The following is a 72,089-nucleotide window of genomic DNA, read 5'->3' on the forward strand; positions in this document are numbered from 1 at the left end:
AGATAAATATCAACTAAAACATCAACTAAAACACTGTAGTATACTGACTTTTAGCTGGATTTTTAGAAGTATTTAATCGCATTAATTGTCCCAAAAGGGTTTTTATTCTAGCTGCACACTTTTCCAGTGACAAATGAATACACTTGTTCAGAGATATTGGAGTTATTGCTGATTTATTTGAAGGTTGGCAGGAGGCACTGGTGCATTTTCAGTGTCTACTTTAATGGAGTATTGCTCAGGAATCTAACTCTAGTCACTTGCCTTAGTAGTTATGCATTAGTAGTTTTTTACACATGTGGTGCCATTCTCAATTTTTAAAAACATTACGTGGAGAGGCAGCATGTGAGGAGGGCAAAACCCTGCAGGAAGTCCAGATTAAGTCCAGATAATGCTTGAATGAGCAAATAAGTAAATATATCTGATTATGGGTAGTGTATTTTAAATCGATCAAGTCTAATATTTTCTGCTTGCCTGAATGTTCTGCAGTAATATCTTGACATGAAGTGAAAACTGTTGGTCTGTTAAACTAGCTGTAAACTAAGCTAGTCTCAATACTCATTATTACCCCTTGAGGAAATGTGTCTCACATGGATATTTTGTGTTATGTGTGAATGGGTAAATTGTTTAAGGTGAGTGGAGAGCTTTAAATATTAAAATTTTCTATTTTCTAGCTAGCTTACCATTGTAGTTGTGCATGATTAGTTTCAGGAAAAAAATCAGCTTGACATGATTTTAAAAACACTAATTCATTTTCACATTTAATTCCTGATTTTGTGAGAATCTTTAAATCATTCTCTTTAATATATTACGTATTATAATCAAAATTTAAGTATATACCGTAAGCTATGGTATTTTTATAGACATGTTTGCTTACACTGTGCATGCACAATCAAAGAAAAAACACAAATGGCAATGGAAACTTTGCAATACGCTTCATTGGATGGTCCTTATTTATAAATTCTTTTTGACTGAAAGGAATACTGTGTAACTTTTCACCCAAACAGCATTAGCCTAACGTGACCAATAATAGATTATTTCTGGGGTCAACATACAGAGCTTGATGTGTGTTGGCAGTCCGAGGGAGCTGCCCGCTTCATGAACCAGACATTGTAACTTTGCAGGAGCGGATCCGTCTCTCATGTGATCATGTGACCTGGAGTGCTTTGGCTTACGGCTTCCCCTCTATATACACAGGGGCTGAATGAAGTAAGAAGGTGAAAACGGTGTCTGAGCAGGCTACAAAGAGAAAGTGGGAAAGGGAGGAAAGACACAAGTTGACCTTAGCAAAATATTTGCTTGTCGGAGTCTGATGAAAGAACAGTGTTCATGCAAAACCCTCTGTTTGCCTCGGTATTATTAGACTGCTAAGTTAGCTCTCTGTCTGATGTGCAAATGTACCAGAATGTGATTAACTTTTTCACTTTCAGCCAGCATTTATTCAAAACAATTGCAGTAAGGGCCTGATGAGCTGCAAAACTTTGCAGTATACATTTGTTTCTTTATTTTACTGTTTAGTAGGAGCTAGCTTGTTGAAGCTAGTCAGCTACACATCACAGCTCGCATGACTCCCTAAACATTTTGCACAAGTTGGGCTGGTTTGCAGGCAATAAATGCATTTAGCTATAAATAATGTTTTTTGGGCAGTTTTTGCAATGAGTGAGCATTTTACTGTTTATTTTTGTGACAGAATGCAAATTACACTGTATCCCTTTAAATTATTAGGCCCTAGCACAGACCAAGCTAGCTGTTGTTTGTGAGTGTATAGCCATCTACACACCACTAAGAATATCATTATATGTTTTGAATTTAACACAAGAAAGTATGTGTGCACAGGAGAATTCTAGCATGTACATTTATGCTCTCTCTGCAGTTTTACAAGGAAAATATGGCACAGTATCAAAGTTTTGTGCTTTGATGCTGCAGTGACATGCACAACCTTGTCTATGCTTTTGCTGGCCAGGCTCTACAAGCTTCTTTTACACTTAGCAAAGGAATTCTGAAATATTTCTATCCATCCTTATAGGTGACTAGTTTAGATAATTGTCCTGTCATGTCTGTTTCTGAGCTTGGCTCTGACAAACAAACCAAGTTGAGCCATGCTTTTTGCCCGCAGGTTGTTGTTGCACCTTTGTAATGCATACAAAGCCATCTCTCGGTGAAGGAGAAGCTATACTAAACTGGGCTTTTATTTTTTCTTAGGTTTTGTCAACACAGCAACTTAAATCACCAGTTAATAGTGATTTAAGTGATAAAAGTGATAAAACACACACACACTGGTCTTCTATTTTACCTTCAAGACTGTTTTATTCAAACAAAAACACTTTAGCAACTTAGCAATGAGAGGCAGCCACCTGATCTGAGTCACTTTAACCCAAACCTTTTTGCATCAGCATGCTGGAGTGAATGTGAAGCTGTAAAGATGCATACATACTGATGTGTTGCTGCCTGATGTGAGCCATGTATGTGAATGAACTGGATAAAACCTTCATACCTGTCTGAAATTCAGTGGTTATTGGCATTTCTAATTACCTGTATGACAGACCTTTACCCTTCTAATGACAACTATTTCAAAATATAAATAAAATTTAGGAGATAATTGCGTGTAATATGGTTTGTATAAATGTGTTCAGCCTGCTGGAATTTGCTTGTTATTCATAAATTGGAGTTTTGGATTAAATAACAGTTTCATATTTACCTGAATTAATGTAATCTAAAACTACATTATCCAGCAATCCTATTAAACAAAATAATAAATGTTTAATAAATTTGGGCCCACATGAAGTTGCGTCTGTTTAGTAGATGCATTAATCTGCATACCATAACTAACTACCACAATGTTACCATCTTGGGTTATAATTAAAGTGTTTATTAATATTAATATTTTATTTAATTTTTAGATGAACAATTTAGTGTTAATTAGTGTTTTTCTGGATTTTTGATGACTACATGCTGTGCTATTGGGAATTTGCTATGGCTTATGCAAGAGTATTATCTGAGCATGTGCGACACACGTGAGGCAGCAACTCGCACCAGTTCGTGACACACCCCAACAACAGTTTAGCTTGGTTTGCATGAAACATTGAGTTCTGGATCCACCCACACAGTAAACAACAGTGCTCGTTTTGCCACTATTTATGCACAACGCATCGCTGAACGCAGTTTTTCAAACATCAGTCAAAAACATCAACAAACACATGTACAGTCAAGTAAAGTCAGCAAAGAAAGAAGTTAACATAATTAGTTTTCTCGTATTAACAGTGAATACAGCATCGGATTCTGCTCACAAAAACTGTTTTACATGTGCATGAACATTAAAATAAATAAAATATAAATTCATTTTTTCAACATCCTCTCATCAATGTAAATCACAGTACAAAGAATCCATGAAGTGATTCAGCTCTTTCAGTGCCTTCATATGCATGCTCTCAAAAGTCATGAAAAATGTGCAAAAACATCCCTACTTGAGAAAACACTGGTCAAACGTTGTGACACCTGGAACCATTAGAAACTCAGATACATAGATAATTGTACATTTTCTTGTCTTACATTTGAAGCAGGGTCAGTTTACTTGTATCCATTTATCAGTTCATATCTGACCCAAACAAAACATCAGCAGCTCTAATACCCTTTGAGCATTTTCTGTTAATTTAAGTACTTCCTTACTATATAATTAAACTTGCAGGTATTTGTTCAGTGCACATAAGTTTTTGTTAATCATAGTATCAAGCAAAAAAGAAAGGAAGTCATTTCAGTTTAATTTTATGTTCAAGTTAAATTTGTTTAATCACGGAAAAACTGAGAAGTTTATCACATTTAAAACAACTCAAGTGTTTTTCCACACTTGAAAAACATATTTAAAGGTCCAGTGTGTAACATTTAAGGCAATCTATTAGCAGAAATATTCATAGCTAGGTTTTAAGTAGTGTTGAATTGTGTGAATATAAGAATGGGTATATTTTGACTACCAAAAAACAAGCAATTTGTCTAAAAATGCAATAGGTAGCCCTCGTCATTCCTGTGCTATGTTGCTCTGCCTTGTTACTATAGTAGCCCAGAAAGGACAAACCAAACAAAATGGACTTTTCACATTTTTCAGCTCCACCATTCATAACATCCCCCAGCAAATAATACATTTAAGTAGATCTGTTTATATTCCATCATCTCTAATCATATCTGCAATATTTGAAATGAGCCGTTTATTTCTATTACACGCCACTTTTGTCACATTCGCCAACACTTGCTAGCTGCTCATGTGACACATTAATTTGTTCATGTGTGCAAAATTTGTCAGCAACCCATCTGCAACATTGTAATTTTGTTATTCATGTCCGTGACACAGAAACTTCACCACCTGCTTTCCTGCCTGCATTCAGTTGCATCCTGCCAGCAACATCCTGCCATGCGAGAGATCCTCTTTCAGTTCTGTTTTTTATATCGGGACATGAAAAAGAATTTCCTGGTCGCTGAGAGGTCAGGTAATGACAACATACGTCATATTTTATTGTCATCTAATTAACAAGAACAAAGCTGAAATGCTGAAGCATTGTGGGAGAATTTAGGTACTACTTGTATAAAGAACTACAGTAGCAACAACTTGAAATAATCACTTTTGGTGTGACGTTAGCAGTCCCTCACGTCTTTGTGGAATAATAATAATAATAATAATAATAATAATAATAATAATAATAATAATAATAATAATAATAATAATAATAATAATAATAATAATAACAATGCATTTTATTTGAAAGCGCCTTTCAAGTCACTCAAGGACACTGTACAATAAAAACAGGCATCATCTCATTCCATTACATTGCTTCAGTTGCAGTAGTTCATTAAGGCCCTACCGTTGGGTCTGGGCCTTGTACCACTGTGATCCTTTTCCTGAATAACCATTGCTTAGTATTTTCTGTAGTGCTTGGGATCATTGTCCTGTTTATGACCAACTTTCAGCCAAACTTTAGCTGCTGAACAGATGTTAGAATATTTTACCACACAGAGCAGTTCACAATTGTCTCAGTGACTGTAACCGCACTGTATAATGACACATCCAGTCTGAGAATCTCAGCAGTCACCCACCCCTGACAAATTGCCAGACATTTCATAGAGTGATGGCTGCTTGAAGTTGGTTCTAATTTTTGTGGGCTTCTTCTGAACAGGCTGTCAAATTACTCAGCTTGAAATAGAGCTGGAAGCGGTCACAGCTACTGGATGAGCCCATATCCCCCAAACTCCAGCTTGCCATGAGATTTTCTGTCATACCAGTGCTTTCCTCTTGGTAGTTTGACAGATCAGTCCCATATCCAAGTCTGTAGCTATAAAAAGGGAGTTACTTCCTGGACAGCTTTTCAGCTGCCTCGCAGCTGGCACCAAACGTGGATGCATTTTGAATGTGCACACACTTGTCCCCTGCTCTGCACCCAGATATTTTATTTGTGTCGTCATACTTAAAACCTTACAACTGAAAGAAGTTGCACTTTAATAGCTGTGCCAGTGAACATTTTCATGCATATTCATGGAACTGAGGCTGCATAATTAATAGTAGTGTCTGTCAGATCTAAAGTTTTATGCTTTGCTGTTTAATTCGGGATTGCATGAGATTCTTCATCAGCAACATTTAAATGTTCACATTTGTCACTGGTTTAGTCACTCCTGGTTCATGTATGAGATATTAGTTTTAATTCAGTTACAGTAAAATGTTCACATCCCTCATCTGCTGGTTATAATTCCATAAAAGACCTTAAAAAAATTAATAACTTTTATGAGGATTTATTGAAAAGCAACCATGTGTTGTTGGTGAGTGTTTCAAATATCCAGCATCTTTCAGATTACTTTAGTGCAAATGAAATCCTCATGTTTCTAGTTTTGGGATAAAATGCTTATTTTTTTTAGTTGTTTTTTTTTTTTTTCTTTTCTTTAATCAACAGTAAAAAAAAAAAAAAAAAAAGGGGCGGGCATGAAGTGATATTTTCACAAAGGAATTCAGTCCATAGTGCAGAATTTATAATGTGAAGCTCGTCTGTTTCCACAATAAACAAGTAAACATTTTTTCCATGTTCATTATTGCTTTGTTTCTATTCATTTTGTACAACATTAAAATCCCTGATTTTGGCTGCACCTTGAGGAAACTCACTGTAATTAGAAAGAAATCATGAGCAGTGAGCTGGTAGGACTTTTAAGGACATATAAAGGACAACAATAAACTGGGAACCAGCAATTAATGCGACTGTTTTAACAAAATTGCCACACAAGATGAATTAAATCTATATTAGCAAATACATAAATAAAATAAATCTCAATAACAATAACTTGATATTGGAAGTCCATTTTTCACAATTTCTTTCATATTAAAAAGAAGAAATTTGCAGCAAATCTCCCCGTTTGTGCTCTTAAGAAACACCGTGCTCTGCAATGGCACAAATTTTTGCCATATTTAAAAAGTTTTCAGTTTTATAAACGTTGACATCTTTGCTTGAAAAACACGTGTCCAAAACGCCCATTCTAAAAAAAAAAAACATCTTTGACGTCAACAGAGAGGCTTTTCACCTCACTTCCTGCTAAAAGAACAATGTGCAGCGCTGTTAGAGAAGGTGAAAGGGAGAGCCTCTCCATTAAATCTGTGTATACTGAAAATAAATACGGAGGCTTCCTGGAATAAATGGGCAGGACAAGAGAGTGGGCTTCTGCTCGGTGACGGTGTAGTGCACTGTGAAGGATTAAAGTCCTCAAACCTCCTGGGAAGAACGGTTTCACTGGTTTTAAAAAAGATGCATATTTGCTAAGGTGGTCACATGCGTTCCATCATTCCTGTTTTAAAAGATGAAAAGCATTTTACAAATAGATTTAAAAATTTCCAAATTAAGCAAATTTTGTCTTTTTATGTGCATTAGCATGCTGAAAAATGCTGCTATCTCCATCGAGGAAAATTGAATAATTGAATAGATCTCCGCATGAAAGGAAATCCTCATCAAGGTGTCTCAGACTCGTCATCGTCCTCAGGTGACGTCGGCGAGGCGGGTGTGTCGTCTTCTTCTGTCGCTGAGGTCCCCGTGGGCAGTCCAGCTGCTGCTGCTGATGATGTCATCTTCTCGTAGGTCTTCCTACGCTGCCGTCTGAGTGTCTGGCTCTGCAGCTCCTTCACCTCCTGCAGGACTTCCTGCGCTTCTTTCCACGATGACACGGCCTCCTCCAGGAGCCGTTCTGCCTCAGCTCGCCTCTTTTCCACCTCCACGTCTTCCTCTGACAGCTGCAAGGCAGACGAAGGAGGGGACAGGTGATGCTTGTCAGTGGCTTTTGACTGGGAGAAATCAAAGGATCCAGATGCAGTGGGGGAGTCCTGACTATGGCACGTTGACTCCTTACTGCTCTCCACATGAGGAGAGCCAGTTTCGCTGCTTTGTGGTGAATTGGATCCTTTAAACTGAGAGGACTCAGATCCTTTGATGCATGGAGATGATTCGGGGGTCTTCTGTACAGGGGAGCTGTTTTGTTTGTTGGAAGAGTTGCTAGATCCCTTGAGTTTCGGCGAACAAACCACGTCAGAACTTTTCTGTTGAGGAGAGCCATTCATATGAGGAGAATCTTTCAGCCGAGGAGAGTCTATGGCTTTAGCTGCTGGTGAGTTGGATCCCCTGGAGCGAGGTGAGTCGGTTCCTTTTGAGCGATTCTTCTTTGCTTTGGATCGTGGAGATTCTCGTCCTCTCATACGAGGAGAATCTTTGCCCCTGAGGCGAGGAGAGTCACTACTCCTGCTCCTTGGAGACCCTGATGACCTGCTGAGGATGACAGAAATCTATTGAACATCAATCTTAAACTTAATTTTGGAAAGACTTTGGAATCACTCTTTATACAGCCCTGAAGACTGGAGTACTGACTCTATGCATCCCTGACGGTGTCAAATAAAGAACCCCGTCAAATATTCATTCATTCATGAATTTGACCAGTTTGTCCAATCAAGGATCACAGAAAAGCTGGATGCTATCCCAATTAGCAGGCAAAAGGCATACTGGATAAGTTGCCAGACCATCAAAGGGCCAACACAGAGGGTAAGACAACCATTCACACTCACTCCTAGGAAGGATTTAGGGTAACTAATTAACCTAACATGCATGTCTTTGGATGGTGGGAAGAAGCCAGAGTACCTGGAGAGACCCCACGCATACACGGGGAAAACATGCAAACTCCACACAGAAAGGCCACTGTTTGAACCCCTCCCACCACCACCCGCAGCTGAAGCTGGACCCAATTCAATTCAACTTTATTTGTACAGCGCCACTTCACAACAATGTTGTCACAGGGCACTTTACATACATGAATCAACATGCACATCATTTCAAGCCAATTCATACATATCCTATAACAGAAACCAACTGATTGCATCGAGGCATGACTTCGATCCAATCCCCCATCCTGAGCTTGCACGAGGCGACAGTCGGAAGGAAAAAACTCCCTTTTAACAGGAAGAAAACTTCCAGCAGAACCTGGCTCAGGGAGGGCAACCATTTGCCTCGACTGGTTGGGGTGGAGAGGACAGGAAAGACAGATCAACATGTACAACTGTGCTTATTCAGCAACTTTCTTGCTGTGAAGCCACAGTTATAACCACCACATTACCGTGCAGACCCCTACTCAAATATGAGCAACAAAAACCTTACAAAATATATTATATTTAAGTTTTCTTTTCACTTTCTATATACACTGGCAACATAAAATGAGCCAAAATGTTTTCTTCACATATTCTTCATATATTCATAATCAGTTCAACCAGTACCATGAAGTCTGCGTTGACAAACAAGGTTCAGATGAGTCTCACTGAGACAACTGGTTTGTGACACTGTGATTCTTCTTCTTGTTGCCTTTTAAAGCTAACAGCTCACTGGAGAAATGGATTAAACATAGGTGAATCTGCTTAGACAAACCTGGAATGGGGAGATTCAGAGCCCCTGAGGTGGTGGAGTCGAGGGGAGTCAATACCCTTCATGTAGGTTGAGCTGCCGCCTCGTTCCCTCTCTGCTTTGGCCTTCTGCAGCTCCTGTCAGCCACAGAAAAGTAGTTTCAGCTTCATTCTGTTTCACCATCAGTGTCATTGTTTTTGCAGTGGCTGAACTGTTACAAACTTGATCATTAAACTTGTCATGAAGGAAGTGTTCAGACCTGCAGTCTCATCTCCTCCAGCAGTTCTTGAGCTCTCTGCATCCTCTGAGCGATGAGGCTCTGCAGCTGACCGACAGGCTGGGCTGCAGCTCCGCCCCCTGCTTCCTCCTCAGTTGGACAGCGACGAAGAGCAGAACGAAACTCTGAACGAATCATTGCCGGTCTAAAAAAAAAAAAAAAAAGGAAATAAAAACAGAATAACAGAATATGGAAAAGATAAACCAGATTCTGAATTTACGTGACAAACTTTAATAAATTAATCAATAGATTGGAGCTCTGGCCAGTGGATTATATTAAAATAATGATAATAATGATGATTAAACAGAAGAGGTTGCTAAAATTAGTTTCCTGTTTCTGCTGCGTTTCATTTGTCTGTAAAAATCCAGTAAGATGACGTCCCATCTGGTTCTGAAAATGTCTTAGCATCATCCAAAATACACTAATCTTTGCTTAGTTATTTTAAGAAACATAGTATGAAGTAGGGGTGGGAAAATCAAATCAAAAGATCGAAAGTTGGGATTTTTTGCTTCACAATTTGAAAATGGTTTTTTTTTGTTAAAAAAAATTATTCTTTAGAATAAATATAATTGGAATAATATTTATTTATTATTTTTATTTATTTATTTTTAAAAATTGATTTTTTAACAAAAAGAAAAAATCGATTTTAAAGTTGTGAAGCAAAAAATCCCAAAAAAGTGGATCACTATAAAACTTTTGTCATTTTTATTGTTTTCATTGAACTTTTTACTTGTCCTCTTAGGCATTAAAGCAGCATAATGATGGTCTGGCTACTGTGTTGTTATTTCCTAATGGAAATCAATTAAAAAATGACTAGCAAAAACAGGTTTTGTACAATTTTTTTAATCTACAAAAATCAGCAATATCGAAGAATCGTGAGAATCGCAATTTAAATCGAATCGGCACCCAAACAATCGAAATCGAATCGGATCAGGACAAAAGCACACGTCACAGCCCTAATATGAAGGTAGGCTGGTTGGATTGAGTAAGTAGTTTTATCTTCTTTATTAATTAAAATAATTTATTTATTCATTTTTTTAACCACTTTGTCCAACTAGAAAAACACTTGGCTAGGGCGTAAACCTCTGCCAGTGGCCACAGTTCTAAAAAATTCCTGGATCCAAACGGTGATCCAGATCACCACCAAAATTAAATGAGTTCCTCCTTTTTCACATTTCTAACAACTCCTGAAAATTTCATGAAAATCCGTCCATAACTTTTTGAGTTAACTTGAACACATACAGACAAACAAACAGATAAGCACCGGTAAAAACATGACCTCTTTGGCGGAGGTCATTATGGGTCATGGAGAAACTGAAGCCTATCCCAGCAATCACTGGGCGAAAGGCAGCGATTTAAATCTTGTTTCATTTAAGCAGATATGTATAATTTGTTAGCTGGCAGGTGTCTGGATACCTGGAGGAAAGGACTTCGTCCATGGAGGCGCAGCGACTTCGACCCTGCATGCTGAACCTCTTTCCTGGCTGTGGTGTTCGAGACTTAGCCTGTAGGACCTGAAAGAAACAGGTGTGTGTTGTTTGTGTCTGCAGTTTTTCTTTTTTTACCTGCGTGCACAGAAACCGGCTGATTGCTCAAAGACTTTCAGAGATACCAGTAAAAATTCTTTAAAAACACATTAACACACATAAACACATAAACACACATTTCTGTCTCTGCATCAAGAGAAAAGCTGGTATTTTAGAAACTGTCAGCAATGACTTCTAATTGGTGATATCAGTTCAGTATTAGTGGATATTAAGGTTCGGGTCTTGTGCAGACCCTTTTAAGTCTAACTTAAAGCACTGTGGGTCAATTTCATGTAAGATTCACAGATTAGTGTCACAACAAACTATAATCTGTAGTAAAATCATGCACTACCTGGACTTGCTGGTTCTTGTGAGCCTTGGAAACCTCCAAATGGGACTGCTTGCCCCAGGATCGCTCACTTCCCCTGGGCAGACTTCCTGTCTTCACCTTGGGCTCTTTGGAAGTCACCCGCAGCTTTGAAACGTCTGTTCCAGCTCGCTGGCGACCTCCAACACCTCCACTAGAGCCCCCCTGTTGCAGTTCAACCCGGAAGCTGTTCTCCCAGGATTCATCCAAGTCATCGTCATATTCAGGGCAGAAGCCATCTTCCTCTGCAACCAGGTCAAGGGTCAACATCCCGTGGGAGGAGGTGGACGCCTGTGGTTAGAGATTAACGACAATATGATCTCATTAATGATAAAGTTCTTTAGGGACACCAGAAAGACTGAATAAGGGATTCTAGTACCACGGCCATTAGGTGTCCTTTAGTCGGCAGGCGGCGGCCTTGAGGGATTTTTGCTCTGTCTCTGGTGGGATGAGCTAAAGCACTGTCCTCCTCGATGGTCACCTGGACAGACAGAAACATATTACAGCTTTCACGGATCTACTACAGCATCATTAAATTTACAAAAGATTACCCATCATAATCATAAAAAAGAGGCTTCATGCAAGTTTTTTGCTGTTTCATACAAGTTACCACCAATCACATGTGTAATCATCAATTATATTAACTATTATTACAAATAAAACCAACTCATACCTCATCTAACACTCTGTTCTTAGCCTTAATAATGGCTACATTGAGTGCGTTGACCCATGACTCTTTTTCCTCTGGGCTCACGGCCAGAAACACCAGGTTAGGTACCTAGAAAAAGACAGAATTTTTCTATATTTAAACCATCACAAAAAAACAACAACCTCAAGTTGTTTATCCACAAAATGCTTCACTAGCTAACTTTTTTGTTATCATATTGACTAATATTAAAAAAGTTGTTTGATGCAATGCTTTCATGCAACTTGAAGTAACTTAAATTTTGCTCTTGTTGAACTCACCAAGCTAGTTTTTGAGAATTTACGGAGAAAAAAAAAAACAAAGAAAGAAAGAAATTAATGAATAAAAATAAGTAAAGGGTATATTTAGGTTGTTGAAGATCACAATGTGTTAATGGTAAAGTGCTTGAAAAACTGTCAAGTACTGCTAGTAAAGCCACTAGCTGTATGTAGCATTTATAGGAGATAGAGAAGCACAATATATGCTAGTATGCAGCAAGCATTTTCTTGTAGCAAATTGTGCAGCAAATTTTTATCTGCTATCTCTGCTGCTTGAAAGCCATTAGTTCAGCGGACAGTTCTTTGTGCTTAGTGATGATAGTCAGTTTAGTTTTTTTAGTCTATGTTTTAGCTTGAGTGTTAAATCTGCATCCTCAATACAGGCACTAACCAGTTCCCTCAAATAAACAAGAGGCGCTTATCTTAAGCACCTCTTTAGTGTTCAAAATAAATCCTATTTCTGAGAAGTTTCAAAGAGATTTTTTGAAAGAAAATAGTTTTGAGGAAGAGGCCTAAATCTTTATTTTGTCTTTGTTTTGTCTGACTTAAGCAGGGGTCTTTGAGGCTCATGGAGTATTGCTCCCCTGCAGTCCTCTACTACTGCTTGAGATAATGGCTACATGCATATTTTTATGGAAGTCCTGTTAATGCAACTGTCTCGTTCAAAAGTAATGTCTTCACTTGAACAGCTTGAAAAACTTGCTCCTCTTGTGGTCCTGACCTAAGTAACCTTTAGCTTTAGCTAAAAAAAAAAGTTTTTCCAAAATAAGAGCACCACACGTAGTAAATATACAGACTACTCACGTGCATCTCACATAACCCTTCCAAAAAAAAAAAAAGAAGTATACATCCACTTAAAAGCTGAATGACCCGTTTTAATGCAAATGTTGGCATGTGGGTAATGATAGTTGGATAAAGTGTGATGGAGGGTTTGATGCAGAGCGTGTTATGTGGTTGTAGTTTAAAACAGCTACTTCCTCCACATCAACTGCAGATATAAGTGCACATTATTTGTTCAGTGTTTTTACATGAGAGAAAGCAGAATTAGGCACGTTTATATTTTGAAGTGACATGCCCACAACTGAGCTGAAAGAGCATGATGGTTAGACTGACATGTGAGAGTGTTTCAGGGATTACTCTGCTGTAACTCGTTGACTAATGGGATTCTACAGATTAAACCTTTTCAGAGGGGAAAAAACAGCAAAGCTCAGCCAATCACTGCATTTCAGCCACGATGGGTGGGTGATACAAACGCAGATCCACCAATCGTGCGGCAGATGTAGGAGGAAATCCACCAATGAGGCAGCGGTCTGAGTCAGGCAGGACAACGTAATCTCTGAGCACAGAGGACGGACAGGGATGAATAGAAATGCACGGAAAGGACAGACTGCAGTACAGAGCCTTCACATCTGGACAGATTGCTTAAAATACAGGAAACCTGAGGCCTGTGCTTTAAAACAATAATTTAAGTGTAAAATTTAGTTTAACTGTAAATTTATATCTATAATTTACTGTTTTTACTTTATACCAAGGTGTTTATTCAATACACACAACAAAAGCAGCATATGCTTCATGAGATCTTCATGCATAAAAGCATGGCTGCGTGACCAATCAATTCTAAATAGAAAATAAATAAATAAATAAATAAATAAATAAATGGAAGAAAAGGGGGAGTCTCTGAGAAGGGCTAAGTTAAAGACGATCTAAGCCCTTTAAGATTTCCCTGATGAGCATCTATGTGAGATACATATATAATCTCAGAAGTGGGAATTGCTTATCTAAAACAGACTTATTAAAGCACTTAAGCTTTTATATGTTGACCTTATAGGATTTGCAAGTAAGCCTACTTTCTGGTTTGAATGTTGTCTTTATATTTGTTCTTCACTTGATCCCAAGACAATATAACATCCTCAAAAGTGCAGCTGAAAGAGTAAAGTTAGTCTTACACAGCATAAACGCACCTGCAACACACATCTGTACTTTTAGTCAGAGCCACACAGGACTGTATATGAACTACTATTAATATGCTCATTTACTCAGCAGAGTTTGTTTGCATGATGCTATTGTTTGTTAATTTTGTGACAAATATGCACTTCTTATATTTTTTTCCTATTTGTAACTGTCATCAAGTGGCATCTGTTCCACTTAAAGGTTAGAAAGCACTCATAACCAGTGTCTGACAGCCTCAGTTAAGTCACTAGCATCATGTGATGTAACATGAATGAGTTGGTTAGGTCAGATAATGAAAATCCATATCCATTCAGAATGCTAGGCTCTGCTGTTTCTCTGTGTCTCTGCTTGCTTGGCAGGTAATTAATGAAGCAGATCGTTTCAATTAGTTGTCCTGGCAGTTCTATCTTTTTTCAAGAACACTATTACATCATGTATTATGCATACACTGGAGTAATCCCTTACTGAAGGATGCTGCACCAAATTTAAAAATGTTTCCTAAAGGAAAATTGTTAAGGCATTAATGGGATGCGCTATAAGCGATCATACTAGGATAAATTCTTCAGCTTCCATTCAGGTTGCTTATGTCAGTCATAGAACGGTAGAGATCCAGTCCCAAATACAGGACAAAGATGCATGCAGAAGGTGGAATGCTGTGAATCTTGTTTTTAATGGAACAAAAGGACAATAGGGGAGACTACAGCAATGAACGGGAAAAAGAGAACTGAAATCAAGCGGTATATACATAAAACACAACAAGTCAAAAGTGGAACGAATAAACTAAATGAAACCAGGTGAACTGATGGACAGGAAAGGGAAGCTACACCAAATATACAGGGGAGGAAAACTACAAAATAAAATAGGAAACCAGAGCTAAAGGCCACAGAAAATTTCCAAACCATGACAATGTCCTTGTGCTCAGGCTTGACAAAACTACCAACATCTGACTCAAGAAGCACATTTAAAAAAAAAAAAAAAAAAAAAAAAATTAAAAAAAATAAAATAATATATATATATATATATATATATATATATTATATATATATACATATATATATATATATATATATATATATATATATATATATATATATATATATATATATATATATATATATATATATATATATATATGTATATACAGTATACATGTATATATAGATATATATGTATATACAGTATACATGTATATATAGATATATAAGAGGAAAAATATAAGAGGAAAAGAAAACAAGACAACAAAATTTTATTTTATTTTAAACTACCTAAGACCAGGTATTGATTTTTTTCTTTCTGTTAATTCTGCATGTTATACAAACACTTGCAATTCTGACATCAAACCACCGTGGACCCAGCCCTCATCTATGGCTGAGTGGAAAGATTTTACACCACAAAACCACAGAGCGCTCACAAACTGGAAAGTGGCTGAAAGGATGCATTTGTAGAGTGATGTTACTGGAATTGCCTGGACAAATAAAAGATTGTGTACATTGAGTAACCTTTATGCAAAACTGTCTTTCGTCATGAGATGTATCCAGTAAGTTCTCATCAGAGTACACTGCTCCTGATGTATTTGTCTGCTTTGTTTATTGCACTAATAAAGTACGCATGTATGCGTACACAACAGGATGTAACCCAAATTGCAAAACAGTTTGGAAACACAGTTAAAATTAAATAAAGAAACAAATGAATTTATTGTGAATAAACTCACCGTTTCCTAGTAGAACACAAACTACATCGCTGATGCTGACATTTCACCATATGGAAAATATTAGCTTTATTAATTTAATAGCCGCCGTGTAAAGACTTAGAAGAGGGTGATCTTTACCACTGTGTATCGTCACCTTATCTATATCTATCATATAGTAGATGGTATCTTCAAACTCATCTTTACATCTGTGAGGCCTCTGGCTTTCTAAAATGCTCCTTGCGAACATACAACCTTTTTATTTCCCAGGACGGTATATTTTTCCTGTGTATATCTGTATTTTTCTAAGCAACTTTATGTAAAAACTAATGGGTGGATTTTTGTGATTTGTTTTCTGAGAATGGGTCTTGGTGTCATGAGGTTATGTTTTTCCTGTGTCCTTTGTTCCTGGTTTCCTGTTTTATTTTGTAGGTTGTTCCTGTTTTGCCTTTGTCTGTGCTCAGAAGTTCACCTGGGTTTATTCAGTTATTTGTTTCACCTGTGTCTCATTGTGCTCTGTGTATTTATACCCCTCAGTTTTTGTCTTGAGTTGCTGGATCATTGTGTTAGTCCCCTGTGTTCTTCTGTTCATATTAAAGCAGTCTTAAATCTGCATCCTAGTTTTCTCATCTCTGTGTTTGGGTCCACACCTTCACTGCCACCTTGACGTTCGGTCTAATTCAGATTCCATTAAATTTTTGGACACAGAAACTTTAAAAAGAATTCTTCACAATATGGATGGAAATGATCTGCTTTGTGGAGGTCTGTGTCCCAGAGTGCTGTCTAATTACTTCTCAAACGCTTATAGATTTTTTTATTTGTAAAAATAACTTTTCCAGCCTTTTGTTGCTTCTGCTCTAATTTTTATCTAGTGCTGATTTAAAATAAGCAAATATTTTCCATGAAATTATAAAAACATCTGATATGTTGTTCATGTACTGCTGGGAATAAAATATGGGTTAATGAGATTTACAAATCAATGCACTGTTTTTAGTTACATTTTAGACAGCATCCAAAATCCCTTGTAATTGTATTTTTATGTAGTATTTGAAAGCTGCTTTTAAGGATGAGTATTGAAAACAAGCAGTATTCAATATTGTCTTACATTAGATGTACATGTACAGGCATCTGTCTTTGTTGGATAAATAATAAATTAAATAAAAACATATTGTTGGTGTGTTTGATTTGGATCATAAGAACCAGGAGGAAAGAACTCAGACTAAACCAGATTATATAAATGTTACAGACAGACAGAAAGTTATAAACATAGCCAGAAAGATGGGACAACAGAGAGGTGGACAGCCAGATGGTGCACATACAGGAGGATAGGCATGTAGATAGATGGAAAGTGGATCAGAAAACCATTTAAACACACAGACTGGTGGACTCACGTTGTTTCCAGGCTGCCTGCAGCGCAGCACAGTGAAGCGACTGTGGTTCTTCTTGCTGCGACTCTTGGCCTTCCTTAGCTCTTCTGAGCGCTCGTAATCAGCCAGGTCAAACACTTCCTGTGCTTTACGCTCGTCTTTCACCTGCACACACAAAACACAAAACAATATTTCTTACCTGGCTGCAGCTTTTTAAGCATTTTATTGAAGAACTTCCCCACCTGTTTTTTTTTTTTACATTTAGGTCTCTAGGTGTCTTCATGATTAATAAAATCGTAACAAAAAGCATAATTTCTGGAAACTGACAAAGACCCAGTTTCAGAGGTCATGGAACAATGCTAACAATCAAAAGCAAATCCCAACCAGTACCATTTTAGGATTCAGACACTGTTACGTGACTTGGAAAACATTGCGGCTCGCATTAAAACCAACACTAATAATATATGGCATCAAAATATCCTCTTCCTGGATTACTGGCTGTTTAACCCTCTGGCTAAACATCCAAAATATGATGGACACATACCAGATGTTCAGCTGAAATACATGACATGTTTACATGAGACTGGGTTGGTTTTATTTATTTATTTTTCGGGTTGAAGAGAAATGTGTAGAACAGAAAAAATAATGGAGGGGTTATCATCACTTTGTGCAGGGACCTTTACAGATAATGGGTTGCAGTTTCATCTTTGGGATGTATAGGCATTCCTAAAAGACTACTAAGATGCATGTATATTCACAACACCATGCACAAATTAATTTACCATGGTTATTTTTAATTTATTTATTCTTTTAATTAAGGCAGGATCCCTGGGTTAAACCTCTTGACATGAAATCAGAGCTCCAGATGTTCTACTACTATCTGGCACATTGAATCTCACATTGCTCTTTCAGGTCTTCACATTCAGGCTGGTTAGTTATACTTTAAGCAGAAACTAAAATTGGCATCCACAATGTCCACTGAGCTCAGTTCCAGCTTGGCAGACCTCTGCTACACACCACAACCCCCCTCTTTCTCCTCATTCGCCCCTGTCTCTGTCTGCGGAGTTGGCGGCCAAACTATCATAAAAATGGCCAAAAAACCTAATCTGGCTGTTCACTCAGAAATGATGCAAAACCAACTCATCTGTGCATATCTGTCACACACTAACACACATGAACACATACAAAGAAGTGACACAGACACAAGTGTGTGTGTTTTAGCACACACTGTAACAGCTGGTTAAAACATAAAATAGCATCTGATATCTGAACATATCCAAAATAAAAGAATCACTCAAGTTCCTTTGCTGTTTTTATATTTAGAGTTGGACTACTGCCTAAATGTACAAGGATGTAAAGAACATAATAATCAGCAGATCAATTGTATTATTATTGCAGTTTTGCCTTCAGATTGTTCCACTGTTTGTGTTTCCACATAGGAACTCTCGAAAATTAATTTTCACTGTGTAAAAAAAACAGTAATTCAGCCTTTACTGGTGTCAAACAAGACGTGTCTTTTCTGGCTCATATTTTCCACCAGATCTGCTCAAACATCTGGCTCATTAGCCTGAGAAGTTTGGCTGATTTGATTCACATAAATAACCATGATACCGTCTGCTTTCTGTCTGAGACAGTCTGACTGAAACAACATCGAAGAAATTTGAGAGAAGAAGAAATTTTCTCCTTAAAAGATTTTGATTTAAATAAAACATATGTTTGATTTATACCTCTATGGTGTGAAATAAGGAAGCGGCTGTAAATTAAATAAAAAACTAAGATGCAGAACTTGTAAGTCAAAGGTTTGGCTGGAGTTAAATGAGTCGACATGCTTTGCATTTGGTTTCCATGTTTCATTCATCAGATACATTTTCCCTTCGTTCATCTTTAAAAACCCCATAAGAGATCGGAGTGAAGAGGGAACGTCATTACTTCAGAAAGGCTCTGGCTGAGATGTGAAGACAATAATAATGACTTCACCCATCTAAAAGCATTACTATGAATAAAAGAAATCAAACAAAGCAGAAAAACAATTCTGGAGATGAACTCTAATAAATCTAAACTACAGTCATGTAGATAAACTGGACTAAACATTACATCAGCTCATCTGAATCAATTTCTTTCCTATCATGAGAGCATTGTAAGACGCTCAGCACATCCTCATTAGTTTTCTAACCATGTTCCTGCCCAGCCTACAGACAGCACCGTGTTCAGTTAGGCTGACATGACTCAGACTGCTTCTAATTTCTATCTTTATCTTATGAATATTTCAGAGCAAGTTTAATTTGCATGATAGTAAACAAACAGAAATGCAGAAAAAATGTAGCAAGCAGTACTTTCACACGCTGATTTGCATGAGCGCTCACTTGAAGCTTTACAAACAGTGTTACGGTCATCCATAGGTGAAGACAGGAGGTATCTCGGTCGCCTCGTGCATGCTCGGGATGGGGGATTGGATTGAAGTCAAGATTCGATGCAACTTGTTGGTTTTCCCTAAACAGGCTATTTATAATGAATTGATGTGTCTGTGAAGTGCCCTGAGAAGTGGGCTAGTCAAATAAAGCTGAATTGAATTGAATTGAACTAAATTGAATTTAATTTAACTGAATTGAATTGAACTATATTGAACTGAATTTAATTGAATTTAATTGAATTGAACATAATAAGTGTCATTTGGCACCTTTCATGTTAGGTTAACACAAAGTGAATGTATACACCGTGCCTCCTAATAAGTCCATCAAACTACAACATGAAGAAAATCTAGGAGAAAATAATCATTTACTGACTAAAGTAAATGAATAACAAGTTATAAAAACAGTTACAGTGAGCCTAAAAATAATCTAAACAATTTTACAACAGCCTGTAAGTTTAGAAAATGTACAGCTGAACCTTATCTAAAGATCATTTTAGAAAAAAAAAAAAGGCTTTCCAGCTGTATCAAACTGAAGATATAAAATGTATTGCCAAGAAGCATTGTTGCAACAAAAAGTAACATTCGTGATCTCTTACAACCTTTGTAAAATCTTCTCTTACAAACTTTGCTGTTAAAATTAAAAGTGATTTTAAACTTCACATCACCCCCACCTTGACCTCACTAAACTGGCTGCCTGTTAATTTTACAATTTACTTTAAAAGTTTACTGTTTGTTTGTAAATTGTCAAATGGACAGACACCAACAGACATATCAGACTTATTATACACTACATCAAGGGCACTGAGGTCTGCAGATAAGTTCCCACTTGTTCCTGAATCTAGACACAAAACCAGAAGCAACAGTGCTTTTTTTACTACTGGCTCCCACAGGGGAGCTGGGGGAGCTACAGTAATGAACATGAGCTCTTTGGGGGTCTCTACAATACTGACAATAAGCTTTATGTTTATTGCTCATAAATTCACTGCAGCTTAGTATACAACTATAAATATTATGACCCCTTTGCAAGAAGAGGGCTGGAGAAATATTTGCAAAGAAAGAATCACTCCTGTTATGTATTATTGTTGCATGAGTTGTTACACATTATGATTTAATATGCCTTTGTTTTGTGGCACAAGCTATGACATAATACTTGCAGAGACACCCCAAAATAGGTGTCTCCCCCTAATCCCACATTATGGTTCACACTCTAACTGGCATCCAAACTGTGGAATACAAGTTCAGCAACCAGATCAAAGTGGCCCCCATTGTGGAGTCTTTTCAATCACACCTTAAAACACATTTTTTACTCATCGGCTTTTAGCACAGCATGAGAATTGTGGGGTCTCCATTTGTCTTTTAATTTATTTTAGCATTCTAGTTTCTCTTACTGTACCTTAGTCTTTATACATGTTTAAGTTTATTTTAGTTTGTTACTTACTTTTACTTTAATAGTATTTTAGTCTATTTTTTGTTTTGATCTTTTATTTCTTCCCATGTGTTCTGCTTTTCTAATATCTTTAAGTGTATCTTAATCTTTTATTGTTGATGGTCATGTCGCTGTTTTTATAAACCGCTTGAAAAGCATTGATAATGTGGCAAGACCAGCCCTTAAAAATCCCTCTGAAACAGCTCAACACGTGTCTGACACAACGTGGCATCGGTTGGTAGGGTCACGTGACTTTTGGCATGCTGAAACAGCACTTCTGCTTCATAAGATCAATAAAGAGTAAACCACATGGGCTTGAGGAGAACATCCCAACTCACCAACCATGATGTGTTTTGATTTTCGTTTTCTTTGCTATGGTTTTACTCCATTTAGCATCCAAAACAAACAATTTAAAACAGTGGTGCACAAAAATGGTGCTTGAGGGCTGCTGTCCTGCTTGTTTTCCACATATACCTGTTCCAACACACCTAGCCTCCATTAAAATGGATCCAATAGCCAATGAAGCTCTGCACAATGAGAATGGTTTGAGTAGGATTTATTGGAACAGGAATACATGGAAAACCTACAAGATTGTGGCCCTCAAGGACTGGAGCTGGGCACCCCTGATGTAAAACACAGCTAAAATACACCAAAAACAGGGTTCTTCCTCAAGGGCCACCATAATGCATGTTATTAAATGAGGGATCACAAACTCTGTACATCTTGGGTCAGTGTCCTACAGGTTTTAGATTTTTCCCTTCTTGAACTCATCTGGCCCAACTTAATGGTTCCATAGCAGGCTTAAGCGGATGCTGAAAACAAGGAATTGAGGATATCAGCTTCATTTTAATCAACTGAATTGAAACAGGAATAAAACAAAAATCTGCAGGAAAGTGGGTCTGAAGGACCAGAGTTTAATGTGAAACACTTTATTATCATTTATAATATTGCCAGAGGAACGATTCCCATTACTGGTATGTTTCCAGCTCAGGAAACCCTGCACGTCTAAAAGTGTCACTGCATTCAACGCCAAATTTGCTCCTGACTTAATATTAGCATATGATGAGCTGGAAGTGGGAACTTGTCAAAGTATAGGGTTCAAAACATCACACTACCATCAACAGACATGTCTGTCAAGCCTGTCATCTCCACAAGCATACACCTCTTTCAGGACTTATATCAACTTACTGATGGATACGATGTCAGAATGACCACCAGCGCATTGATCAAAAGGTTTAAATTTCGCTAACATCATCATAATGTCTTGTATGTCTTAGTATTTTCACAGCAGAAGTTGAAATTTCTTTGAAAAGGGAACCAATGATGCTTTTCATCCAGTCTTTGTTGACTGAAGTATTTTCATTGGCTTCAGTTTCAGCCGGTGGTTGCTCGCATTTGGGGAAATCTTAATGAGCATGTGGATACTTCAAAAGCGAATGTTTTAGATGGATAAAAGAACATGGATTAATAATGTATACCTTCCATATTACCATCAATAAAATTCCCGTAGTGCAGTTAATCTGAATTTAATTAATGTATCAGTAATAAGAAAAATTGCCACTTTGTGCGCATTCACAGTCACAAGGTTTGTTTAATGCCTGTGGGGTCTTGGAGCAACCAGCAGTCACATGTCGAAGCTGTTGGAGCTGAGGATTTGTCAATATTGCAATCAGTACGATCAATACGATGCCCACGCTTTGGTTCTGCTCAGCAAACACAGTTTATATCAGAGGCAAAAGCGCTGTGAAAGGAGCTCCTAATGTCTGAAAAAACATGATTGATTCTTATAAACAAGTGAGCTGAATCTGCACTGTTTTCCTGTCAGAAATGAGGAGCTGTAAAACCTTTAAAGTAGTATTTAAAGGGTTAAATTAAACCCACAGAGAGATCCTAACCTGAAGCCAAAACCAGGTCTGAACCCTCAAACTTAATAAGCATAAACAGGCTGTTACGTCCTCACAGAATAGAAATGTCCTCGCTATGACGGCTTAATGGTTAAACTGGTCCTCTTGGCGATAGAACAACACTCTTCAACACACACTGTGAAGCTTCCCTCAGGCTGCTGTATTTATAAGTCGTGGGTCAATGTGCTGAGACGCAGAAACAAGATGATGCAAAAAAAAAAAAAAAAAACTAATTACAGGAAACACACACAGTCTTATTATCATGACTTTCAGAGGACATTACATTGACTTCATTTCATTCATATTCATTTGCTGGATTCTTAAACGAGCCTAATCCCAACCTAAAAGCATAGCTTCACCCTGAAATTAAATTATGTGATATTAAGACTTGCTTTTCATGCTCAGAATGAAAAAACATCTTCATAATGTGACTGTGTAAACAGATTTAAAGCCACACAATGTGAGTAATATGAATCCACACTCATAGATGGGGTGAATGTGAGTCATTATGTGCTGCTCAGTTCACTCGGTCGACCTCCGCAGAACAACAACAAGAACGACAACACAAGTTTCCGCTGAAATAAAACTGAACAGACAAAAATATAAGACCTCTGTGGGAAACATGCACACATACACTGTATTTTTCTGACATTCAGTCCACATTTAGCTGCAATTACGTTTTTTTTTTCCGAGCAGATGTAAAACACGATGAAACAACTGCCTGAGTCACTTTAATATAAGCGTCATGACCATGAAAAGTCTGAACTTAATGATGTCAGAGCTACACTGGGACATGGGCTCTGATCCCGACCCCTGGAGCCAAACACAATCCAGGCCGAAACCCCTACAGACACAAAAGACCTCAAAGCAAATCCTCCTCTCTCACACTAATCATTGCATGATTTTACATTTCTTTGTAGCCATCTTTTGCCTCTTTGCAGTTGTTCTGAGACCTTGGTTTTTTTTTTTGCATTTCCGTTCAGTTTTGTGGCATCTCTGCTGCCGTCATGCATCTCACTGCGGTTGATTAACGTGTAGCTTTGGTTATCTTGCACCTCTTGTCTGTGGTCAGGTCAGTTCTAATCTCTTTGTGATCTTTTTGGTCTTATTTCTGTTTGTCCTATGTCTCTTTGTTCATATGTTATATCACTCTGTGGTTGTTTGCCATTTGTGTGTTTCTTTGGAGCTGTTTGGTGTGTCTTTTATCATGCTTTGTCTCTTTTTGGCTCTTTAGGCTTATTTGTTGTGGTTTTGTGTGCCAACATTAAGCAAGTAGCTCAAAGAGACATTTGAAAGACATACAAAACACACATAAAGTTTGTGGTATAATCGTGTCTCTTTGTGTTGGGTGCCTTGTCCATTGACCCATCGTCATCTAAAACCTGACGTAACCGACAGAATAAAGTGTTCATGAGAAAGCCTGACTCAGCATCCCACAAGCCTCTGTGTGCAGTTGTGTAACAGACTGTTACATAATGTGAAGCAGAAAAAGAGTCAGTGTGAACACTCAGCACTTTTAGTATCCAGCCAGCCCTGCTGAAAACCCACTTTGCAGCTACTGAACACCTATGGTCTGCGGCATCTTCAAAAAACAGTAAATCTTGTCATCAGATAATCCAACAGGGAAGACGAACCTTCATCTGGGAGTGAATCTGGAGAACATTAAAGATAATCACATCCTGACTTCAAACTAAAAACTGACTTCCTGAGGTTGCAGCCTGCAGTCTGCCCTCAGTTTTACCTGAGAATGAGAAAATAATCACTTTTTCCTCTGTCATTGTAGCGATAAATTCACTTCTTTTATTAGAACGTCTTGGTGAAGCATGACCATGACAAGTCGGTCCAAATGATATATGTGACACAGCGTTGAGTAGAAATGAGTCAGCATCATCTGAGCTGGAAATAAACACAGACGAGGAGCATTCTGTTCCTCCTCTGACCGAATAAAAACTCTGCTACACACCAACATACGCTGACTTCAACAAAGAAACTCCCCGTGAGGATATAAATGTTTATGTCATATATAATAAATACATTGTTCTGTTTACAAGAAAAGAAGTTTGAAACAGCTGCTTAATAAAGAGAGAAAAATTTATTTGTTAGACTATTTTCCACATTGTAATAATCTGTATTGCTACATAGCTTTTCTGGTTATTAAATAACTCCATTTTCAGGCTGTTTTGACCGTTTTTAAAGTAGTTTTCTCTGTTTTTTGTCCTGTCACTGCAAGATTTTATTGCTGTCCTTATGGTCATTGTGCATTTACAATTTTCTTTCCATTTTTTGGCGGCTGATGGCCAGTGGAGTCGGCGCCTGCAGTTCTTGGCCCACCAGAGCCAGATCCCTGTAGCTGCAGGGGATTCTGGCTGGGACCTCCTCTGCCACTTCCTGGGGGAATGCAGGGTTATCTTCAGGGTGTGGTGGCTTGGTCTCTGCTCAGCGGTGGTATGATCACTCTTCATTTAATACTTTTTAACTCCGTATATTCTGCATGCTGACATGGTCATTGTGTTGTCCTGCAGGTTTATTTACTCATAGCTACTTTCAGTTATTTTTCTTTTCTTTGTTTTCTTCGTTTTAGTGTGTTTATCTCTGGTGCTCCTGACAGTTGTCATCTATTTGCAGGGGCAGTCGTAGGTTCGTTGTTGTGTTTCTGTACAGGTGTAGCAGGTTGTCTTATCTGTGGTTGGATTGCATTGTTTTCTCCATGACGTGTCTTTATCTCCTCTTTGTTTCTGTCTATTTTCCTTTTCTTTTCTGTTATTGTTCTATCCTCTTTATGTCCTCTATGTAATTTCTATAACAAATAATCATTAAAAATAAATAAACAAAAAAAAAAAAGGAAAGAATTCAGATTATAAAGGGGATCTTTATATCTATAAAACTCCTCTTGGCAAAGCAAATTTGCTCTGCATAACACAGCAGTCAGACCCTCATTCTGCTTGCTTTAATGTTGGATAGAAAAGTTAAAAAAGGTTTTTTGTCTTTTTGTAGTCATTTTGCATCTTTTTGGGGCTTTATTTGTTTTTCAATGAAGTCTTTTTCTCTGCATTCTCTCTCGGTCTTCTTATGGAGCTCAAAGAGCAAATCAAGAGGTCCCTTTTATGCTTCAGGTTCTGATCTGTGCAAGGAAACCAAACTATTCCTTTCTGTCACCATTAAAAATAAAACCTTTCATCTTGTATATTGAAGTGCCAGTGAACCTTCATTCTTCGTAATAACATGAGCTGACTGTAATCTCTCACGGAAAGAGGGAAATCACTTTGACTCAAAATAAATAAATAAGTAAATCACAAATCTGATACTTGAATCAATCGCTGTTCTTCCTCTCTGCTGCAGCTTCAGACACAAACTGTCCTGGAGTCTTTCATACCCTCATAACCCACAGCGACGTCTCTGACACCAAACAGCTGCCAAAACTTAGAGGCGTGTCACAGTCTGACACGCAAACTGTCAGAAAACAACACACAACCTTCTTTTTCCTGTGCAACAGGCTGGAACCAGCAACTCATCAGCTGACTGGACTCTGTTTAATGCGCTTCTTTGTCTTCTGTCCTCACCTCCTTGTCAGAGATGTAGAGGTGGTCTCCTCTCAGCACCACGTACCGACTCCTCCACAGCTCTCTGAAAATCCCACGGCCGCAGAACTTCCTGATCCAGCCCACTTTCTCAGGCTGCTGGACCGCCAGTGGACCGGAGTCCTGAACACCCTGAAAGAGTACATGAAGAGTCAGACCTGGACCACCAAAAACCAGCTGAGATCCTCTCCATTTTATGAAATGTTTAACTTATGTTGACTCAGGTGAAACTGTTCAGAAAGAAATGCATTCATGAGGGATGCAAGGAAGGAAATGATAAAATAATATGGGGTTGTAAAGGAAGGAAAGACAGAATGAATGGAAAACAGAAGGAAGGAAAGGGATGAATTTATGTATGAAATACAATTAAATAAAAAAAAAAATCAATGGGAAAAAAGAGAAGATCCTGAGGAAATCCTTTGCTTCTGTTATTTAAAACTAAGATAAGGGAGGAGGATGAGGAGATTAATCTTAAAAGTGGAGAAAGATGAACACAGGATGAAACAGCAGAGAGGATGAAGTGTGTTCATTTCAAAAGGATGATAGAGGAAGAGGATGTTAAGAGATTAAAGCTGCTGTCTCAGGCTAAAGAGGAAGAAGGAGGAGAGGAAAGTGAAGAAGAGGAATAACACGTGACCGACAGGGGAGTGATCGTCTTCGAGATGATCGTGTTTGTCATGATCCCGCTGCTCTCTGTCAGTCTGACCCAGTTTAATTACATAACAGCACAACATGGATAGAAGAAGAAAACTGAGCACGATGTCGCTGAAAGAACTGAACTGCAAAATGAAATAATAAAACAGCTTCAAATAAACAGGAAGCAACTTCAAAGTGTTTGGGAATAACCTAAGAGACAACACTCAAGAGAACTTCAGAGACAAAAAAAAATATATCTTGAAGAGATGAAAGGCGACCTCAGAGGGAGTTGGAACAACCTAGAAATGCTTGTGGCTTCATTTCATCTCACTGTATCACTAAACATTCTCCTCGCAGTGTAAAGCTCATTATAGTTTTGATGCATTTTTTACTCTCCAAAGTTGTTACTGATATTATGGAGCTCAGATTTTACTGTCAGGATTCATTTGAGCTCTCAGTGAATATCTCTACAAACTTACTTTTTTTTTTTTTTTTTTTTTTTTTTTGCTCAAACAGAAAGTCACTACATCAGTTTTCAGACTTTATCTGAAATAGTTTTTATCTCCCTAAATGCATGAAAACCTCAAGCAGCAGCCACCTTATCTGGATCAGAAATGAGAAGCAAACCCTAAATAATAGTAAGCAGCTGTTAGAAATATTTAAATGTTCAGCCATCTATATGAATAAAGGTTAAATAAACAGAAAATAAATAAATAAACGGTCGTAAATCAACTCAAACTGCAATAGCTGCAGGGTTTAGTAGAACTGTAAAGATGCGCAGAAGCTCCATTTAAAAGAAAGTTGTGAAAATCATAAAACAACCTGAGTACATCCTAATCAAGATCATTAAATTTTAATAAAAGGGTATTGTTTGATTTTATGAGGAAATCATATCAAGCCAGTCAGAAGAAAGAAACAAATTAGATTAAAAGAAGAAAAAAGAGAGAAGAACAATAAAAGTGGACTATTGTAGGAATTCAGACCTTTTTTTTTTAAAAAAAAAAAAACAAAAAAAAAAACAGTGTTGGGCACCTTACATATTGATGAATAATGAATACGGATCAGAAATGTGCGGGATGAGTTATGGAGAGCGTCACTCCCTCTCCAGAATCAAAATATCACATTACGGATGGAGGGATGAATTATAAACGGATAAGATGATCAAACTGAATCGGTTGAAGACGGAAAAACCTGTAAAATTTGGAATAAAGCTCTGAATGACTGACCCGTCTGCTCTGGTTGCTTTTCTTCATCTTCCCTCCACTCCGGGGCTCCGCGCACAATCACACCGTCGGGGTGGAGGTTCGGTCCGGTCCGGGGGGGGGGGGGCGGGGAGAGGGGGAGAGCTGCAGCCCTGCTCGGGTCCCGACAGATCCAGATGTCGGTGTTGCTGCGTCCACTCGGTCTGCTCCCGTTCTTCCTCTTCAGTGATGCGTCTGTTGTCTGAACATCCTCCCAGCGCGTCCGCGCGCGTTTGAAGCAGATGCTCTCGCTCTTTTGGTCCATGCACATTCCCTCTCTCACGCGGACGCGCGTGGTTCTTTACATTTGGATAGCAGAATGGAGCCCAACAGCGACAGCCAGCGGCAGATCAGGAGTACTGACATTAGGTTTAAAACAATGAACAAAGCGTCAATATTTACAATTTACACTTCTGAATCGGTACAAATAAGGTCAAAGTTCACATGACTGTCAGAACACTGAGGAAAAAAACAACCTAACTCAATATTTTTAAGAAATATGATTTAAAAATATTTTTAGGTAAAAAAAAGTTTTATATTTAACTTTTAAATGAGCCAAATTAATGTTCTTTCATTGCATTTGATAAAAAGTAATAAAGTTTAAATAGGTTTTGTTTCTTTATGTTTTCTTTTTCAATGCTGAAAAGTCATTCTAACATCCCAAATAATCAAAGTTTTCTTAATTGTTTCAGATGTAAGCTGACACACTTTTTGAATGTAGCAAATATACTTACGACTAAACTGGCTCATATGTCATTAGTAAACAGGTCATTAAAACAGTTTCTTTTAAAGGATTTTTGGATTGATTTAGGCTATATCTGATCTGATCAAATTTAAAATAAACTTGTATTCCTCTGTGGTTCTTTTAGATGCTTAGTTCTACTTTTAACTAATGCTAATTATAAATACACACAAATAAGGCTTTCCTTTGACTTTTAACTTAAAATCTGATTTGTTTTGTCAAGCTTTTATGTCATTCATTGCCAATGTACAGCTTTAAGTGAATATAGTTTTAATTTCACTTTAGTTGATTTATATAAATATTTTGTATTTTGCATTTATCTGTATATAAAACAATGTTTAAATATGACAGAGCTGTTAAGTGACCTAATTTTGTCCTGAAATTATTAGTAATCAATTTAATACCTTTAAACATATTAAGTCTGAAGTTTTAATCAACTCTGCTCACTAAGTTTACAAAACAATTCTTTAGTTGTTGGAAATAGAAATTGATGTCAATATTAAAATAACAATCAGCCATGATTCTATTATTATATTCTATTCTACAGTCATTTAGCAGACGCTTTTATGGCTTTTCGCGACTTACATAGGAGTGAGAACAACACAAGCACAAAATCAAACAGTACAGGACATAGTAGGAAGGTGCTGGTGGACTGTCCAGTTGGACGCAGGTCCTTACATGAAGTGCTACAGGCTTTTTTTTTGTTGTTTGTTTTCTCCCTTCCCCTCTACTTGCTTCCACTTGGTTCCATACTTAGGAAGCATGGTATTTCTTTCCACTGTTACGCAGATGACAGTCAGATTTATGTCCCTCTCAAAAAGAAAGATTCATATTCTGTTAAACCACTACTCAGGTGTCTTGACGACATAAAGGCCTGGATGGCTATAAACTATTTAAATTTTAATGAGAAAAAGACAGAGGTGATGGTTTTTGGTGGCACCACTGGGGCCCCCCTTGTAGATCTGGGTCCCTTGGCCCAGTTCATTAAGCCAACCATCACAAATCTTGGGGTTAAAGTGGATACTGATCTCAAGCTCGACTGTCAGATCAGTTCAGTCGTTAAATCGAGCTTCTTCCAGTTGAGGCAGCTGGCCAAAATTAAACCTATTCTTTCAAGGCAGCACTTCAAAACAGTAATCCACGCCTTTGTGACCACTAGGCTGGATTACTGTAATGCACTTTATGTGGGGGTTAGTGGGTCCTCCGTGGCCCGTCTTCAGATGGTGCAAAATGCTGCTGCACGTCTTTTAACTGGCACACGTAAACACGAGCACATTTCCCCCATTTTAGCCTCACTTCACTGGCTGCCCATACGTTTTAGGATCAGTTTTAAAATTCTTTTATTTACTTTTAAATCCCTCAATGGTCTTGCCCCGCCCTACCTTTCCGAGCTGCTGCAGCCCTATACACCCCCCCCCGCTCTCTCAGGTCAGCTGATCAACTGCTCCTGAGTGTACCTAAAACGAAGCGCAAGCTGAGAGGTGACCGTGCCTTTGCTGTGGCAGCTCCTAAACTATGGAATGATCTGCCTCTCCACATCAGACAGGCCTCCTCTCTGTCTGTTTTTAAATCTCATCTTAAAACCCATCTTTTCTCCTTGGCTTTTGACACCATGTGAGATGTTGAATGTACTATTATTTTTATTTTATTTTTATTATTTATTTATTTTTTGTTTTGTTTTTGTTTATTGTTTTAATTCTATAGCTGTTTTATGTCTTATTCTTCTGTACAGCACTTTGGTCCACTGTGGTTGTTTTAAAGTGCTTTACAAATAAAGTTGGATTGGATTGGATTGGATTCCCAACCCATAATATCACCTATGTTAAAACACAAAGAATTAATACCATAATGTTTGTTGCAAAGAACTGGAAGAAGTTCTCCAACTTTCCAACAAATATAGCTATACTAAGTGTTAAGTGCTCATTGAAGAACTGAGTCTTCAACTTGCTCTTAAAAGTAGACAAGGACTCTGCTAAACAGACAGAGTTTGGGAGATCATTCCACCATCGTGGTACGACATAGGAGAAGAGTCTGGCTGGTGATTTAGTCCCATATACTGGTGGTAACACGAGATGTCTTTCACTGGTGGAACGTAGCCGTCGAGAGGGAGTGTAGGTCTGGATTAAGGAGTGAAGGTAGAAGGGAGCCGTTTGAGTTATTGTTTTGTAAGCCAGAAGCAAAGCTTTAAATTTGATGCGTGCTGTGAACAGAAGCCAGTGAAGCACGATTAGCAGTGGAGTGACATGAGCTTGTTTGGGTTGGTTGAAAATCAGACACGCTGCAGCATTCTGGATCATCTGCAGAGGTTTAACAGCATGCAGGCAGACCTGCCAGTAGGGAATTGCAGTTACCAATGTGTGAGTTGACCAGAGCCTGAACCAAAAGCTGAGTCATGTGTTCTGTCAGGTACGGTGTGATTCTCTTGATGCTGTAGAGAGCAAATCGGCAAGTACATTATTATGTACTGCCCATGTCTATTCCTCAAAAGGCCATTCTGCAGGTTTGTTTCCTTCTTCAAACTGACTCAGATTAATGAGTCAGTTACTGGCGTGGGCTAAACTTGACAGCAAACTGTTGAGCATTTCCATTTCATTTTCATCAGATGTGTTGGAGCAGGGATAACCTGTAGGACTGTAGCCCTTTACGACCAACTTTAAACATCCCTGCCACAGAAGCATCCAGGACAGGACAACAGTGTCTGGTAAAATGCGGAAAGCATACTACCAGATCCTATCAGCTGTTACACCCAAAAACTCCATCCTCCACAAGACCCAGTTGATATAATGCCAGAGTCCAGTATGGAGATTCCAAGACACCCTCAGATGTAATTTGTCAACACCGCAGCTAAGGTCTTTTGGTGCCTCAAGTAAGCCCTATTCAGTTCTGCCAGGTGATCATAATGGTAAAGCTGACTGGTGTATTTTTTTAGAAATGTTTCAAGTTTTGGATTAATGTTCTAAAGGTTAAACAATAACATTGAGTCTTTTTCTAACTTTTTCTATCAAATAAAAATAGTTCCATTGAGTTTATTGGGTATATTTTAATGGCCTAATGACAAGATTAAAAACCACAAAAATGCTAAAAGTTTTCCTTCTTTCCTTCCTTCTGATCCAGACATTATTCTGCAGAGAAACAATGATAAAACTGAAGTCACCAGTTTGTCCTGGATATGCAGTGCTGCTAGATCTTCAACCACAAACGGAGTATATGTCTGATTTATGTGCTTCCTTAAACGTGAAATCCCACCATCTGCATGAATCATTTAGTTCTGCATTGTTATTCATTTATTCATTTTCCTAACCGCTTAATCCAATGAAGGGTCGCAGGGAAGCTGGAGCCTATCCCAGCAGTCTTTTCTACACCCTAGAAAGCTCGCCAGTCCATCGCAGGGCCACACACAGACAAACAACCACTCACACTCACTCCTATGGGCAATTTAGAGTAACCAATTAACCTAACATGCATGTCTTTGGATGGTGGGAGGAAGCCGGAGTACCCGGAGAGAACCCACGCATACACGGGAAGAACATGCAAACTTCACACAGTGAGGGCACTGTCCAAACCTCACCCCAGCTGAGGATCGAACCAGCGACCTTCTTGCTGTGAGGCCTCAGTGCTAACCACCATGCAGCCCTGCATTGTTATCATTTCCTACAAATTTTACTTACTTAATTATGATGACAAAATCATGGTCTCATAATTACATGTAAAAATTCTCACAGATAAACAAATAATTTAACTCTTTCATCTTTCAAATACAGACTTTAACACTGAGACTAAATCTGCGTCAGTGTGTAATTTACTGCTTGATGTGAACAGGACAGGAAATAATTTAATTTTATCTGGGTGGAGAGTGGAACAGCTGATCCATTTCCACTAAGAAAAAGATATGGATCAACTGCACTGGACAGGAATCAAACATGAGTGATTTATTAGTGTAAATGGATATCGGAGGTCAGGATAAATAATCTTGGGTAGCAATTCATAGGATCTATCAGTAGCCACGCAAGATGGGCCAACCACTTGTAGTTAGTAATTTAGTCTCTAAATTTGAATTTAGAGATCTTTTCTAAAGATTTATATGAATGTCTTTATTGTTTTATTAATCTGGAACTTTTTAATGCAACACTGTGATGTAACATTGAGTTGTTGTTTTGCATGTTTGAATACACACAGAGCATCTACAACACTGATGTTATCATTCCGTCAGAGAAGAACTGAAACACTCTGCAGCCAACATAAATGGTCAATATATGTGGCACTTTCCATTTTAGAAGTCATTGAGTTGCTCAATAGATAAAATGATTTTCTTTATTTTCCCTGTCGATTGATGGCTGAATGGATTCTTTCTTTGAAGCCATAGATAGAAAAACAAAAAGGCAAAAGGCCTCAAATGACAACTAAGTTATCACATGAATTGCCAATTAAGCTTCTGCCAATTAACAACTGGTTTCAGCTCTAAACTATAATATGATTTACGTTTGTGAGAGAAAATTATGAGGTCACATAAACCATCTGGCTTAAAGCATTTCTGATCTGCTTTGCCATCGTAGCGGACATTTGTCTCCATGTTGAACTTCAGACACTGTTTTCTTCCTCCATTCACTTCCAGCAGTTTTCAGCTCATTGATATTCACGTGTTTCCATTCACTTCCTGTGTCAGGAAACAAGAAGTCAGAGATCTCCCTGCAGGTAAGGAAACTCAAATGACCCTACCAGAGCTCTGATTATAAATGTAAACTACATTGTAGCATATGATGTTATGAGATATCTGCAACCATACTGCCATAACTCATATGAACTAATTTCTATATGAAAAGCCATGGAAATCCAGAGAAATACACAAAACAGCAGCAACAAGCATATAAAACCTCAAACTGGTCAAAAAAGATCACCATCAAATTAATCAAACGTCATTTATAGAGCACTTTATCATACATAAAATGCAACTCAAAGGGCTTTACATTAAAAACATGATGAACACACCTACATGTCCATGAAGTTATCATTGTCACATATACATAAGCATTGGGTGGTAGACCCAGTGTTCCTGTCATTCAAGGATTGGCAGTTCCAGTTTTGTTGTTGCCATGCTCCAACACAATTGAGCAAAATCCATAAATAGACAAGAAACTGCTGGATCCATTTGATTTGAATCAGCTGTGTTGGTCGAGGTAAACACCTAAAATCTGCCAGATAGCGGCCCTCGAAGACCGGAGTTTGACACCTGTGCTATACGCACACCCATATATGCCCATGTACATAAAACAATGTTTCAGGGCACCGCCCCAACCCCCCATCATTTGCATCAGGAAACCTAATACCTTGGAGAAATAATATAAAAATGAACTTAATTATTAAATAAAACAAAATACCCCAAATATAAAAGGTAAAATACAATTAAATAAGGTATAGAGTAACACGATAAAATACCACTTATAGTTTGAAATAATAATCAATTAAAAGCTTTCTTAAAAAAATAAGTCTTAAGCTTTCTCTTAAAAATATCAACACTCCCAGCTACCCTCAAGTCATCTGAAAGAATTTGACTGAGCTCTCTAAACCCAAATAAAACCCTAAAATAGAAGTACTGAATGAGATTAAACCTCCACCAAGCTGTAGGGTCACCCCACCCAGCTACCATCCCCCTGCCAACACTCTGATGTAAACTTCAAGTTAATATCACTATATATGCATCAGGATATATGAGGTATCTTATTGACCCTGGAAACATACTCTTAGGACCCAAGATGAAGCAAATAGTTAAAACAGTCTTTATATAATACAGGGGCGAACGACTCCAGTCCCCAAGAACCACAGTCCCGCAAGTGTTGGAAGTTTCCCTGCTGCAACACACCTGATCAAATCAGTAGGGAATGAGCAGACTTAAGTAGAGCTTGATATCAATCTCTGCAAAAGTCTAGTAATTAAGTATGATATGTGTCAGGTGTGTTGCAGCAGTAAAACTCCATCCACGAGCAGGACTGCGGCTCTCGGGGACCAGATATAGCCACCCCTGATATGACAATATATTGAAGACATTCACGTTTTTTTTAAGGTCATCATAAAACGATCACCTCAAGTTTTAGTGAAATCAAATGAAAGAAAAACAACAGTAGAACTCAAGGCTATATTTAACAGTGAAAGCAAGAGCATTTCCAGACACACAATGCAACAAGAACTTAAAGGGATTGGACTAAACAGATATGCAGCCTGAAGAAAGTACAGATTTACCCTGTTCAGACCCATCAGTATAAGAAGAGAGACAGATGAAGTAATGCAGCCGTCATGCCTAGAGCCTTTTGTACAAGCCTGTGGGGGCAGTCTATGATCTGAGGTTTAGGTTCAGCAACATTATGGACCCAAAGAATGAGGTCAGCTGACTACCTGTACAGAATGAGCAGATTATTCCATCAACAGAGTTTTTTTTCTTTCCATATTTCAAAATGACAGTGATAAGGATCATCAAAAAAATTGTGAAAGAGTGTTTCAGGGAGCATTACACATCATTTTTATGCAAGGATTGAACCTGAATCCCATTGATAATGTCTGAGATCTGAAGGTTTTGCACAGTGGTTGGATTCTACTATCATTAGTACAAGATCTTAGTGAAAATTTGATGCAATACTAGGTGGAAATAAAGGTTGTTACATTGCAGAAGCTTATCAGAAAAATGCCACAGCAAATGTCATTTATATAGTTTAATTGTATTTTTTACTATGAATCTTTTATCATTCACATTCAGTCACACAAATGATTTAAGAGAAATTCTACTCAGAAAATCACAGAACCAACAGTGTGTGACAGAGACTGAATACATTTCAATAACCTGATCACAAACAAGAGTCAGAAAAAAAAATACAGTAGTTTCCATAAATCTCAATAAGCTTCAAGCAAATATTTTAAAGATGAACGCAAGTAGAAAAACCTGAAGACAACAGTGGAACAAATTACATCCTGATTTGACATTTTTGGTTTCTTGGGTTGTAACAGTACTCGCTGGATTCTGTCAGGCATGTGTTCTGTTTTGTCTCAAAACAATATATGAGGTTCAGCATGCTGGCAGGGCTGACCTATAAGCTGCAGACACTGTGTCTTTGTTATGACAGCTATATATAATTTTTTATTACAGGTTTTAATGACTTTCAGCAATGTGAAATGGTTTCTTCTCTGCTCAGTCTGTGAAACTCCCATAAAAAGCTCATATAGACACTTTTGAATCCTGAATTTTTTTAATAACGCTGACTAATGATGAAATACAAATTAAACCATGAATTCAGTGTACTGTTACAGCCTTAATTTAATATAAATCAACATTTTGTCATTATACGGCTTCATATTAGACATAACTAAGCTCAGTTTGGACTGTTGAGCCAACATGTTGCTGTTTATGTTCATAAGTGTTCCTGCTAATTTATCCACCTCTTGCTTGTGAAGCGAAATGCTTCTGTGTCTGAGGACAAGACTCAGAGGATTTACAGACATATTGGACTGTTTCTCCAAACACACAAACTTAAACGGAGGGAATGATGCTGTTTATACGAAGAGGAGTGAAGAAGTTGAAGAAGAGCAAGCCTCGACGTTCAGCGTCTGCTGCTATGCCGACCACTTCCCTGCGCTCTGTCGCTGCTGCCGCTGTGACCTGTCACCAGCATCACTTCCTCCAGGAAACTTAGAGATAGACAGAAAGAGGCGTCAAGTTTAACTAAAGTGAAGTTTGTGTCTTCATGAGTTGAATATATAAGTTTGAGACCTATTTTCATTTTACTGGGATGGCTGAGAAGCTCAGCTAACAAGTTATTAAACGTCAGGTATTTGATACCTCTTAGTGTTGTGGATGCTGCTTCCTCCCAAGACAATACGGACTCCAGGTGTGTTGCGGTTCAGGTTGTAAACAGTCAGAGCTTCTTCATATGTGGCTCCACCAATCACAAACACCACAATGTCCTGAGGCCTGAAACACACAGACACACTTTCATCATGCAATTTTCTACACAGCTTTCAGAAGGCTAGTGTGCCTCGAAGGTGTATATTACTTCACTTTTAGTTTTTTTTTATGTGTATTTTAGCTTTCTAATTCCTTTATTGTATCACAATCTGTTAAGTTCTCTTAGTGCCTTTTAATCTTTTAACTGCTTTTAGTGCATTTTAGTGTTTTAAAACACTTTATGTTGCTTTTTGCATGAAAAGTACTTTTTATATATTATCTGATTTGATGTGTTATCAGGCCTCAAGTGCAGGTTAATTGTCCCCCAGGCACAGTGCATGTCACATTTCTGTTCTGTACTTCTAACCCATCTCTGAGGTGATTGTTATTGTATCTCAGGGACTTGTTTTCTGTCTTTGCGGTATGATGTCTATCTCGGGTGTTTCAGACACACTTGTCTATAAAGGCTTGGTAATTCCCTCCTAGACAGATGGAGTGTAATCAGTTTCAGGTGGATCCTGCCCATCTAAAGTGTGTCTTAAACATGTCTTAAACATGTACTCTGTCTTTGAGGTGCATATTAACTGTCCCTCTCAGGGATAAGGTCTCTCAGGCGAGTGCTGCGTGTCACAAGTTAAATGTCTCAGGCACATATTAAGTTTGACTCCCAAATATATGTGACCCAGCTCTCAGTAGTCTCCTCTCTGTCTCTTGTAGGTATTGGACTTACCCTGTAGCCTCCCTACAATATTATCATTGGTCTCAGGTGTGGGTTAACTGTTCTTCAGGTGTGTTACCTGTCTCTGAGGCTGCTGGGTCCCAGGTAGGGGAACTGACTGTCTTTGAGTCGGCCTTTAATCAACTGATCCAGAGTGTCATGGAGCAGAGGTCGATGCTGAGTGTAAACATTCTCCACACCCTGAAAACAAACATTAAAATCACAAATACACCCGCAAGCACAAAATAAAGAAACAAAAAAAAAATCATTGTGTTGTTTTTATTTCATTGATGTGAGAGCGTTCATAAAGAAAAAAACACAGTTTCTGTATTGTTTGTCTCTAACAAACAATTTTGGGTCAATAGTTGCATATTTGAAAGAGTCTTAAACATATCAACTTTGTAAATGCATCAGCTCTCCATCAGCAAGGTCTTAGATAAACATGTTACAAATCAACATGATGCAAACATACTCAATATGTCATCAAAAAGTAGGGTGAAAAAATATTCACAGGACGTATATGACGCCTCGTAAACTCTCCAACATGAAGATCTAAGTTGATCCAAACTGTACCTCATGTCGTACACACTCTGTTGGTACATTTTTTCATTTAGTTTGGGAGTTTCAATGTTTGGGTTTTTTTTTTCTTTTGGAAGTGGTGAGAAACTGTTTGTCCACCATTTTAAACACCAATATTCATTTCTCACCTGTAGTCTTACTGTTGAGTGATATGTCACAACTTAAAAAATGACACAAAGCACATGTAAAGGTCCTCCTGGCCGGTTTAACTGCTGCCAAGAAGATGATTGCAGTGAGGTGGAAACCTCCACATTCACTGTCTTACCGCCAGTGGGTGTTAACTTTTATAGCTGTAGTATATTTAGAGTTGTCTACTGCACGTGTACATAATGCAAAGGAAGAAACTATCATTGTTTGGGATCAGGCAGTGGCTGATCTCAAGAGTCTACTAATATAGGGCTACCCTTAATGATGAGTGACAAATGTTGACAAATTTGGGTCGTGGTTTATTAGTGTGCAGATCTAACACTTTATTAGGTGTCCTGGACCTTTGTATGAATCTTTATTTGTTCTATATGTGTTTTTGTTGTTTTGCTTAATACAAAATAAATAAAAAGTTGGTTAAAAAAAGCCAAGTGAAAAAAAAATTACAGGAAAAAATCTTTTTTAAGACATGTTGATACCAGATGTGAGTGTCTGACTTGTACCTTGAGACCTTTGAAGAACTGTTTTGTGATAGCAACAGCATCTGTTGGCGTGATGAGGTCACTTCCTCTTATTCTCTTCCCACCATATTCGACCACAGACTGAACCATCTGTAAAAGTGAAGACGTTCAAAAAACGCCTCAACTTGGCTTCTAAACATTTCCACCCTCTGCAGGCTATAAGCAAAAACTGTTTAAACTCAGTCACACTTTATCTGAGCCTCCAACATGTCTACAACAAAAGAAAACATTCTCACTAATAAATGTCTGTTTTGTCAAATCAGAGATAGATTGATTGTTCAAAACAGAGGGCAGCAGTTTGATGTTGTCCTTACCCTGCGATGGCGTTCAGACACTCCCCTCCTGTTGAGCTCATCCATCAGAGATGGGAGGATGCTGCTACTGTGGCGTTCGTATCTCAAAGCGTAGAGCATGACGAGACGGACGGCGTCCAATTCCGCCACGCGGGGATTCTGCAGCAGCCGCCGAACACTCTGAGGGCGAACAGATGCCAGCTCGGTGCAAGTCCTTTAAAGCTTGTCACTACTTATTACACACCCCAACTTTGTTAGTTTTCATTGCTTTAAATATTACTTGTAAATCAAAACATATGTAGAACAAATAAAATCCAGTAATATTTGTCCAGTAGGAAAGAAATGTGAAGTCAGCCACACATAAAATACCTGTTGAGCATTGGAGTGGTCATTCTGACAAGCCAGCTCCTGCTCTGCCTCCGACACCTCCATCAGCTGCCTTTCTGACACCAGCCGGGACAGCTCCCCCACCACTGTCACATGTTTGGATACAGTACCTGACATCTTCTTAAACTGTGGATAATTATCTACAAAAGCCTGCAAGGATGACACAAGATACTCAAACATCTGGAGCAGGATTCACTGGATAAAAGTAATTTTCCAACAAAACCAAAACTCTGACCTTCATGTCAGCGATGGACTCGAGTTTCTGTTGCCCTTTTGGCTTCTTCTTCTGGAAATCTTCCATCAAGTTCTTTATATTGGTGCCAATCTCACCAAAGTTGAGGTACAAGTTCTTATAAAGACAAAGACAGACAGAATCCCAACGTTCAATCACCGACTCAGGCAGTTTCTACTCTTTGTAAAGCTTTTAGTTAAAAGTGTGCTGGCAGTTTTCTGACAGCAGCATCACATACAGATGTGTTTTATATATTCTGAGAAAAACTCAGCAGAAGATGCAACTTTCTGTAATTCTGGAGCAGACAGACAAAACTCCACTTAGAAAAGTTTAGAAAAAAGTAGAGGTGATTAATGAGCATGTGGTCATGAAGATAATGAATGTGATCGCATCAGAGAAACATTAGATGTTTAATAGGCGAGGGCTGAAAGTTGAACATAAATGAAGGACCTATAAACATGCACATATAAATTAAGTCCAAGCATTGCATTTACCCATATCACTAATACTATTACAACCTGAAAAACTCTGTCCAAGACCCACCTCTTTCTATGACCTATGGATTATTAATGAAAAGTGACAAACTGTAAAAAGAGTGAGGCTCTTATGGATGACAGCACTTAGGATACATAACTAATTTATTACTTAAAAATTATTTCCTAAATGTTGCAAGAATATCAAATGATTACACTTTTTTCTCATCTCTGTCAGTAAATCCAGATGAATCCAAAATGAAATCCAAAACTCTGGATTTAAACATATTGAACATATCACTCAGTTATGCTTCTTCATATACACTCACTGGTCACTTTAATAAGTACAGTTCAATTGCTTGTTAACACAAATAGCTAACCAGCCAATCTCATGTATGGTGTCAGAAAGGGAAGAAAAGGGATTTAAGTGGCTTTGGGCACAGATACAATCCTACAGGTTTAGATGTTTCCCTGCTCCAACACACTTAATTCAAATGAATAAGTCATTGTGCAGACCTTCATCAGCTGTTTAATTTACTTAACCTGAGTGAGGTGTGTTGGAGCAGGAATCCATTCAGAAACCTGCAGGACTGTGGCCTTTGAGGACAGACTTTGGACACTTCTGTTGTAGAGGAACATGTCAAACTTTAAAGCAGATTAGCAAAACCAGCAAAATACCTCATAAGGAGCCACTCAAGTCAGCTAAAAACAGGAAATTGAAGCTGCAATTCTCACAGGCTGGACAAAAAAAACGTTGGTTTAAGTGTTGCCTGGTCTGATAAATCTTGATTTCAGGTGTGACATTCAGATGTCAGTATCAACATGTCAGATATGTGGCAGTGGTGTAAATTATGTGAGGGATCTTTTCAGCACAGTTTGGGTCCCTTAGTATCAATTTAGGATAATTTAAATGCCACAGCTTACTTGAAAATCATTGGTGACAAAATGTTGGAACGCAATACAAAGTAAACAAAGTAAATTAACACATCACACCATGTGAGCCTTGTGTGTGTGTGTGTGTGTCCTTGCCTGGGCATGTTGCCATAGATATAGATTTGATTAAGATAACTTCTCCTGTGTCCACTTCTATACTTCATAGAATAAAACAAGATGGTTTATAACTCATTAGAGTTTTTATGATACAGAAGTGATTTTATTTGACTTTACAGATCAATGGAAGGAGATCCGGCTATCTGTTGTATCAGCTTATCAGTCTGATTGATTAGCTACAACCTTAAAAGAAGAACATGAATCCTGCAGCCAATCAAGGCAGCAATAGACTAATTTGTGAAATCAACAATAAAAAAATAAAAATAATCAGTTAAGGATTAAAAGACAGAAAAAGGTAAAGAAATTAAAAAAAAAAAAAAAATTGGCATTTCTTTTTTCGGTCGGTTTAGAGTCTGATTTAAACATCCTGCAGATTATTATGTCTATTATTTATCTATCTCTTAATTGTTTTACTCTCTGGTTGTTTTGGCTGATGTACAGCACTTTGTCCCAACTTTGGTTGTTTTAAAGAGCTTTATAAATAAAGTTGAGTTGAGATGTCTTTGTGTAATTTGAGTGAAAAGCTCTTATTTAAAGAAAGACAGAGAATAAGGAGACAACAAGAAATTATGTCGTGTCCTGTCTGTTTAAAAACTCACGTTGGCATAAAACTCGTCGTTCTCTGCAGACAGCACCACTTCTCTCAGGTCTTTACTGATGCCCGGGACTCTGGACAAGTCAATTCTGTTGTTGTTTAGGCCAAGCAGCTCATGGACCATCGCCTGGTACGTCCACTGCAACGACATCAGTTTTCATTTTTCAGCTGTATTAAACCAGGCTTTTTTAAAAACTAAATTTGTGATTAAATGTAAAACTGAGAAAACACTTCTCCATTAATCTTAGATCATCTAAAGGAAAAGAAATTTACATTATCAGTAAAAACATTTCCTAAAAGATCTCACAATCACATCATATACCTAATATTTTAGTAATAAAAAATGCCTGATAACAATAAAGATATCTTATATTTAAGATAAATAATGCACTGTAATTATAAAATGCTAATAGTTTTAACTAATATGTTTTAATGCTGAATATTTTGTTCTTATTTTGAAATGTGAGCATTTGTAAAAACACCATAAAGATCTTATAAGTAAAATCTCAAATACATAAAAAACAAGGCAACTACTCAAAAGCTGATGATTACTTCAAAAGATCTTGTAATTATAAAAACAACCGAGTTCACGACTTGTTTCCTGTAGACTTCATGATACCACAGAGATGTAACCGCTCACCTGGTTGAGCAGCGGAGTGATGGCGTCGTCACTGCGGTCGAGGATCAGCAGCAGAGGGGGAACTTCAGTCTTTCTAAAGTCGAACAGATCGTACTCCTTTGTGATGATTTGCTGGCATGAGACAGATGAGGCTTGGTCAGTAAAAGTAAAAATGACAGTAACAAAAGCTAAATGTACTTCAAGTTAAAAAATATGGAAACTACACAAGGCTGTTTTAACATAAAAGATAACATTTTTGGCGAGGAATAAATGCATTAAAATAAAATATTCAACTGAACTGTAACAAACCAAATCAACTTAAAAACTGGCTAAACTTTATCTGTAACCCTAAACCTCATGATGATATTTCTGAATAAAGTTACAGCATAAGTATGTCTTTAGCTGCAAAAAAGGCAAAACAAGGCCGACTGTTGTGCTGAAACTCAGAGTAAACTTAACGTTATACATGCTACATGACGTTACTGCTGTCGTATCATTTTAATTTCTAAGCGTGATTTGAGACTACTGTGTTTTATTGTAGGGATGGAGGATCTTTGGTCTGAAAACACTTTTACATATTGATTCAATTAAAGCCCAACAACTGGATTTCTGGAGAAATTTCTGGAGTAATCTGATCTTGAAAACATGTTCGGGCCAGCGTGAGATCCCCCAACAAACAAAATTAACAAACATAGTGTTAAACACAATGAGTCAATTATTAACCCGCCCTCAAAAATATCTAAACTGACTCATTTCTTTAAAGAGAAATTGCCAGTAAGCCAAATAAATGTAGCATCCTTTTCAGTAATATTAGATAAAAATGGGTTCTCTGTTTGATCAAAACTTCTACTTGAGTAAACATTGTGAGCAAATTTGATAGGACTGTTGTCATGGAAACCTTGACGCTTTCTGCAAGTCGTTTGGACATGTCAGAGGACAGCTGGTAGCGAATCATCGGGCATTTCTTCAGAGCGAGCAGAACGGAGGTCAAACCTTGAGTGCAGCGAGACAACATGGAGGGCTCCCAGCTACGACCCTAACACACACAAACACCCAGAAAATATCAGTTACATCCTAATATAAATACACACAAACTCTATAGGGACTAGTGGTTGTCTATGGTTACATTTTTTTAAGAATTTATCAATACTAATTGATCATGTGGAGCAGAAGGAGTGAATGAGTTGGTAACTTCTATTTTTCTTACCCTGGCAACTCCTTGCAGGTTGAGGGAGAAGAGGTGAGGATTAACAGCAATAAAGTCTCCATAAAACTCCTGAAGAAGAAAAAAACCACGTACATACACTCAATAACCTACAATTTTACTGTTTTGGGTTTAAGAACAACAGTGCATGAAAAAGAAAAAAAGAAGTCTTAGTCAGTATGACCCAAATCAACAGGAGAACTTTATTATTAAAGCCGGGGTGGGTAATCTTGCTCAGAGACTTTTTTTTTGCTCTGGGTGAAGTGGTTTCTCATCCTGATAGTAGTCTGTACATATTGTAAGATTCATAAACAATAAGAAATATAGTTAGACCCCTCAGTTTACTGTAAATCTGCAAAAATTCTGATCAATCAAAACATTCGGGCTGAATTGAAGTTGTTCATTTCTTATGTTTTGTAAGCATCTTCTCCCGGCTCTCCACCTCCCACAGTGCATATCTGATAGCCACACTCTGCATATAAATAGCGTGTTTGGATGAAAATATGAAGTAGTGAAGAAGAAACTCGGAAGGCTGAGAAAATGCAGGAAGGATTTCCCCAACACGGCTCAGTTTATTTGCCTCCTCCCGCTAAACAGCCGAGAAAGAGAAAATTGTTGGTGGAAAAAGCTGCGAACTGGAAAAGCACTCGGAGAGCTCAAACCTCCGACACGGCCTTTAAAAAAATTTCTGGATCCAAATGGTGATCCGGATCACCACCAAATTTAAATCAGTTCTTCTTTTTCACATTACCATCAACTTCTGAAAATTTAATTAAAATCCGTCCATAACTTTTTTCAGTTATCTTTAACAAAAACAGATAAACGCCAATAAAAACATAACCTCCTTGGCGGAGGTAAGAAAAAAGCCTTGGATCATGCAAGGAAAAAAACAAAGGGGGAGGAACCAAGACACGGTGCTTCTTTCACATCTTGCTAGCTCCCCATGGTATGTTTGCAGCTCCTGTACTTGTGTTACCACAAAAGAAATCAGATCATTTTTACCAACAAATGACTCCTGATGTGAGGTTAAGACTGACTGGAGATGAATTCTGGTCATTATCCTGTTAATCTTTCTTCTGCTCAGCATTTCACTTGATTTCGTTTTTGTATTTTATGTTTGAACAAAAAAACATTCTTTTGACAAGTCTGTGGAAAAATGGGTTTTAAACTTAAGTGGCAACACAAGGTTTTTGTCCAAACAGAAAAGTAGACAGCAACACCTTTGTGTCTTCAAACTGACATAACTTTTTGTACAAACTTTGATCTTTAATATATTATCACGGCAACTTTTGAATATTATTATCATTTTCATTTTTTCTGCAGATAACATTTTCCTGGGAGTTGGTGGAAACTAAAATGCACCAGAGGCCTCAGCAACTTCAGAACTAGAAAACATCACGTTTACCAACATAAAAAAGTGTGACGGAGCCTGGCAATGTGTTATTAAGTGCTAAAACTTGTCTGCACAAAAAAACTTTTGTCATATTAAATCTGGTCTACACAGCTTGGTGTAGCCAGATCCTAGAATCAATACCTGACACTCACCTGGACCTCAGCAACCACTTCCTGTTCGTCAGCCTCCGCCAGAGCTTTGATCTCACTCTTACTGATCACATTACTGAAATCTGAAAAACACACATTAGTCTCATTTATGTGATGTTTAGACTCAGATGAAACACCTGCTATGTGTCACTTTGTTTCCGCCCAACATAATATGAAATTAAATAATAGTGTTTAAAAATATCTCTACAAGAACAGAACTCTTAGAAACTTTGTTCGGGTTGGTTAAATTATTCCATAAACATTTTAAATTATATCCTCTGGAAGTGAAATAAAATCTAAGAATCTGAATATGCACGCTTCAAATCTGTGAGTTAAGAAAAAGTCACACCACTAGCCAAACTGCAGAAACTGTCACCCTGCAGTATAATGTCACCCCCCAGATGATGATGATTAATTTCACTGTTGCTGAAGTGACTTACAGATGAAATAAACACTGTATTTTGGTCTCCTTAGCTCCTGGATAAGGTGTTGCACATTTTCCTGAAGGGAAAAAAAAGTACATACATATCACAGGTATAAAATTCATATTCCTACACAGACAGAAAGTTGTTTGTGTGTATGTGTTTTTTCTTTTTACCTTAGTGGGACGAAGGAAGCAGATAGCTTTCAAATGCTTCATGTTGTCTCTGTTCTGAGAGTCAATCCGTTCGAACAAGTAAACCTCCTTCTGCAGGATCTCAGACTGGGTGTACACCACACTCACTATACTAGTCTGAACACACACACACACACATATATAGTTTTGTTTCACCACTGCAAACATTGCCTCAGTTTAACAGAGTGCCAGTATAAGAACGTGCACAAATAAGATCACATTGCACAAATAAGATGACTGACATTGTTAGCACTATATGCAAGGCCGGATTTTCCAATGGGCATTATGGCCACAGGCCCAGGGGCCCACGTCCACGTAGGGTAAATACCAGCAGTTTGGACATAAAACAAAATGCATATAAAAGCCAGATAGTTACACCACAGTGTCAAGTGTGTTGCTATTGGTACCATTGGCTGAGAGATGTTAGAAATGTCGTTTTGCAGTGTATCGTTCACAATTTTCACAATGTTACGGTGGGGCCCCTGGTACACGCTGGACCCAGGGAAATGTGCACTTTTAATCCGGCCCTGACTACATGGTACCAATAACAGTATCATAAAGCACTAGTTCTGTAACTTCCATCAGAACAAGTACAAAATACAGTGATTACACTAGTACAGTAGAAGCAGCACTCCAGCTATCGCAGTGTACAAGTAGCTGTAAGGTACAGTCGCAGTAAAGCGACTATTACACAGTAAGAAATAATACATTGGGTATCAGTCTGAGTACCGATTTAACGCAGTAATACAATCAGCACCGCGGATGTCTCGTGTCTCACCGTCTCTTTGTCCATGAGCAGCACCTTCATCCCGGGGCCGCTGTTCTCGATCATTTTAGAAATGTACTGCTTCACCGCAAGAGTCACGTTCATGGTGACGGCGCAAAGACTATTACTATAACAACAAACACGGAAACTAAAGCGGTACCACCTGTAGATGGCTTATTTAACACTGAAGGATATTATCCTCTATTGCTATTGTTTTTGGAGAACTAACAGCTGAGCTGTTGTGACAACAACAGCACTCCAGGCCTCTTCCGGGTCCCTGACGTCATCACGTCGACGACGCATGTGACTAGAAAATCGTAAAAAAGAAAATAAAAAGCGTTTATTAATATCGATGTAATGTGTTTTATTATACAATTATTATACAATTGAGCTTATTACCAAATCAATTTAATCTAATTTGACATGAATTAATGTTGGATTCAAATCGTATTAGTTTCTTTTTCTCTTTTTAAAGTAGATCTATTCAGATCTTGATTAGTTTATAAAACAGAATTTTTTAATGCAAGAAAGATAGAGCCATAGAGAGAATAACGAAATAAAAATCTGAGGTATAGTATAAATACAAACAGTTAAAGCAAATTTACTTAAGTCCTACAACAAGGGATAAGCATTTAGGCTACTTTGAATCATATGCTAGCGGGTGTAGCCTTCAATAACGCTGACAAAAAAAAAAAAAAAAAAACCCAGAACATTTTTAGATTTTTTAAAAACGAATTGATTGAATAATTTATATATCATTAAAATTAAATTAAATTCTATAAAATTCGAAACATTTGCAATTTAAATCATGAGTCTATAGTCAAAACTTCAAGATCAGGCATGTCCCACGTCCTGTTAGCAAATCCTTTGTGTTTGTTTTTGTCAAAGCTGATTTTTACAATATATTTTCATCACATAATTTTAGTGTGTAATATTATGATATCATAGTGTTGTACATGTTTCGTATTTATTTAAACAGTTTTTTATACAACGTATAAATCTAGAGGTTTTACATGTACTTCAAATTGATCACTTGCTGATGACACTAGCTAGCTAACATCTGTTAGCACCTGCTAAAGAAAAGTTTGAAAATTAAATTATACATGGTCGCAAAAGTTTTCAATAATTTCTTTAAGATTAGCGGTTTGTACTTACAATTGTTGGCTATTATTATTGATAAAGATTTTAAAGGAGTTCACATAAATATTTGGTTGCTAATTAGCAAGGCTTTGCTAGCTGGTGCTGGGAGAAAGAGATATGCTATATATTTATGTTTGTATATATTAGTATGTTATATATTTAACACCATACTATTAGAAATTTTTTTTTTAACAATAATGCAATAAAAATGTTTCTAAGGTATTTATTTCTTATATTTCGTTTTATAGTGATGTCAACGGAACATAGCCCATTAGGTTATATTAGACTGGATTACCCTTAAACTGATTTAACCATTTAGACTTTATTTTCACAGTGAGGTTAACTACCCTTTTGTTAAACCCAAAAATTGGTTCGTTGTCTTTATTATTGTCATCATCATCATAATCGATATTATCATTACCAGGAACATAATTGGTAGCATTACTGTCCGTGTATGAACTGCTTTCTTTCTAAGCTGGACTGCTGGTAGCCTCCAGCTTACATACACACGACACAATAAGCTGTTTTATCGAACAGCAATTAATGTTTTTCAAATTCCCTTTGCAAAGATGAAATGGTTTGTTATCTGTTGAAATAAATCGTATATAACGTGGTTAAGTAAGCGCCAGATTTATTGATTTAAGTGAGATAATGGACGCTAATCGCTGTTAGCATATAGAAATGCGACTCTCTTCCAGCTCTGGCTCAACACAATGAGATGTCGAAATAGAAACTAGAGATATCATGTTGTTAATATGTCCAGCAGCGGAAATCAATGTTTTATGTCTTTCAGTATTTGGTAATAAAGTTCCTAAAGTTGCAATATCGTCAGGGGTGAGTATCACTCCGCCCCGTCAGAATGTAGTACCAAAAAGTAGTACCAATGAAAGACACGGCAAAGTGAACACAAAAGGCGGAGGGATACATCAGAGGTCTCAGAACAGCAGACGGATCCCAACGTGTTTTCCGTAGTGCCTGCTAACAGCTTCCAGTTTGTGAGGATAACACATTCACTATTTTTTCTTAGAAATCATACATTTTAAAAGCGGTATTTTATCGGAATAAACATTAGTTTAACATATAAAAGGTCGAGCTAAGGTAAGCGATAACGTTGCACACTTTTTAAGCTCATACAATGCAGAGTTAATAAAGTGCTGTTTGCTAATTGTTAACATGCTAGGTTTTTAGCTCAATGCTAGGCATGGTGAAGAGGGAGGGAGTGAACTGAGAAAGAGCATATTTTTTTTTAGTTGGAGAGAAGCATAAGACAGCACTCCTAGTTTGTTTCTATCATAGTACCTTTGGATAAGAAAAAGGTAAATTGTAATGAACCACCTTAGCATTTAGCACGCTATGTTACTGTTATGTTTAGGTTAGGGCAAAGTGTTGGTTATCTTTGAATGTGCATTTGTCAGAAAAGCTAAGCTAATAGACAGCTAAATCTTTAAAGGTTTTGCTTCTATTTCAATCAACAGATCAATAACTCAGTCATGAGAAGTTTAAATAATTTCTGTATATTAGTATTAATTCAAATTTGATCCAACCTACGTTTGCAAGATGACTTTTTCAACACATAAATACCTTGGCAATTTTTTTGACCCAACTCTTAGGGTTTCATAGGTTGCGAGGTGTGAAATAGATGTTTGCAATAACATTTAGGGTGTTTTCGTGTCATGTAGGAGTGTGGAAACAATCAGATTTATCAGAGCATTAAACACTTATAACTCAGCTGATTCTGTTAGCTTAAATGTGTGTTTTTATGTTGTTTCTTCAGATATGTCACATTTTCTCCTTCCAAATTTTAGCATCGTTAAAATACGTTCAAAATCTGTGTCTAAAGCAGCTTTTTAAGTTTTAAATAATACTATATGTTTTAATTAATTTTAAAGCTTATGGATAAAATATGAAAAAACATGCCATGATCAGTCTGTGAAATTATGGTAAATTTTTCTTGTGTAGAATAAAAACTATAATATGAAGTGTGGTGCAGGTCTGGATAATAAAACTGAATGGTGTCTAAAGTGGTGTATCTTTTAGTCTTCCTGGTTGGATTTGTATGCAAATCCGAGCCAGCTATGTTCGTAAAGTAAAATTTTATTATAATATTCAAACTTGGAGTTGGGATTATGAATAAAATATGAATAGTATTTGTTATATAAATATTTTTCAACTTATGTAAATTGTTTTTGTTCAGACCTGCATTTGTCAGTTTGGCATCTTTTTATCATTTTTTTCCTATTTGTAGAGCCGAGGTGTGCAGCAAATAGTTTGGCATTATGTTAGGGGTGGGGAAGATAATCAAAAAACAGAATTCTGTGCTTTTTTGCAGCAACATTTAAAAAAAAAAAAAAAAAAAAAAAAGTTTTTCTTCTTTTTTCAAATAAAACAATCCATTTGAAACTTTTTTTAAAAAATTTATTTTTTTACTTGTCTTCTTGGGTGTTATAGCAGCAAAATGATGGTCTGGCTACTGTTGTGTTTTTTCCTAATTGAAATTAAGAAAAATGACCAGCAAAAATAGTTTTGTACATGTCGCAATTTAACTCGAATCAGCCCTGATAATTTCTCAGTTCTTTCTAGCTTATAGAAGAATGAAGTTACTTGGGAAATTAGCACCTTACTTAAGTGTAATGATTATGAATAAAAAATCTGTTTGAATCGAGAATTGATTCTGAATCAAATCGTCACCCTAGAAAACAGAATGGAATTGAATCATGAGTTGTTAGATTCACATCTCTACATAATATTACTGAAATAAAGTGTTTTATCTAAAAGACTTCATCTGTTGATAAACATTTAATTGTGCCTGATATTCAGGTTACCCATGCCAAATGCATTGTTGCTTTGCTATGTCATCTAAGTGTAAGTTTTCTACTGATGTCAGTATTATCTGCGGTAGAACTAATCTTTTCATTTGTGGATGTAGTTACTGCTTGACAGGGATTTTTAGAAGTGTTCCAAAGCCTATCCTTGATTTTGCTTCATATTGATGTATGATTTCTCTTTTTGTCCTCTTTTGGACAAACTGCCATATAGCTGATGCTAGTTGTTACTTATTGTGTAAGACTGCAACAGAAGCTCTCAGCCAGCAAAGAAGGTATAAAGTGGAGTGGAAACATTTCACACTGCTGGTTGGTCAAAGAGGGTTGTAATTTGTGGGCATAAACAACAAGGTGTCTGCACATATCAACCCATTTGGCTGCTACACAGTTTACAGTATGATTGGTATCTCATTTGCATGCATGGATTAATATCGTCTTGATTTATTACTTTATGGAGTAGATTCTTAAACATTGGAATGAATTCGCATTTTAATGTTTTTTATGTCCACAAACCAGAGTTCAGCTCGTTAGCTTAATGTCAAAAGATAATAAACCCCTTATAACTAAAAAGCTGATGGAAACCAATTCAGTGGAACTATGACAGCATGCACCTCAACTTTCCTCACATCTAATTTTATTCATTCACTTTATTAACCACTTAGTCCAGTCCAGGGTCATGAGAAGCGGGAGTTTATCCCAGCAATCATTAGGCAAGAGGCAGGGTACACCCTGGACAGGTCGCCAGTCATCACAGGGCTCACACCTAATTTGCTTTGAATAATATAGCCTGAAAAATGTAATGTAATAAACACACACAATAAAGTTGTCTCATCTGTGTGACCTTAGTTTCACACACAGATGGTTATTAACAAGTGGTCACACCCATATTAAAACACTCTTTTTGTAGAAAATAATGCAGGAGAGAAATGTGCCATGTTGAACTGTATGGTACCTTACCGTGATTTCCTGTGGCAAAATACCATCTGTTGCTGAAGATGGTAAAACCCTTTCCAATGCATTAAATACTCCTGCCTCAGTTTGGGTTTTAAATAACGTTAAAGTAGTTTATTTGCTAAATCTTTTCAGACACTTTACATGCTAGAAGTGTCAGTGTTTTAGGAAAAGCTTGTAAGTTGTCTCTGCATGATAAATGATATGGATACTGTTTTCATTGCAGGCGAAGACTCCACAATGACAGGGGTGGAAACTGCAGCAAGAGATGGGACTGACTTTCTGATGGAGTGTGATGAGGAGGAGCAGGATGTGTTACTACCACCAATGAAGGGGCATGAAGAACATCAAGAGGAGAGACTAGTTGAAGGTTAGCCTGTCACGATAAATTGCAGATTCATAGTTAATTGTGATCAATATAGCATAATCATCTTCATTCATATTTGAAAACATTGATCAAATTCAGTGAAAATGTCTTATTTCTGCATTGCGTTCTACTATTTAAAAGAACTGGGAGACTAACACTTACATATTAAACCCTTTTCATGATTTTCTGTTCTGCACACCTGTGATCAGTTGTTGTTCATTCATTGATAAATGTTGTGTGAAAAACATTAAAGTCGAGGCCAGGGTGATAAGTAACTAAATAACTAAAGTAAATAAATAACTAAATTAATACTAATAGGCATAATGGCCAGATCCGATGTATAAAGGTAGCTCAAATGAGCGGGGTAAAATATTCAAGTTTGACCACTGCCTTAAGTATAATGTCTGAAGCACTTTTGTTTAACAGTATTCAAACAAGAACCCCTACCAGATTTTCCTCTTGTCCTCAAAAAAAACACACATGTGCAAAGAACAGCTACATAGATAAGAATAACAGTCCTTCCTGTGTAAAAATATACACTTGCATAGTGTATATGTTGTAACAACTCTTTGTTTTTTGCTTTGTTCCCCAATAAATGTACACTTACTATAAGAAAACACTAAACCTTTACCCATTGCCACTAGCAGTGTGTTTACTCTTTAATTGTTTAAAAGGAATTAGATCAGAGATGCTTAATTCATCCCCAGCAAGGGAAATTCAGGTTTTGAGCCGCTTACAGTGTTTGCTATACTTAATCAAGCACTCTCACGACAATACAAAACCACAACATACTGCAGAAGATAAAACAAGGTAAAAGTTACTATCAAATGTAATAATGCACGTAAGCAAGATTTTTTGTAGATTCTTCTAGTGCGTGGGATAAACAATCACCTGAGCCTCTCAGTCCTGCAGCGTGTGGAGAGGAGTCGGTTACCGCTGCTTCTCGGGGTGACCACAGTGTCATGCAAGGGGGTGACACACTGACACACAGTTCCTGACCAGCTTAGGACTCAGTAAAGCTCCCTTTAAATATGTTAATAGGTATGTCTGTTTCAAACATTGTCACATATCATAGTCCCCTGCTCAACTCAATCATAATGAATAAAATGTAATAATTTCTGAATCAATAATAGACAAGCTGTATGTCTGCCCACAAAATGGTTAAGTGTTATAAGTACTTTGTAAAGACATTGCTTAAGTGATCCTCGGTCGTATGCTGGTAATACATGTATTTACAACTGTAGGGAGACAAAAGAGAACTGTGGGGAAAATAATTGGTTATCTGGATTAATTTCTTTATTTTTCTGCTCATTGTCCTTATAGAAAGAATGATTCTGCTCAAGGCCAAGTTTTCTAAAGCATGTGCAAAGTTTCCCTCAAGAATCTTATTGTAGTCATCTTCTCTTGTGATGTAGTTTACGAGGGAAAAAACATTATGCTCCTCTTACTATCCTAAATAATGAAGATGGTGTCTTTGGTGTTTAAACATTTCCTGTTTTCTGCAGGAATGAAAGTTACATCTTTGTGTCTTAATTTTGATCTAATCTCACTTCAGTTATCACAAAAAGCTCTCCAGTTTGCCCAGTTTATCTTTCACAAAAAACAGAAATGAAATAGAAATACTTTTACAAACATGTAAAAATAGCATCCAATGTAAAAATGAGATGAATAAAAAAGATGTAAGTGTTTACTTTGTTTGTCAGTAAAATTCTTCACACATTGAAAGTTACTGCATCAAAATCTTGTATGATTTTCACATGGAGAAATAATAGTTTTGTCTTATGTAAATAATTAAATATTGTATAAAGATTATGAAATATGTTGACATTCTTTGTCCTTCTTACCACTAAATAAAATTTTAAATATATTGAAACAGCATTTAACCCAAACTTGATAGATATATTGTGTGTATCTGGTGTGTGTGCAGGTGTCCATTCCACTACCACACTGATGAGTGATGAGCAAGAAAGTGACCCTGTACCATACAGGATCATTCCCATCCCAGTCCAACCTGTCACTAGCTGTAGCTCCTCCACAGCTAGCCGCACTGTAACGGTAATGAGATACTTCACATAATGATGTCATTGATAACAAGTATCAGTTTATAGTCTATGAATTAATTATTGATCATCATCCGGACATGTAGGCTGGAGCTGCACACATGTTCAGCTGAGGATCATTGCATTAATACAGGTGATGTGTTCAGTCTGCAGATTCGGCTCTGGGTTTCACGGTAAACGGCCGGCCAGTCCCCCTGCTGCCTGGAGGTCAGTCTGATCTATTGCTACATGTGCAGTATAATCGACATTTTCCACAACATCTCAGTAGATATCAATAGAAAAGCAAAAGAAAAAAAAGCTGTGTTCAAGTAATAAATACCAGTAAACATCAGTAAAAAATAACAGCAACCCTGGCCCTGTCTTCCAGTGTATGCATTTGTTTTTCCTTTAGCCTTCCACTGGAGTTGGTGCTACTGCACCACCAGTTTTAAGGACTAAAACCAGTGCTTTAGGGTTTTTATTCGATAGATTCCATGTTAATCTTGCTCTGAATCAACACTGTAATACTATGGTGGAAAAATCATCTCATGTAAATAATAGCACTGTTTTATTTATTTATTTTTTTTCACAATAACAAAGAGCAAGTGAATGTTTACTGTTGTTTATTCATTTCTGTAATAGACTTGTTATAGAAATATAATTAAAGTAACAAACTAATTCCTTCACTGCAACTGATTCAACGGCAAAATAAATTGTCAGGCTTTCCATTCACACTAAAATTTGATTATTTAATCTGTGTTAACCTTACAGCACATTTGGTTGCCAAAGAAAATAAATCTGCTATACAAATCAACATGCCTTGCTTTAGCGTGATCCACAGCGAAAGTTACTGACAGTATGAATCTTTTTCATTGGTGATCATCAGAAATTCAGGTTGAACCCTTTTAATGAAGCTTCAGAAATTGAGTTTGGTGTTGAAAACTGATCTCTGGTCAGAAACTGTGAAATAAGTGAATTGGTGTTAAAATAGTTGTCAGCATTTGCTTTAAAGAGCGTTTTTTTTTCCTGCAGGTGGTGGTGCAGAGCTGAGGTTGCGTTTTCATCCTGAAGGTTCAGCTAGTGGTTTCACCTCAGTCCAGATTCCCGTCACTCTGACGGTCCACAGTCCTCGTGGGACCCATCATATTAACACCACTGCCGCCTTGACTGCTTCTGTCACCTCCTCTGCTGGTATAGTTCATCCCTCTGAACTTGCATCCAGTCCTGGACCTGATCACATCCCCATTATCACAGGTACTCACTGCAGCCAGTTTCATGTTACGAAACAGAAGGTCCTCTTTAAATTAAACTAATCTAAACCTTTGCCTCTGATCCAGGTATTGTCTCAGGGGAAGCAGCTCAGAAGGTTTTGAATGACCACAATTTAAACTTCAAACCAAGTCCTGCCTTGTCCCTGAAAGCCAATTCACAGCAGAAAAAAACCCCAACATCTCTCAAGGCAAAAAGTTCCAGCAGCAGACCTCCAGCGCCTCACAAAATGCTAAGAAAAGGTTTGATTCTTCATCTAAAGGTGTTTTTCAGTTGTTGAAATGCAGAATTTGCCTTAAGAGACTGAAACATTGCAATGTTTTTACTATAGCTAATAATAATAATCCTCTGTGTCTGTCAGCCTCTGTTTAAGGGCACATTCACATCAGCCTTTTTGATTTAAATCCAAGTCCGTTTGCTCGGAAAGTCCGCTTCGTTTGGTGAAATGTGAATGCGCCAAACAAATTCTGATTCAGACCAAAGAAGCGGACTTGGTCCGCCAACAAATGCAGGACTCGGTCTGTTTCTAGCGGACCAAATACAGGAAGTGGACTACAAAAAAATTACTTCTTGTATTTGTTGTAGTGTTGCATTGTGGGTAAATACATGTCTTCTGCCTCGTCTGTTGTTCATACTGCGGCCATTGTTGCAGTGTATTTCTGCAGTATACTTGCAGAAGACAAAATAAAAAACCCAAAACAGCGATAGTTTCATGCTTACTGTTTAATTTACAACAGAGTTTTCTTCTTCACGTGGGTCTTGTTCTCTCTTTTGCTAAATACCAGTGCAGCACCACTGGTGGGAATGGGGATATATTATTCTAATTATTTGGCTCGTTTGACTGAAGTGCAGTATGAATGCAATCTCGGTCCACATAGATACACCCCCCGACAGCTGAGCCGAGTCTCCAATCGGAGCGACTATCCTGATGTGAATGCACCCTAAATGCTGAACTAATCTACACTGCAAAGCGATTTCTAAAGTTGACCATGCTTATATGTCAACATCTGCAAAGGTTATGTGTTGGTACCAATAAGCCTTGAGACAAAGTCTTTTGTGATTTTTTGCAATCTATCATGTTATGTGAGGCAGCTTCATTGTGGAGGTAAACCTTAGTAAAGCCCCAACAACACCAGTAACACTGATGTGGCTTTGTGATCCAGATTCTAACGTGCTTATGTTGTGCATCTCCCTTCAGGTGATCTTGGACCAGTCTCTCCGCCAAACTGTACTGTGTGCACATCTCAATACAAACTCATACCAGAGTTGCGAGGATTTGCGTGTGTAAGTCCCCACAGTATGCCCATTACTTGTGTGCTTGGAAGTGCAATTCCTCACGCTGTAATATTCTTTCTCCAGCTATGCAGTCCTGCTATAACTATGAGTCTGAAGAAGCTGAAGCTGCATATGAAGAAGCTAAATAGGAAAAGCAGAGACAAGAACAAGTCACCAAAAACCAGCAGAGACTCTCAAAACTCCAATAAAGTTCCCAAAACTCGGCCAGCGCTCTCTACTGTAAGTTTAGACGATAAAATTTGAATATTTTCTCACTTTGTGCAAAGCATCTATTTGCATAGCATTATTCTTGCAGGTCTCCCTGTTTTTTTAAATGTTTTGATTAGTCACAGAATTGCTGTCAGCTCCATGTGTACACATTGTTGGGATGTTAAAACAGTTTATAATACTGAAAGCAGATACATCAGCATCTGATCCCATGACACAAGTGTATTTGTGCAACTTTAGCCTGATACGCACCAGATGAACAAAGTTGAGGTGAAAACATTACTATGCTATTACTGGGTTCTTATACTAATAAGTACAGCATGATTATTGCTACATGAGAGAAAGAGAGCGGGCTTACTGCTGCTAGTTGGTTATGACAGATGGCAGAGCTCATCCAGTTTACATCTGTGAACTTGTCTTTGCCTCTCTTTAGGCTAAAGTCATCTCTCCTTCTCAGAAGACTCGAAGATATTCTGATGACTTCTTGACAGATGATTTACCCAGCCCTGCCACCCCCCCAAGCACCTTTAGCCCCCCACGGCAACACGAGTCTGACCTCCCTCAGAGTAAACTGGTTATACTGGTGGAGGACTTTTATTATGGCTGCGCTCCTGGAAGCAGCACCATTAAATCCAACCTGCCAGGCGGGAAGTACACTGGGCCATACCATTGCATCCACTGTTCCAAGATAATCCTCAACAACATCAAGTATGATTTATGCAGACAGACACACCTGCACATGCTACCACCCCGTGATATTGGTTTTCACATACTGTCAGCTGCACGTTGAATTTTTTAAAAAAAATTTTAATTGTGAAACGGGTACATTATGCATCTGCTGAAATGATCTGATGCTGAGGCTTGTCCATGCAGTAGTCTGTGAGGGAAGTACCTCAGATCTAAACTTAGTGTTGTTTCTTCACATAATCTATGTTAATTTATGTTATCATTTTCATATAGAAATTATTAGCCTGACATTGTACTTCTGTTCCTTAGTTTCAGCAGCAGTGTTGGGAGTTTCCTTGCTGCAACACACCTGGCACACATCAGCCTTTTTCAGCAGACCTGTGCAAAGCATGACATCAAATTCTGCATAAGTCTGCTAATTGGCTATCAATTTAATTATGATGTGTTGCAGCAGGGAAACTCCCAACACTTGCAGGACTGCAGCTCTTGAGTGACAAAGTTGGCCACCCCTGGTCTAGTACATTTTATACTACGCCCTTATGCCTTGAAAGAAAGAAAGAGAGGTATGGGTAATGGAGCGCCTGTGACCTTGGAGAGGTGCACATCTAGCAATAAGCACCTGTCTGTCTTTCAGGTTGATGAATCACATGCAGGAACATGTGTCCATGATGTCTCAGGATGATGGAGAGATTGACTCTGCGTCCTTATGTCCTCATTGTTTCCGTCATTTCCCATCACCGTTCAGGCTTCAGTGCCACTTGGAAGTTGTTCACAGCAAGCATGAATCTGCAGGTCTGTAACACACAAAGTCTGTTAATAAAAAAAAAACTTTTTCCAACTATTAAATAAACATGTTAGTCTGACATAAATTATTTAAAATAATAGTTTTTTTCTAAAAAGAAAAAAAGCTGAAGATTTAGCTCGATGAAGAAGACTGATACACACATAGATGGAAATTTTTGTCCATCTACTCCATCACTTACACACATGGTTTGGTGGGTTTGCGGATCTGTGACTTGATGTAGAAAACGTAGCGATACTACCAGAAACCATGGGGCTGAGTGTTGAGCGATAAAGCTGACATACGACCAACAAAACCCTTTGAAGAAAAGTTGTGTGATTGACAGGAATATTGGGTAGTTGCAATCAACCTTAATTTGCATTATTGCCACCAACTGATGTGACAATATAAAAGAGAAAAATTAGACATTTTTCTTCTCTCTTTCACATTTATTTCTAGTATTAATACTACTCTTGGGGAATACTTATAAGTTTTAAATGCCTGGTGGTGAACCATTGTGAGTTACTGTGCCTGAAAACTCAGGTGTTCTCTTAGTAATGTGTTAATAGACATGTTTAGGTCACAGATGTTCAACTACAAGTCTGAAACACTGAAGTTTGTAGTTTGTAGAATGTAAATGCCTGTCATCAGGTTTATGACTTTAAATGGAACAGTCTCCCACTCTGACTCCCTTTCCACTAAAGAAAAGAGGAGAAGAGAAGCTTGTGTATGTGGAGGAGAAGACAGGTTTGGTGGACTGGATTAGCCACACAAGTCTAGCTTTGATTAGCTTTGGAGAATGCCAGAGCCGAATGCATCGCAAAGAGTTTGGGTGAAGACAAATCATGTAATCAGTCATGATTATTTGCTTTTTGTCACAGTGACCTGTAAGATCTGCGAGATGGCGTTTGATAATGAACCAGCCTTTCTGTGGCACATGAAGACCACCCACAAACCAGGAGAGATGCCTTATGTCTGCCAGGTCTGTCTCTGAGTCCCTAAAACGCACCATTTTCCTCATCGCCAGTTTGAAATGAGATCACTGAGCCGCGCTCTCTGTCTGCAGGTGTGTGACTTCCGCTCGTCCTTCTACTCCGATGTCTGGTCTCACTTCCAGGAGGCTCACGCCAACACCAGGAACATGCTGTGTCAGTACTGCCTCAGAGTACTTCGCAGTAACACCTGCTACCAGCAGCACTTTGCACGTCACCAGGTACACTCAGTGATGCAGCGCACCGTATTTCTTCATAAAGCGATGTCTCACTTTTGTGTTTGTTCATGTGTGTAAATTGATTTTGTGTGTGTTCGTCTCCAGAAGAAACGTGTGCTTAGCTGTGACAAGTGTCGTCTTCACTTCCTGTATGTTAAGGAACGCGTTGAACACAAACTACTGCATCACAAAACTCACATCATACCTCCTCAACTTTGTGGACTTAAACCTGGAACAAAGGTATGCCAGACACCTGTACCTTGTGTCCACCTGCTGCATTGAGATCCTCTTAAATCTCCAGAAGCACACGAAGAAAAGACAACTTCTCATGAAGAGAAAGGGTTTTTGGAGTATTTTGTAGACAAAATTAAAAAAGAAGCATTTAACATTGTCTTAAACATACAAAAAACATTTTTCTGTTTTTGTGAAACTGGCCTCAAATTTTGATGTCCAGGCTTTAAAAAAAAAAAAAAATCCTTTTGAAATCCTACAATTTAAAATGTTCCTAACATGCTTGACATTTGGAGGAATTGACTCAGCTTGAATTTGTAACGCCTTTGCTTTCTCAGTGAATCTGATCTAATAGTTTGTGTATTCATCTTTAAAATGCTTAAAAGTGCTTGAGTTGGACTAGGAGGAGGGGGAGGGGGGGACCTTGAACTAAAGGATAAGAGGGACATTGTAGCATAAAATCTCTGCAGCTTAAATCCTGAGCAGAAATGAACAAGATCACTCAGATTTGAGCTCTTGGATGGCATCGTGCAGGTTGTAAAAATGGAACGTTATCATCAGGACTAGCCTCTTATGTTGTTTAAAGACCTGATAGATTATATGAGTGATGGTTGACTTTGTCAACTTAAGCTCATAAAAAAGGAAAAAACAGCAGGTTTGATGTGGATTTTTGGGGTGTGAAAACTAGCTGTAAGCTGTTTTTGTTGTTCAAGTCAATGGATGAAGTTGGGAGTTCTGAAAAAAATGTTTTTTTATGTCTGCAGGTGACGGTCAGAACATATTCTGTGACTGGAGGATCTGATAGTAAAGAGGAACTGAAGAGGATAATTGCTCCATGCAAGGTGAAAATACAAAATTTTTTGAAGACATCCCTTTTGAATGTCATACTCCAATGCAACACAAGTCTTCTCTGTGCTCTGCATCTTCCAGGCCTTCTTGTGTTATTTTCAGTTCTTATGTCTGCTTTTCTTCTTCCTCTGGTTTTTAGGTTGTAGATGTTGCCCCACCTCCTCCCACAGAAGAGCCTCCCAAGAGGAAAGCAGTAGAAAGTTTGGGACAGCTGCTGTCGGAACTGAGCAAAGACAGGTACACATACCAGATCAATAAACCCAGATCCTCCAGCTAATCCTCAGAGCCAAACATTTCAGACTTTTGTTCACATTTGCTTGATTTGTGGGCTTTTTTAAAATTTTTGGTTGTTTTTATTATGAATTATTAATTGTCGGTCAGATGTCATAACAAATGACAAGTCAGACAGAAAAATGATCTGAACAAAGAAAAAGGGACTGATCGTACACCACGTGTTGATTGTTATAATAACCTGTACCAAGTTTGGGATTATGTTGTCTGTCTTTTTCTGACTGTTAGTAACATAATTAAAAAATTTATGGAAGGATTTTGATTACGTTTTCAGGAACTGTCAGAAATAGTAAAAGGAACAAGTGATTACAGTTTGGAGGTGATCCTGATCACTGTCTAGATCCAGGATATTTTTAAAGGATTCTTTCCTATGGGGCGATAAAGATAATATTGCCATAGATATTGGAGAATCATTTTTCTATCAAGGTAGATTTTAAATACAGTAACAACTAACCCAAAATGCAGTTTTTCCATTAACCATCACAGCCATTTGCTTCATCTTGATGTCTAAGTCTATGTTTCCAGGGTCAAGATATGGCAGATGTAGTGATTATGGTGATTTTAATTAGAAGTATACATAGGTGTGTTGGTATGTTGTTGGTAAATTACCATATTGCTTAGCAAGGTGTTTTTGGCATTAGCCACGTGATGGGAAATTAAACTGATGCAGTCTTTTTACTTGAAACTGGTAGTTTGTCATGTGTGTGACATCACAGACATTCTGCTGTTCCTGTTGTTTTTCTGAATGTTGAATTCTGACACAACTGACCCTCTGAAATGAGTTTTACTTAGATGTCACTACTTATTAGGGGCAACAATGTTGAATAATTATAGACTGGCAAATAAATTATATATTTTTCCCTAACTAGAAGTTAAAGTTTGGTCAGTAAAGTTGTGCATCAGTGTCTTTTGGATGAAGCCAGCAGGGAGCGCTCTAAAAGCCTGCTCAGATATGTGAAGTTAAACCTCCTGCTCTTTCATGTGTTATATTTACAACTCATATACATGGTCTTTTCTCATATTTAGGAATCAAAGAAAACAAAAACCCTTTAACCTTTGCATGAGCTTATGTAGTTTATTGTTTTGTTCTTTGCTGTTGTTTTTTTTTTTTTTTTTTTTTTTTTTCATTGTTTTGCATGTTTTTACTGTTATTACCATGGACTCACTACATTTTGGTAAATGGATTTGCACTTATATTGTGCTTTTCTAGTCATCTTGACCACTAAAAGCACTGAACCAACATGACACATTCACACACTCGTACATTTTATAGACCAAGTGTATAAATGTGCATTATCCCACACATTCATACCCCAATATGCTTCAGTGTGTTGCCCAAAGGACTCTTCGGCATGTAGTTATGGGAAGTCTGGAATTGAAAACTGATTTTCAGGTTGGCAGACAACAGCTTTTCTTCTGGAGATACAGCCGCAAACAAACTATCTCTGAACTGTTAAAAAAGACACAATTATTTTGTTAAATTCAGGCAACATTTATGTTTTGTTTTTCTTGAATGATCAAACAGCTTTCTAGTAAACTTGGACGAAACGCATCTGATTATGAATCAACCCCCCTACAAAAATATCAGAAGTTTAAAATTACTCTAAAAAAGTACTCTGATACTATCTTTAAAAGACTGATTGTCCTCTAAAGACATCTAATGTTCTGAAGTATTTTATTTAATAGTCATTCATTGTGATTATTCTGTAATATTTGATAAGTCTTCGAGTTTCCACTTGATTTTAAAATCCATCTTGTTGCTTTTAAATTCTGAGTCTACTTGGTACAATTTAATGATGAACAGCTTCTTATATAAACATCACAGAACCACAGTAAAGGACTTTACTGATTAGCATACTTTGAATTTATAAACAATATGTAATGCATGTGCAAAATATGGAACATTAAATACACAAAGCTTGATTTATGAGTAATTTGTTTTGGAGTTCACCCACTGTGATAAAAAATTAATAGTGACTTTCTCCGTCTGTTTCAGGGGGTCTCGCCTTTCTCAACGCTGTATCGAGTGTCTGAGTTCAATCCCAGACCTCAAAGTTCACTTTCCAACTCTAGTCCGCTGTTCGCTCTGCAAATTTGTCACCTGCTGCTCCTGTTCCTACGCCAACCACATGATCAAGTATGACTTTGTTCATGCAGTTTTGTCATTTCTATGTGAATTGTTTCTCTTTTTTTACAGGACTTCCTGTGAAAGACTTAACTATTGTTCTTGTCATAATTTAATGGTGGGGTTTTTTTCACAGTAATCATGCCACCTGCAAGAAAATCTGCCCGTTCCCAACCATCTTCACGTCAGACCCACAGTAAGACTGAGACAAAGAGAGCAACATAAATCTGACATTTGTGTAAGTCTTCAGATCCTGAGAAACTAACCTGCTGTTTGGCTGCTTGTGTTTTCCGTGTTCCAGGTTGCCGCAGACTTTAAAGTGTGTGTCCTGTCCATTTTTCACATGCAGAGGAGATGCAATGGCCAACCACCTGACAGAGAGGCCAGATCATGCCCTAGCCAAGTTTACAGATGGAGGTATGAAACATGATGCCATTTTCTGACCAAACTAAACTTTACTGCTGTGATTTTTCACACAGTTACAATTAATTACAAAAGCTGACATGGTTTACATTGATTATAAGTTGACACTTGTGAAAGTGTTGTTTTCTCCCTGCTGAGACCGTTATAATTCCAGAGATGAGTGAAGTACGCCACAGCTCTGTGCACAGTGACAGGACTGTGTCAGAGTATTTGCTTTTATAATCGATACATATCAAACCTAACAAACAAATGATTCCTTAAGAATTATGGTTTCTTCATTCGAAGCTTTCTGGACATTTTTGTGTTAATTGAACTGCTTTAGTTTAATGTGAATTTATCCCAATTTTATGCATTTAAACTCACTGAGAAGATTGTTTATGTCATTGAGAGGATGTTCTCTTGAAAATGAAGCAATCTAAACTGGTTTTACTGGTGTATTTGACCTGCAGTGTGATTCATACCCACAAGGTGGGGTCATAGTGAAAAAGATTGTGTATGATTGGTCCAAATTATCTTATTCAGCTTTTTTTTAAATCAAATTTATTTGGATTAAATTATAAAATGTTTCAAGGTATTGTTCTGTGTTAAGGTGGGTTTACCTGTGCATCGAAGCAAGAGCAGCCCGAGCAGGTTGTGAAAGGAACTGAGGAAAACAACTCTGACAGGTAAACACAAAGCACTCACCCAAAACTAAGTCAATCAATAAAACCAGCATCAATCATTCTGTATAATTCAAAGAAATTAATTAAGTAAAAAGAAATATAAGACTAATTAAGAAATTTCTTCAAGTCTAAGAAAGCAGAAATACACATGAAACCTGTTAAATGTACAAAGTTATTAAATATTTGTATGTAAAATAAGAATATTAACAGAATACAAAACAAATTAAGTTCGATAAGCAGAAATTGAAGATTTAAGCTGGTAGAGGATGATGGATTTCTGATAATTTTGCCAGAAAGGATGCACACCTATACTTTTATAGTTAAACGTTTTTATTTTCATACATCCTCATTTATATAAAGCTAAAAAAAATTCTTGGTTTAAAAGTAGATAACCGCAAACTTTACTGTTAACCATTTTATTCATTTGTCTAAAAAAGGTATATTGATTAAAAACCTTTCATTTGAATTTCTTGACTTAGCCATTATGTTTAGTTTGTCAATATTTCTTTAGATTTGTTTTCTCTAAAATGTCTGTCTGACATTTTCTGACTTGAAATGCAAAAGCTAACATGTTCCACATGTCATAATAAGTTAAATGACAAAGTATTGAATATCTATTTAGATATTAGTACAAATACAGAGATAAAATCCTGAAGTCAGTGTAGAGTGTTAGTGGAAGGGTGGCGTGTGTGTGTGTGCATAGTTGTGAAATTGTTTTCATGTTGTAAAGCACTTTGAAATGCATCTGTATGAAAAGTGCTATATAAATAAAGTTTGATGTTATTTAGAGCTACCACGCAGCTTCACTGGCATCTGTGGTTGCCTTCCATCCTCACGATTTGAAGGCATCACTATACTGAAGTAATAATGAGTATTATTGTACAACAATATAAAATAATAAAACTATGTCTTAATTACAAGCTTCATATCTTTTATGACTTTAAAGAATGTGTATGAGACAATAATTTAAAGCGCTTCATCATCTACCATAACTTCTTACATGAATATTGGACTTTTTTCTTCCGTTATTAAAGGTGATGCATTAAACCAAGTATTTCTCAGCTTTAAGCTTTTTAAATACAAAAAGCCGACGCATCGTCTGTAAAGAAATGACGTGATTGTGTGACAGTTAACTTTCTGCATCATGAATATAAAGCTACCATTGTTCCATAATGCTTGGTGGGTGTGGGTTTCTGAAATGAAAGAGGCAATTGATTTTTTTTTTTTTTTTTTTTTTACCTTCAGAATTTGCAGGGAGATAAGCAACATGGTGAAATGTGCAGGACTGCTAACTCCGTCAGCATATTTCAGTTCTGATCTGGTTTCTAAACAGTGATGTGCTGCTGTTTCATCTGGGGAATATTGTGTTATCCAAGTGTCTCCACACAGTTTTAAGGCTTTACATAAATGAAAACAACAGACTCTTAGTCACCTTAAACAATGACAGACTCGGTGAGATTATATTTTCCCCACAGTGGTAATAGTAACTGGTAATGGTAGCTGGTCTGAATCCAGTCCGAATTAGATTTAACTTACGTTGTCGCTGCACTTCACACCGATAATCAGCAACAACTAGCCAAAGAACCTTTTTTCTTCTAATGAAGATGTTTGAAATAAAAAACATTGTTCAAATGAAAACTGATCAGAAATCAGTTCACACAGAAACTGACTTCTTTATTTTATTATTTAATATGTAATAATTTTCTTTCTTTGCTTCTTTAGTGTATCAGTCAGTGATCAAAATGGCACCTTTGTCCCGATTGACCTCGTCCCCACTGGCCCGCCTTCCACCCGGCTGTCAGTCAAACCCCTCACCCACCCTTCCCCTCTCTCCTTTACACCTGCCATGACCATAAAGATTTTGGGGCCCAAATCACAAGTTGGACAGGTGAGCTGGGTCTGAGAGTTTCAACCCAACATATTGGTGATGATTCTGTTAGCTGTAACCATGGTGATAATAAAGTCTCATTCTTCCTCCACAGCCTGCGATCAGCCCTCTGTCACTCTCCCAGCTGTCGGTCATCCTCTCGTCTTTATGTCACGGCATCGCTCAGGCATCTCAACGCTACCAGGTCTCTCCTGCGACCATCCGGTCCTGGATCGCTCAGCAGCAGCGGGGGTTGTCAAACAGGAAGTGGTACTGGAGAACAGACAAGATGGCGGAGTGGGTGCTCAATCGAAGGGAGCAACAGCTGTGTGTGAACGAAGACATCCTGCTGCTGACGGCCAGGGCGACCCTGGGAGCGACCAGCCAGGCAGAGGAGTGTTTCAGCTGGATCGTAGACTTCATGCTGAGGCACGACCTCGGACTGCAGACGACAAACAACAACAAGCTGAAGAGCATCCGGGACAACAGCAGCTTGTTCATACAGAGTCTCTACTCACAGGTCTGACACTAGATATCAGTGATAATGACTGTTAAATAATCAGAAACTCATAACTAATCAAATTAAATCAACACTTCCTCTGAATATGTTAGAATAAAATCATTTCCTTTAATTCACCACTTGACCAAACCAACCTAACCAGTCTAATGTGAGAGAGATGCACCAGTATTAGCACCTAATGTTATTGTACATTTGTTTTCCACTTCAGATCCAGACTCTGATTCTGCCGGATCACTGCTGGGGCTGCTTGGACGAAGTCCCGGTTTTCATCAACTCTGACCGGTTCTCAAGTCAAAGCCCAACAGCCTTCCAGCTGTTTGGCTCCGAGGAGGACAGACCAGTGTTCGACATCGTCCTTTCAGCTATGTCAGATGGCACCTTTCTGCCCCCCCTGATTTTCTTCACAGGAACTTTAGCATCTGTTCCAGATGGGTTTCCTGACAATGTGGTGCTGGAGGCTCGAGAGGAAGGATTCACCGACCAGGACCGCCTCCAAATCTGGATTGACAAGGTCCCCGATTCTTTAGTTCGTACAGAAAGGAAATATTTGGCAAAATTCAGAAGGGGAATAATAGATTTATTCTAATTTGTTACATTTTAATATATTTGAATTGAGTTCGGTTTACTTTTAAGTATCTGCATCACTTCAAAGAGAAAAAATTGAATAAAAAAAATGAATTAAAGTTTCCCAATACGGGCAAAGGCAGCATGATTTCCCTCTGTATATATCCCAGTGAAAACAAGAGGCTGTAGAAATTTCCGTCCTCTAAAAGTCATAAACAAACCTCATTCTTATTTCATGGATTATTTTTAATGACAACTATCATGGATATAAGAATATTGACAGAAAAATTTTGCTTGTTTTGGAGTAATCTAATAAAGATAAGTGGGAGTCTTTAGCAGTGTTGTCAAAGTTAGTCTGAGTTCTGGTATCTGATTAATTTTAATCTATTGACCAACTGTATCTAATCCTCATACAGATTTTAAGTTGTTTGTCATTCATCTGCATAAATCTCTTACATTTCCACAATCTGCTTTTTTTTTTTTTAACTTTGTTCTGCTGTCACATGATCTTTCTGCTTCCTGTCATGTGATGTCTTGTTTGACGCTGTCCTCACTTCTCCCACAGGTGTGGCGTCCCAGTGTGGCCTTACAGTATAACTGTAACACTCTCCTGGTGATGGATGTCCACCGAGGTCACCTGAGCGAAAAGTTCCGCGAGAGTCTGTCTGCGGTCAAAACTGCCGTCACCTTCATCCCGTCTGGATGCAGCTGCTGCCTGCAGCCACTCGACGTGTGTGTGACACAAGTACTCAGAGACTTCCTTCAGGTACTCTCATCTCACACTTGTTTCTGTCTCACCTGACTGATTCATTGTTAACGTGAGGGGTTGGTGATCCCTGTCATTTCAGACTCGTTGGACTCAACTGGTCTCTGATGGGGGTCTGGATGGTCTTGGACTGGATCAGCTGGCTCTGACTCTGGCCTGTTGGCTCAGTGAAATTTCATCCACTCTGAACTCACAGGGGCACTATGTGCACAGGTGGGAATGTCACGTTTGATGAGTTATTTGCTTAAGGTCTCTTTAATCTAAGTTTTTCAGTTCAGTTTGTGTAAACAGAAAATGGTGAGACATCAGCTAATATTATTTTAATTATCCTCATTAGTGGTGTTACTGGGCAAGCTCAGTGTTTCTTTTTTCTTTTAAATTTTGTTATTAACGTCTGTATTTTCACTCAGATCCTTCAGCTTGGCATGCAGCCTGCAGCCTGTGGAGGGTCGAGGAGAGGCAGCGAGGTTGATCACAGCGCTGACCAAATCTCTCATCCAGCCTCTGGAGACCAGCAGACCAAATCCAGATAAGTTGGCACTACTGGTGGTGATGGAAGAGGAGAATAAGAATCAAAGTGACAATCAGAAGGTGGAGTGCAGTCAGAAGGAAGAGTCAAATAAGGACAGGACTGAAAATGAGCAAAAAGAGGAGGATACACTGGAGCAAGAGCAGCATTTTATGCTCAAAAGTCCGTCTGTTCTGAGTCAAGTGTTTAATGATGACAGCGATCAAGAGTCTTTTTATGGTTTCCTGGAGGACTGAGTCATCATCATTATCTGCTTCAGAAATATGAGCTGCTGCTGAACTAGGACATCGTCTTGAACCCAGACTCCAGAGGAAAAGGATATTCATCTGGAAGAGGAAAGCTGGGTATTGATGTTCTAGATGGTCAAAAAGTAAATCAGTTGTTTGGCTCTGAAACATAAGGAAACATTAAAACATTTTATTTTAGGAGCTGAAAGAAATATGAAAGGGATTTTCTGTCATGTGATCATCTTTGGTTGTAAACAAGCTTTACGGAAACAAATTAAAATGCCACGATGCACTTTATACAAAAATGATCATTAGATCACTGTACTGAGCTTGCAGCTCACAAGTTTACAACATTTATACGTTTAGATATTGACTTTTATTATGAAAATGGTTTAAAATGCTGTTACAGCAAGCTGAAGTCTGGGTTTTTGTCTCCTGGTTTAGTCCACAACACATCCAGGACTTTCAATTCCAACACTTTACAGCTTGCAGGTAGAAGATAAATACATGATCATCTTATATTAATTGATAAATCATGTCGTCACCGAACTTGTGACCAAATGTATTCTGTGGTGACAGCATCTTAACATTGTAGCGGTTGGTCTAAACTTGTCAGTTGCCTTGTTAGACCAAGTGATAAAGCAGAGGTTGTTTGTACTGAGTCTGTGGTTGTACTGAGTCTGTGGTCATATTAAAAAAGAATCTATTAATCACAGTTTAGAAGGAAAACAGCGATCATTAAGGGACCTTAAAGAGTTGAAAACTGATTCTGGCGGTAAACTGATTGAGAACGTAAATATTTTGTTTCACAGCAGAATCTGGTTGCGTTTAGGATGTGACAAAAAGTATGAGACAACCCAGCTGAGCTTTTTTTTTTTTTTTATTATTATTATTAATTTTGTTAGCTTTGTAAAAAGATTTGTTATACTTGAACATGAATTATTAAATGGCTTGTATTTTAAGAAAATAAAATGTTCTTCCAAATAAATGATTTATGGTCAGTCAATCTTTACATAATTAAAATAAATCTTTAACTTTGTTAACTTTGTTAATTTTGTAATTATTCGAGCAATGTGTAGAGACTACAGTATGGTTAAACTGGTGCACTGAGATAACTGGGAGCCAAACAGAAGGAAATACTGACTGGAGCCAAACTAGCTGTAGGCAGTTTGTAGAAAGTCATGTCCAAACGCCCACATGTTCTACTCTTAACTTCAGTAGTATCAGCATCAAACATCCCTGCTGACACTTAAATTTAGAAACCATGAGAACAGAGTAACTTTCCCAGCATGCCCAGGAGCAAGGCAGCGACCCCCAACCAACCCCAAGGACAACCCTGGCCAGCTGGAGGACGCGTGGTGGTGGGAAGGATCTCAGGACCTTGACTGTTTGTTGTTTAAATATAGTTTTAGATTTAGGAGAAATATCAATCCCTGTGAATCATTAAAGAGTCCAGACCAATGCTGACACAAATGCATCTTAAAATTATATAAATACTTGTTCTAAATGTAAGTTTTAGTGGCTAAATTTCCTCCAAGTTTCCGGTCCAAATTGAAGTATTTTAAGCACAAAAATGACTGGTTGGATTTCCTCCTTGTCGATTTCATGATATTAGTCATAAAAACAATTATTGCATTGATTATGATGATTGCATTAATTAGTATTTGATACAAAGTCTGTTAAATCAGCCCTGAAAGCCATTTATTCCAGCATTTTTTCTTTTTGTGTGACTTTGGATCACTGATTTCTCTTTAAAGCCACAGTATCAGCACTTGAATATAAAGTGAAACCTTTGGATGGTGCAACTGAAGATTTTATCCACCATGGGAGCCATTAGCATTTGTTAGCATCCATTAGCATTGTGAAAAGCGTCCCAGCAGGCGGCCTGCAGCTGGTATGGCTGGTCTGACCAGCAGGAAGACATTTTGGGCTGAGGAAGGAAATCCACCATTGCAAAGTCAATCACAGCTGCTTTGATGTTTTGACTTGTTTTATTTTAATCTGCTCTCAACTTGTTTACATGCCAGCTGTAATAAAAGTCTGAGTGGATTTAAACCAGATATTCTTCTACTAAAACTGCTGCTGACTTTAATCTGATTATTACGGCTGTCTAAAACAGTTAAACCTGCAAATCTGTCATATTTACATCTGAATAATCTACACAGACCTCCCAGTTGATAGCTGCTTTGTGTGAACCCTCAAACTGGATTATTACCTCCCAAATTTAGTTGTAGTTTCCTATGGGGCAAACCTCAGACATGTGTGTGACAAAATATGTTGACTTGTCTTTAATCTGATTTAATCCAGCTCTGTCTAATACAGTCTGAACCAATTGGAGGTAAGGGAGCCAAATGCATGTCATAGTCTACATGGCTGACTGCAAAAACACACAAATCCTGCTTATGTTTAAAAAAAAAAAAAAAAAAGTTATCTTAAACTCTTGACAAGGAACTATTGAACTGTATCAAACCCTTAGATGCTATTCTAAGGGTTGAGAGAGAAAAAAAAAAAGCTAAAAAAACAAATACTTGAAATACAGAATAGATCTTCATCCTATTCCAACCTATTGAAAACCAAACCTCATGTGAAATATTCGGGATGGACTAGAGTTGGTTGGAAACACAAATTTGGTGAATGGCCAGGAGCTTATACAGATTGTTTTGTCACTACTTATCCTTAAATGCCTGGAAAACATTAAAATACATATATTAAAAAGGAGTTCATCCATTTTCAATCTCTGAATCAGCTCAGATCCAGCTTTGTGAAAACCTTTTATTTAGATTTATTACTAATGTACTTCCTAAGGAGACTGCAGTCCTTCAACATATGCAGCAAACTACTGCAGATGTTTCACCAGTCTGTGGTTGCCAGCATCCTCTTTTACAGCATGGTGTGCTGGAGGGGGCAGTATATCCAAGAAGGACACATCCAAACTGGATAAACTGATCAGGCGGGCCGGCTCTGTGGTTGCCATGGAGCTGGACTCTGGTGACGGTGGCAGAGCTGAGGACTGAGGACCTGATGGATATTATGGGCAATGCCAGCCACCCTCTGCACACTGGCATCAGCAACCAGAGGAGCCTGTTCAGTTTTAGACTGCTGCTTCCAAAGTGTACGACCAACAGGCTTAAAAACTCCTTTGTTCATCATGCCATCGCGCTCTACAACTCCTCACTTGGGGGGACGAGGACAAAGAGGACATAGATGCAGTAAAAACCAGGGATGGGGAGGGAGCTGAGGACACCCCCAGCCAGTTAATTTGTGCATTCTCTTATTTTCTTATCGTTTATCAAATTTATTATTATTATTATTATCATTTTTACTCTGTTTATTTATTTCTGTTTTTATTTGCATTCTACTTTTCCTTTTTTGCTGCTGGAAATTTTAACTTCCCTGAGGGAGTCATCCCAAAGGGATCAATAAAGTCTTTACATAAAAGGTTCCAATAAATAAATATAATAACTGCAGTCAACATGACGAATATCTGCAAATAAATATATGTGTATCTTTACCAGATATAACAGGTTCATTTTATAAATTCTATCATCTTTCTATCTATGTTCACTTACTCCAATTCAGGGTCTCAGGGCGCTGCAGTAGAGCGTATCCCAGTGGCTCTTGGACAGGCATGG

At 37.8% G+C, this 72,089-nt stretch overlaps 2 protein-coding genes across 2 annotated transcripts; both read right to left on the bottom strand.

Annotated features, from left to right (window-relative positions):
* Positions 1–6,967: 6,967 nt before the first annotated feature.
* plekho1a (pleckstrin homology domain containing, family O member 1a) lies at positions 6,968–28,238 on the bottom strand (the record flags this gene model as incomplete). Its single annotated transcript, XM_079259245.1, has 10 exons — positions 6,968–7,775; positions 8,919–9,031; positions 9,154–9,316; positions 10,588–10,685; positions 11,050–11,355; positions 11,444–11,545; positions 11,738–11,842; positions 17,056–17,196; positions 26,332–26,481; positions 28,212–28,238. 10 exons carry the CDS (start codon positions 28,236–28,238, stop codon positions 6,968–6,970), a joined length of 2,013 nt encoding a protein of 670 aa, XP_079115371.1.
* Positions 28,239–35,173: 6,935 nt separating this feature from the next.
* vps45 (vacuolar protein sorting 45 homolog) lies at positions 35,174–46,893 on the bottom strand. Its single transcript, XM_079258271.1, has 15 exons — positions 46,647–46,893; positions 45,851–45,985; positions 45,693–45,753; positions 45,256–45,335; positions 43,714–43,782; positions 43,405–43,542; positions 42,528–42,638; positions 41,892–42,026; positions 39,773–39,886; positions 39,520–39,687; positions 39,172–39,330; positions 38,840–38,947; positions 37,693–37,814; positions 36,791–36,922; positions 35,174–36,639 (listed from the first exon to the last, which is right to left on the bottom strand). Exons 1-15 carry the CDS (start codon positions 46,737–46,739, stop codon positions 36,552–36,554), a joined length of 1,713 nt encoding a protein of 570 aa, XP_079114397.1. The 5' UTR covers positions 46,740–46,893; the 3' UTR covers positions 35,174–36,551.
* Between the last annotated feature and the right edge of the window lie 25,196 nt (positions 46,894–72,089).

This window comes from Telmatherina bonti, assembly GCF_933228915.1.
Source record: "Telmatherina bonti genome assembly, chromosome: 19".
Lineage (NCBI taxonomy): Eukaryota > Metazoa > Chordata > Actinopteri > Atheriniformes > Telmatherinidae > Telmatherina > Telmatherina bonti.

Excerpts from the sequence above, each read along its gene's own strand:
- vps45 (XM_079258271.1), bottom strand. The coding sequence starts at position 46,739 with ATGAACGTGACTCTTGCGGTGAAGCAGTACATTTCTAAAATGATCGAG. Across the intron at positions 45,986-46,646 it reads TGCTCATGGACAAAGAGACG|ACTAGTATAGTGAGTGTGGT; the intron begins GTGAGACACGAG and ends GTGTGTGTTCAG. Across the intron at positions 36,640-36,790 it reads AGCATCCACAACACTAAGAG|TTTCCTGGAGGAAGTGATGC; the intron begins GTATCAAATACC and ends TCTATCTCTAAG.